The sequence below is a fragment of the Pinus tabuliformis genome, chromosome 2_2, assembly GCF_031772625.1.
Source record: "Pinus tabuliformis cultivar Carrire ecotype Pingquan chromosome 2_2, CPIR1, whole genome shotgun sequence".
Taxonomy (NCBI): domain Eukaryota; kingdom Viridiplantae; phylum Streptophyta; class Pinopsida; order Pinales; family Pinaceae; genus Pinus; species Pinus tabuliformis.
In genome coordinates this window covers 851530071-851602159 of record NC_142300.1, presented here as the reverse complement: position 1 = coordinate 851602159, position 72089 = coordinate 851530071, and the positions used below count along the sequence as shown (strand labels likewise).

The 72089-nt window shown below is 37.6% G+C and overlaps 2 protein-coding genes, 1 long non-coding RNA gene and 1 pseudogene across 3 annotated transcripts; 3 read left to right on the top strand and 1 right to left on the bottom strand.

Annotated features, from left to right (window-relative positions):
- Window positions 1–21404: 21404 nt before the first annotated feature.
- LOC149195639 (uncharacterized) lies at window positions 21405–23009 on the top strand. The gene has a single exon (XM_089408643.1). It carries the CDS (start codon window positions 21659–21661, stop codon window positions 22598–22600), a length of 942 nt encoding a protein of 313 aa, XP_089264769.1. The 5' UTR covers window positions 21405–21658; the 3' UTR covers window positions 22601–23009.
- A 2858-nt stretch (window positions 23010–25867) lies between these two features.
- LOC149195638 (pentatricopeptide repeat-containing protein At3g20730 pseudogene) lies at window positions 25868–26908 on the top strand (annotated as a pseudogene).
- A 59-nt stretch (window positions 26909–26967) lies between these two features.
- On the top strand, window positions 26968–27435 carry LOC149195637 (pentatricopeptide repeat-containing protein At2g27610-like). Its single transcript, XM_089407980.1, has one exon. It carries the CDS (start codon window positions 26968–26970, stop codon window positions 27433–27435), a length of 468 nt encoding a protein of 155 aa, XP_089264106.1.
- Window positions 27436–32855: 5420 nt separating this feature from the next.
- LOC149195636 (uncharacterized) lies at window positions 32856–51175 on the bottom strand. The gene is made up of 2 exons (XR_016255161.1): window positions 51067–51175; window positions 32856–33026 (listed from the first exon to the last, which is right to left on the bottom strand). It is a non-coding gene; the product is annotated as an uncharacterized LOC149195636 (long non-coding RNA).
- Window positions 51176–72089: the final 20914 nt, after the last annotated feature.

Here is a 72089-nt window from a genome sequence, read left to right as displayed (position 1 = left end):
GTTTGAGTCAAGTGGGTAGAGGGATCACATGCAGCCATACCTCCAGGTGTGAGGTGGGGCGATGTGAAGCCCTAGTCCAAGAGTTTCAGAAATTTGGGCAGGGTCCATTGAGGTGTTTTTTGTCTCATGGATCATTACCCTTGCTACAAGGGCCCAAAATATTCAGTAGCAGGGGGATTGGTGTCAATCAGACACTGAGGAGTGCAAGGAGTGTTGACAACAGAGCAGGAGGCTTAGTAACAGATTCAACAACAACACAGTTTTCCCAGTAGATAGTTGCAGATTGATTCAATGATTGTTTTTTTATAGATACTTCTTAGTTGCAGATGTTCCAGTAGCATCAACAACAGAGATAAGTGTTGCATGAAATACCTTCCAATGGTGTTGGATTGGGGTAGATGTGAATCCCTTTCTTGTTGACAAGGAGTGTTGAAAATGCAGCAATAAAATCTTAGTTTGACTTGCCTTGGTCAAACTAGGGAAAAAATTCGAAATTCCACATCAACAAACAACTTGGATGAGTTAACTGGGGTGACATGGTTGTTTTCACTCCGTTAGCTTAGTTAATTCAATTGAGGGGCATGAACTTCTATTGTGTGCAGTGATTCCTAAATTTTAGGAGCCTAGGTTGAGTTAATTTCAGTTGTAACAATTTAAATCAGTTATATTGAGTTATGGTCAGTTAAAGTAGTTCCAACTATTGGAGGAACTAGTGGAGGGTCTAGTAGTGGGGTGTGTAGTCAGTCACAACTCAGTGATTAACCAGTTAACTGGTCAATCAACCTAAATTAGCTCATGCATGTAGAGAATACAAGCTACCTAGTTGAGATTGGAGTTCAAGGGCATTGTACTATCAGTTCTATTTTGAGTTGTACAGGTGGTGCATGTAGTCAGAGGAAGAGCCTTAATGAACTGCGCAATTCCATGGAGGAAAATTCTTATTGAACAATGCAAATAAATAGGAGCTTGTAGGACAGGAAAATTGGTTAAGTATTGGCCAGAGTGAGTCAGTCAGGCAGAGAGATAGCTTATACACTTGCAGTGGTTACTCATGCTTGATAAAGCGTTGTATTTCATGTTTATTCTTTGATTAATGCAATACAAATAGTAAGGGGTTTTGAGCAGTTACTTTCCCCTAGATAAATCTCTGTGTATGTGAGTTTAATGTTGATGCATGTTTATGATTTTCTTTCTCAATCGTGAATTGCTTTCCACAAATGAGTAGAGTAGATTTGAATCTTATGTGTTAGTAAATTACATGCGCAATTTCATATCTACACATTAAATTTCTACACTACCACCCCTTTCTGTTGATTGTGTACTAGTAAATGGTTTACTATACATTTGAGAAGGTTTTCCAAAATAATATATTAAATTTTTCTTTTAATTATTTATTTTCTTAAATATTTAAAACTATTTATTTAACATTTCATTCGTCATGTGAATTGAAGTTCTAATGCAACCTTCATGTCATTTGGGGTTCAAAATTAACTAAAAAATTAATGGTCTATCTTGTTGATATTATCCAATTATGGTTTGAATCACCATATCAAATTTTCACCCACAATGCCATTGCCATTATGGTTGTTGTGACTAAGGCCATAAGGTTTCCTCCTATCATTGCCATTACAATAACCTCAAAGTGCATAAACTCTTAAGAATATTCATGCATTATCATAATGTTGCTACCTAATTTGTGTATGCTCTTCTTTTAGAAATTGTGTGATTAAATATAGAAAATGAATTTGAAAGGATTGTTCCAATGAAAGCTTTTATTTTTCTTTTGCTAACTAGCTATTGTTATATCACACACTCTAGTAGTAGTGGGTTATTTTTAGATAATTTTTAGATTCTCAAATTTTTTTTTGGGGGGTAAACTAATCTATTTCTATATTAATATAATATGAAAAGGTGTACAAACTAGGTGGTATAAGGCTTGCCAAAAAGGAAATCCCAACCATCCACAAACTGTGTTAGATTGTTCTAACAATTACAAATATCAAACTACAACAATAATAGTTGTACTTTATGTTTGAGACTAGAGTCAAATTGAAAAATAGAAATAACTAAAGAGTAGGTTTATAAATAACAAAGACATTATCAAGAGGAAGGATGAGATAGCCCTGGATCAGGTGAGACCTTTAGTTCTTTGCATGTATTGGGTTGCTACTCCTTCGGTTCGTCCATAATGATAATAGGGTTGAAGTTGGTTCCTTGAGAAGTGGAAGAACTCATGAGCTCCATTGTTTCCTCCTCCTTGTTTGATCCTTCTCCATACACTTTAACGTTGAGTCCAAAGGCAACTTTGCAAATTATAGTGAACTTGGCTTCCAATATTCTATGTCTATCAATAAATTCTAGTTCATACAATTTATAGTTCTCTAAGGCAATGACAACCAAGGCTTTGGTAAGCTATATAATTCCATAGCTTGAAAAATATTGGTGTCACATCACTAAGAGAAACCAAAATTGTGAACCCAATTTTGAAATTTAGCATTAATTTCTTGAATGGAGGTATACTAATGATGTTGTTTCACTAAATTTACCAAGTCTACAACCACCTTTTGAGTATATAGAACAGTGCATTGTTGAAACCTCATTCGCACTTGCCTAGTAGCCCTCTCTGCTGTTGTGCCCTGAGAGCATGGAGAAGCACACTTAGATGGTTGCACACACTTCTTATTTTTCTTGGGAGCACCCTTGCAACTAGATTTAGGCACTTCCAACTTGACCATCATTGCGAATTCACTAAGATAGAAATCTTACAACACAATTCCCCAATAAAAGCCCACATGGAACTTAGCACACCACCTAGAGCTCCCAACCACTCAAACCTAGGGGTGCGATGCATGTAACCAAACAAAATGATAACAATAAACATTATACTAACTAGGAGAAAATACCATGCAACATGGACCCTATTACCACTCAAACTAGAAGGGGACCTAACGAGGATCCCTAAAGGGAAAATGCTAGGCCAAGGGAAACAAATGGATACTTAGCCCACTGTCACCTCAGCTGAGGCTCCCTTCTATTTATGGATTTTCATCGATGGGAGGAGACCCAATATGTATGGAGTCACCATTGAAGGATGACTCAATGGATGTGAGGGACCCAAATAAACCCTTTCCTAGAAGAGTTTGAAGGATGGAGCTTGCGTACTTTCTAAGCAAGGTATTATGTATTCCAGGGAAAGGAAGAAAGGATTTGAGGGTTAAGTTTATGGGATAAGTCTTATGAGAGAGTTCCCCAATCCCTAGAATCCTTGTTAGAATTGGTATCCCTAATGGTTCTTAAAGAATGGTCTTTCAAAGGGGCGGGACCACATGGGGCCAAGTGGAATCGATGTAGGGTATGAGGAAAGTATGTAACAACCAATGATATTCTTACCCTAGACAAGGTGGAGGAAATGATCAAAGAAAGAATCTCACTTGAATATGTTGTTTTGACCCTTTAAGGTACTAGCCTTGGGGATGGCATAGCAATTTTTGATCCCGGAGCTAGGGCTTGGCTTTTCTCCCAATTCCACTATCATAATGGCTTCAAAATTGGAGGAGAGCTTGAGGAAATCCCAATGCATGAGACCCTAGGAGATCGGTTCTTTTTTTTATGGCTAGCTTGTCAAGAAATTGATCCTTATGTACCCCAACTTGGATAGACCTGGGAGGAGGTGAAAGAATATGAGTTTTAGTGACCACCCTTGGTAGATCATTGCCTTAATCTTTGGGAGAATGGAGTCTATGATGAATATGAGTAGGATTTCTTGGTTCCTAGTCAAGGAGGCCTCAAGATCACTTCACTAGCCTTCTAGGTCAAGAAGAAGCAACCTTGCAACTTTTATACCTCAATGTTGATCAAGTGCTCAATGTTTAGCTCAAAAATCAAAGTTATCATAATTTCTCTAAACCTAAACAACCACGTCCGTCTCAACGATATGATCGCAACACAACTCGTTTCACTGAAAACCGAGCTCGTATGAGGAAGATATCACATTCTATCCACTTTGCCAAACAGAGAATTTTTTGCAAAAAAAAGTACAGTGACTACACAGTGAACAGTCCGTACTATTGACGTGGCAGGTGACTGGGCAGTTCAACGTCCAATATGGTCTCGCCAAGTGGCACATTTCAATTGGTCTGCAGATGTGGTGATGTGGCTTGTTTTTAATGGATGGAGGTGGACCAATGAGGAGGGGACAAGTGGCAAGCCTGGAGGCCACCACGTGTCCCTCCCCAAAGGTCGGGCTATCGGCATGCAGTGGCGAGCAAAATATTATGGCAGGCCGGGGAGTCGAACCCGGGACCTGCGCTATACAAACTCCACATATTACCACTACACCATCGCTTGTGACTTAACTGTTACGGGTCACAATACATATATAAAGTGTTAATAGTTTACGGTTGGGGGTTAGGAGGGAGCCAACCCCCTACCATGTGAACACCACCAAACAATCTGGCAGTTAACGATTAACAGTTATCTAAAAAACCGCACTAACTAAACCATAACACAAACCATAACCGCTGCATTTCCTCTTATATGTGAACACTTCAGCGTTAAATGCTAACGATTAGCCATAACTGCGTGTTTAAATGCACTAATCCAGGTTTAAGATTTAATTAAACTATGCTTACATTTAATTAATTACAAATTATTTTGGCGGGGAAGTTAGCGGATCCGACAAATCCGGGGATTCCTCCTGTTTTTAGAGGAGTTTTACTAAGAGAAACAGTTTTTGCCATAACTTTTGCAAAATTCGACCAAATTGAGATCAGGAAAAGGTGTTCCTAGATGATTTTTATGTTCTGAGCACATTGAAGCAAGTTTCAGGAGCTGTAGAGCATTTTAAACAACATTTTTGTTTTCCATTTTGAGCTAATACAGAGGCCTAAGCCATGGAAGCTGGACCAAGGAGATGTAGCCCAAGAGGGCTGAACTCCTTCATCAAAACACTGTGTTAAGTGTTCATTTTGATGGTTTGTTTTATATTTAATTTTTGTTGTTCAACACTTGATTTTTCATGTTATTTTGCTCATGAATTTAACATAAAAATTGACAAAATTTACCTATTTTCATTCACAAACACCATAAGGGAACCTATGCACATGAAGCAAAAGATAAGCACTTGTTTTTAAATCTGAAGTTGAAATTAACCCAACAAAACTAACATTCAACAACAGATCAAGTTGGTATCAGAGCAAAGTTTATTTTCTTGATTGCTTGAGTTTTGTGCAAGTAGGGTTTTAATGGTTGCAATTTTGTGATGCTTACAAGGTTAAAGTTGTAGAGAGGAGAAGGGAAACTATTGGCAGCAACTCCTGAGGTAATGCCCAGAAGAAGGAGAGCCACAAGGCCACAATCTCCACCCAAAATTCCAATCCCAACTTCACTTGAAGCACCTCAAGTTTTACCTTCAATTGAGATTGAGGAGGTATAAATAGTACCAGAAGCTGAGTTTGAATCCAAAACCCTCATGTCTGGAGCAAGAGAGACTGAAGGTATTTCAGAAGAGGAAGCATTCAAGAAATATTTCTTTGACTTAATTGACATGGTTAGAGTCCTTTATGAAGAGAGGAATACTAGAATGGCTGGAGAGAGTTCTAAGCCCCCACATGCAAAGGGAAGCTCAAGAGATAAAAAAAGATGAAAAGAAGGATTCAAAGGGTAATGGAGGAAAGCTTCCTCCATCTCCCACATCTTCATCTTCCTCATCATCTTCATCATCCTCATAATCTCAAACAACATCATCTTCCACTTCCACAACAAAAATTGTTCATACTCATTCAAAAACCCCGAAGGAAAAAACTCCCTTACTCAAATTGGAGATTAAGTTTGAACTTCCCATGTACAATGGTGAGGTGAATGCTGAAAAGTTAGATAATTGGATTCGACAATTGGAGGTTTATTGCAGAATTCAGAACCTTCAAGAAGATGACATAAAGATCCAGTTGGCTTCATTGAGGTTAGAAGGAGCAACATTAGTTTGATGGGAAGCAAAGACTCAAAAGGAAATGAGAATTCATGGTAAGATATCCATTTCTTGGGTTGAATTTGTTTCTGCAATCAAAAGACAATTTTATCCTTTAGCTTATATGCAAAAAGCCATTATGAGTTGGCAAAATTTTAGTCAACTCAAGGGCCAAACAGTTCAATATTATACCTAGGAGTTCAGGAAGAGGGCTTTGTTGTTAGGAGTAAAATTGAATTCCCAAGAGACGCTGTTGAAATATATTGGGAGTTTACATTCCTACTTAAAACATACTATCCTTATGTTCAATCCAAGCAATTTAGATGAGGTATGTGTGCAATCCACGCACCTTGAAGCAAGAGGAAAGAACATACAGGAAGAGGGTAGTAAGAAGAAGCCATTAAAGGGTAAGGAGAAAGAGAAGGGTGGAAAATGGAAAGGAAAAAAGAATGCAAGTGTGAAGAAAGAAGGGGAGAAAACTATATGCCAGCATTGTTCCAAAGTGGGGCATGATGAAATGCATTGTTGGAAATTACATCCCGAACTAAGGCCTAAGAAACCAAAAAATAAGGGAAAACAAAAGACGACAGCTACCACACAACATTATCTTGGATCAGAAAAGGAAAAGAAGCTATTGCAAGCACTAGTTCCTCACATAGTCATAACAACACTCCAAATGAAGAATCCATAATAGAGTTGTTCCATGTAAGGGTAATTTCAAATCATACAAAGATTGATGCGTGGGTCACAATCAAGCTTAATTTCAGAAGACTTGGTCAAAAATCTTAACCTTGAAACTGTACCTCATCAGAAGCCATATCCCTTGGGTTGGATAGTAAATAATGCAAATTTACAGGTTAAAAGGAAATGCTTATTCAGGTTTTCCATTACTGAAAAATTCATTGATGAAGTTGAGTTAGATGTAGTTCCACTTGACATCTCATGAATCATTTTGGTAAGTCCTTATTTGTATGATAGGAAAGCAATATTTTATTGCCATGAGAACAAATACCTATTTCTCAAGGATGGGGTGGAGTATATTGTGAGAGCCCATCGCAAAAAGCTAAACATTTCTTTGGTCAATGCATGGCAGATGAAGAGACTAGTAAATGCAAGTACAATTTTTGTGATTCTCATAATCAAGAAAAATAATGATATTGATTATGAATCTTTTGATGGTTGTGATGATAAGTTAAAATCTGATTTGTTTGATGTGGTAAGAAAGCACGGCGAGATGTTTCAAGAACCAAAGGGGTTACATCCCAAGAGGGGAATTTAGCATGAGATACAACTGCAACAAGATGTTTCACTTCCAAACATTGGCATGTATCGCATGTCGATTATGGAGAGCATGGAAATCAAGAAGCAAATTCAAGAATTGTTGAACAAAGGTATCATACACCCATCTACATCGCCATGTGGTTCACCCATTGTCTTGGTGCCAAAGAAGGACGGGACTTGGCGCATGTGTGTGGATTTTTTGCACTGAACAAAATAATGGTAAAGAATCGTTATCCACTCCCAAAAATTGATGATTTGCTTGATCAGTTGAGGTATGCAAAGTATTTCGGTAAGTTAGATTTATGAAGTAGTTATCATCAAGTTATAATAGTTGAAGAGGACATTTGGAAAACCACATTTAAAACTATACAAGGATTGTTTGAGTGGCTTGTTATGCCTTTTAGTCTTACAAATGCTCCAGCTACTTTCATGAGAGTTATGAATGATGTATTGAGACCATTTCTAAATGACTTTGTCATTGTTTACTTAGATGATATTCTCATATTCAACAAATACAGAGATGAAAATGTCATGCATGTGAACAAAGTACTTGATGTCTTGAGAAAAAGAACATTTGTTTTTAAAGATGTCGAAGTGTGAATTTGGCAAGACTTATTTAGTGTATTTGGGACACATTGTTGGAGGTGAGCTGAAGATAAACTCCTCTAAGGTTGAGGTCATTCTGAATTGGCACAAGCCCAATACAGTTACAGAGGTAAGAAACTTACTTGGGGAACACAATATTGGAGGAAATTTATTGCTAATTTTTCTTCCATTGCAGCTCCATTACATGCATTGACTAGTGTCAAGAAAGTCTTCCATTGGGGAGATGTATAGCATAAAGCATTTGATGCTTTAAAACAAAAGATCAGTTCAACATTGGTATTGGCTCTTTCGGATCTTAGACAACCATTTGAGATTCAAATAGATGCTAGTGATTACGCCATGGGATAAATTCTTATGCAGCATGGTAAGCCCATTTCATTTCATTCTAAAATTTTTAATGGTGTCGTGACTAACTATCCCACTTATGACAAAGAACTCTATGCATTGGTACAAAGTGTCAAAATATGGGAACACTACTTGATGGGAAAGGAGACTATTATCCATACTGACCATCAACCATTGCAGTACTTACAGTCACAGTCAAAGTTGCAACAATCACAACACTTCAGATGGATGGGTTTTCTACAACAGTTTCATTTTGTTATCAAGTACAAAAAGGGAATCTACAATAAGGTAGTTGATATGATTTCTAGGCCTATTGTAAATTCATCTATTTTACTCAAGCACAATTCTGTTTTACATAAAAGTTACATTGAGAAATATGCATATGATAATGACTTTCAAGATGTGTATGCAAGCTTGAGGCAAGGAAACCAAATTGATGAGTTAGATTACCATGTACATATTAGTTTGTTGCATCACTTGGGCAAGTTATATATTCCACAGGGAGAAAGAAACAATATCATAAGGGAGGCGCACACTTCATTGATTGCTGGACACTTTGGTGTAGGCAAGACAATAGCGAATCTCCAAAGGTATTGTTATTGGCCACGTATGTTTGATAATGTATCTCGTTTCATTAGAAGATGTTCTTTGTGTGCAACAAGTAAGCCTATAAATAGGAAACTAGGATTGTACACTCCACTTCCGGTACCTTCACGTCCATGGGAGAGTATCTCAATGGATCTTGTAGGAGGCCTTCCATTGTCAAGTAAAGGTCATGATTACTTGTATGTAGTTGTAGATAGGTTCAACAAGATGTGTATTCTAACACCATGTAAAAAGCAAATTACAACTGAACAAACAACTCATCTTTTCTTTCAAAATATTTGGGTTCATTTTGGTCTTTCGACTTCCATTGTAAGTGATCGAGATTCTCGATTTGTTGGGAATTTTTGGTCAAATTTGTGCGACATGATGGACACGAAGTTGAATAAGAGTACAACCTTTCATCCGCAAACAGATGCCAAAAAACTGAGGTGGTCAACAAGACAATGATTCATCTTCTTAGAGGATATTGCAGGAAACATCCCAAGTTGTGGGATGAACAGTTGCATTACATACAACATGCATACAACAGGGCAAAGCATTCTCCCACAAACGCATCGCCATTTGAGGCATGTTTTGGGTACTTGCCAAGATCGCCATTGGACTTCATCTTTGAGAAATATGTCCCTTCCCCATCATGGAGAGCATGGAAATCAAGAAGCAAATTTAAGAATTGTTGAACAATTGATAGTATCTTTTGGGGTCCAAAAGGCTTCCAATGGGGAGAAATGATCAGGTGCTCAATATTTAGCTTAAAAATCAAAGTTCTTAGAATTTCTCGAAACCTGAACAACCGTGTTCGTCTCGATGATACGATCCCAACGCAGTTCGTTTCACTGAAAACCGAGCTCGTATGAGGAAGGTATCACGTTCTATCCGCTTTGCCAAACAGAGGAATTTTTGCAAAAAAAAGGTACAGTCACTGCTCAGTCAGCAGTCCATACTGCTGATGTGGCAGGTGACTGGGAAGGTCAATGGGTTGGTCAACGTCCAATATGGTCTCGTCAAGTGGCATATTTCTATTGGTTTGCAGGTGTGGTGATGTGGCTTGTTTTTATTAGATGGAGGTGGACCAATGAGGAGGGGGCAAGTGGCAAGCCCGGAGGCTACCATGTGTCCCTCCCCAAAGGTTGGGCTATTGACGCATAGTGGCAAGAAAAATATTATGGCAGGCCGGGGAGTCGACCTCGGGACTTGCGCTATACAAACTCCACATATTGCCCCTACACCACCGTTTGTGACTTAACCATTATGGGTTGCAATACATATATAAAGTGTTAACAATTTATGGTTGGGGGTTAGGAGGGAGCTAGCCCGTGGGCCAACCCCTTCCCATGTGAACACCACCAAAGAATCTGGTGGTTAAGGGTTAACGGTTATCCAAAAAATCGCGCCAACTAAACCATAATGCAAACCATAACCGCGACATTTCCGCTTATATGTGAACACTTCAACATTAAACAGTAATGGTTCGCCATAACCACATGTTTAAATGCGCTAATCCAGGTTTAAGATTTAATTAAACTACACTTACATTTAATTAACTATAGTTTAGTTTGGCAGATAAGTTAGCAGATCCGACAAATCCGGGGATTCCTCCAATTTTAGCGGGGCTAACTGGAGTTCCTCCAGTTTTAGAGGAGTTTTACTAGGAGAAACAGTTTTTGCCATAACTTTTGCAAAATTCGACCAAATTGAGATCAGGAAAAGGTGTTCCTAGATGATTTTGATGTTTTGAGCACATTGAAGCAGGTTTCAGGAGTAGTAGAGAATTGTAAACAACACTTTTTCCATTTTGAGCTAATACAGAGGCCCAAGCCATGGAAGCTGGACCAAGTAGATGTAGCCTAGGAGGGGTGAACTCCTTCATCAAAACATTGTGTTAAGTGTTCATTTTGATGGTTTGTTGTATATTTAATTGTTGTTGTTAAACACTTGATTTTCATGTTATTTTGCTCATGAACTTATGATCCGTTAATGAAAAAGGTATTATAGACTTTATGTGAAGTTTGCTTATGTTACTTAGTGCAATGGATCAAAAAGATTGCAAATAACATAAACACATAAGCAAATTGAAACATAATCAAACATATCAACGCAATGACAATTTGATAATGGAGTTCACTAGACTTCCTGGCTACCTCTCTGGGTCCTTAGCTTCTAGTGTGACCGCTTTATTAGTCTTCAAAATGCTTTTACAGACATGAGCTCAAAAACAGAGACTCAAATGAGAAAAAAGATCTCACCATTGCGTTCAACTCGAAAATTTGAGTCAAATGAGTATAAACTTGCCCATATTTGGCCTCTATGCCCTCCAAACCCCTGGAAATGTGCAAAACCACCTCTTCCTTTTGTAAAACCACTTTTCATTGACAAAAACCGTCCTCTGTGCTATGGAAGCCACCTCAGTCCGCATGCCTTGGATTTGGCGGGTTCGACTCTGCAACAGGTTACCAAAAGTTGGGTTCGACTCTGTTTCAAGTTTGAACATATGGTATGTTGGTTAGCCCGAAGGTGTGAAGGCATTGGTATATAATGTTGGAGGTCGGCGAGTCGAAACCCTCACCTGACACTCCGACGTTTTGATATGGATTGACATTCATATATAGCAACATATATTCGCATGAAACTTTGGTGGCATATATCTCTGTGCTCTGTTGGTTTATACATTGAACATATGGTTATATATACCATATATGGTTGTGTGTTATGGTGGATGTGGGATAATTCTTGAAACAAAATAAGGGGTCCGACGGCCGTGGGGTTGACCCTGGCTGTCGACCCTTTTTTCCGGTGCCTCCAATCCTGCAACCATTAATACAAAGTCATCTGCAATCTTAATAAGAACCATCGTAGCTTGTCTGGTGTGGCCCCTCTGGCGAAAACTTAGCCTTCTGGGAGGTCAGGGGTTCGATCCTCCCTGATCCCCAAAATTTTGGAAAATAGGTGATATTGGGCAAAATCCAGGCTGCCACGTGTCAACACCGGATTGGCCCATATCAACCAATCAAAATTTTCCACGTCACCTCCTCTGCTGACATCATCCAGGACCCATGGATCATTCCCGATTTGACACGTGTCCTTGTTGACATAGGATTTGACATGGTTAACCGTTGACCTTTGACTTTTTTGTCATTTGCCCTAATTTTCCCAAAAACTTTGACTGGTCATAACTTCTTCATCCGAACTCAGATTTATGCGCCGTTCACACCATTGGAATCGTATCGATGAGCATTTCGACTTGATCCTACTTTCAACTGCATTTGAAGACTTTGATATGGAGGCAAAACTGGATCCATTTTGGACCACTCCTCCCCACTAGAAGCTTTTGGACCACCAAAAGTTGGTTTTAGCTGTCGATTAAGTGAGGATAAAGTTCCTTCACTTTTCCAATATCGATCCATTGTGCTTTACTCAGATTTGTACCTTTGAGTCCAACTCAAAGATACTAAACATTTCCCCGTCGCGAAGTCCTTATCCTCTTGTCAAGAATTGTGTCCTCCTGTAGCTCATTGAGATACTTGGGTGAAAAATATTCAATAGAAGGTAGCTGACCTTGCTTCGGGATCTTCAATCAATGAAGGCTCATACAATTGCAAGTTTTCAACATTTACGATGGAATAGATCTGCATATAAGCTAGTAGATCTAGGCGGAAAGTATTTTCACCAATTTTGTCAAGTATTTTGAAAGGACCATATCTAATTGGTTTCAACTTCTTACCTTCCCCTTGTAGTCTTTCTTTGTTGATGTACAACTAGACTTGATCACCAACTTGAAAACTATGCTCAACTCGATGCTTGTCATACTGTGCCTTATACTTTGCTTGGCTTCTTTCCAATTGTTCTTGTACTGCCTGGTGAATTTCCTGGATTTGTTCAATGAACTTGGTTGCTTTGTCCACATCACTGTGTCCATTAACTGCTATGTCTTTACCAAAGACAAAATCCAAGGGAGACTTTGGTATAAAACCAAAACAAGTCTCAAAAGGATATTGTTGAGTAGAAGAATGTTTTGCATGGTTGTAAGCATGCTGCACATAACACAAATGCTCATCCCAAAGTTTGGGATGCTTGCTGCAATATCCTCAAAGCAACTGTATCACTGTTTTGTTGACCACTTCTATCTGACCATATGTTTGCAAATGAAATGTTGTGCTTTTCTTTAACTTTGTGTCCATTAACTCCCATAGACTTGACCAAAATTTCCCGACAAATCGAGAATTTCGATCAAATACAATAAAAGTGGGTAACCCAAAATGAACCCATACATTTTGAAAGAAAAACTTTGCAGTTTGTTCAACTGTGACCTGTTTATTACATGGTGTCAAAATACACATCTTATTGAACCTATCCTCAACTACATACAAATAATCATGCCCCTTTCTAGGCTTTGGCAATCCCCCAACAAAATCCATGGATACACTTTCCCAAGGACGAGAAGGAATTGGAAGTGGAGTATACAAGCCTAATTTTCTATTACTTAGCTTGCTTGTAGCACACATAGTACATCCTTTAATATATCTAGAAACTGTCTCATTCATTTGTGGCCAATAGCAGAATCTTGTAATTGTGCAACTGTTTTACTTACACCAAAATGACCTGATATGAGAGAAGCATGTGCTTCTCGAATTATATTAACTCTTTCAGTTTGTGGAAATTATGCATAACTTTCCCAAATGATATAAGAGTTTGTCCTTTATGAAATAATCCAATTCTTCTACGTGCTTGCCATGACATAAAGTTGTATATACATCCTTAAAATTTGTGTCTTGAGCATATTGTTCAATGTAACTTTCATGAATTACCAAATTATGCTTAAGTATTGTGGATGCATTTATAATTGGCCTTGATAACATGTCTGCAACCTTATTATGTATGCCCTTCTTATATTTGATAACAAGATGAAATTGTTGTAGAAAACCCATCCATTGATAGTGTCTTGATTGTTGCAATTTAGTTTGTGAGTGTAAATATTAAAGTGGTTGATGATCTGTGTGTATGATTGTTTCTTTACCCATTATGTAATGTTTCCACTTTTTAACACTCTAAACTAATGCATACAATTCCTTATCATATGTAGGATAGTTAACTATTGCTGATGTGAATGTCTTGGAATGAAAGCATATAGGCTTTTTGTGCTGCATCAACACTGCCCCCATGGAATATTCACTTGGATCTGTCTTAATCTCAAATGGATGTTGAAGATCTAGCAGTGCTAGTATTGGCGTTGTACTGATCCTTTCTTTTAATGTGTCGAAGGCTTTATGTTGTTTGCCTCCCCATTGAAACACCTGTTTCACACTTGTCAAAGCATGTAAAGGAGCTGCAATCAAAGAAAAGTTAGCAATAAACTTTCTCTAATATTGTGTTGCCCATAAGAAACTTATAACTTCTGTAGTATTATTGGGCTTAGGCCAATTTACAATGACTTCGACCTTAGAGGGAGCTATCTTCAATTCACCACCCCCTACAATATAACCCAAATAATTCAAAGATGTCCTGCCAAATTCACATCTTGATAGTTTTACATAGAGATTTTATCTTTTCAAAACATCTAAAACCTGTTTTACATGCTTTACATGTTCATCCCATGTTCTACTAAAAACAAGAATATCATCTAAATAGACTATTACAAAATCATCAATGAATGACCTAAATACATCATTCATGACTCGCATGAATGTAGCTGGAGCATTAGTTAAGCCAAAAGGCATAACTATCCATTCATAGAGTCCTTGCTTTGTTTTGAAAGCAACCTTCCATACATCCTGTTCTGCAACTTTGATCTGATGGTAGCCACTTTGCAAGTCCAATTTAGAGAAGTAAACTGCATCTTTTAACTGATCTAACAAATCATCAATACGAGGAAGAGGATAACGATTCTTTATTGTGATTTTATTTAATGCTCTAAAATCAATGCACATTCTCCATGAACCGTCTTTCTTTCACACTAACACAATAGGTGATCTGCACAGTGATGTGCTTGGTCGAATAAACCCTTGATCGAGCAACTCTTGTACCTGCTTCTTTATCTCTGCATTCTCTAGAGCTGATAACCTGTACATTTCAATGTTAGGTAGTGGAGCATCTTGTTGCAAATAAATCTCATGTTCTATCTCTCACTTAGGTGGAAGCCCTTTAGGCTCTTGAAACAGAATATCATAATCGGAAACAACTTTAACTAGATCTGCTTTCTGTTTAGGATTACAGCCTTGGAAAGCATCGAATTTATCAATTCTTTTGCTTTTACAATTATAAGTAAAAATTGCATACTTGAATTTACAATTCTTTTCATCTGTCCTGAATTTATGAGAGAAAAGTTATCTTTGAGTTTATAAGCCCTTACAATATATTCAATTCCATCCTTAATGAGTTGATACTTATTTTCAGTTCAATAGAAGATAACATTTCTATCGTACAAGTATGGACTTCTTAATACAATTCCACATATGTCCAATGGAACTATGTCTAACTCAACCTCATCTACAAACTTTGACCCAATAGCAAAACGAAGTTTACATTGTTTCGTAACTTGTAGCGTAGTTTTATCACACACCCAACCTAATGGATATGGCTTTTTATGAGGTTTTCTTTCTAGACCCAACTTCTTCACAATTACTTCAAAAATAAAATTAACTTGTGAACCACTATAGTATGCTTGGAAATGACTCTAATGTGAAATAGCTCATTTCTTTTCCTCTCATCATTATCATTATCAACAAAACGTGTAGAAATACTTGTAGATGCTTTAGAATCTTTACCTTTTATACCTGTAATTGTAACTATTGTCTCGTCACCTGAATCTGATCCCAAGTCCTTTTGAATAGAAGCAAAATTCTTCCGCTCCTTACTCCCAAACTTCTTAGGCTTCAATTCCGAATGCAATGACCAATAGTGTGCCTCATCGTGGCCTTCCTTCTTACAATGAGTGCATGAAGGTTTATCTTTCTTCACAGTGTATGTTTTCTTCTCCTTCCATTTAAGTTTCTTCTTATCTTTATTCTTTCTTTCAATAGGTTTGGATGATTTTCCAACATCATGGGTTACATTTTTGCCTCTAGCTTCTAGATGAGTTGCTTGTACCGATACATCATCTAAGCTAGTTGGATTAAACATAAGTATAGGATGCCTCAAGTAACTATGAAGATCACCTATGTATTTCAACAATGTCTCTAGTGAGCCCAATGATATGCTTAATGTTAAAGCTCTTTTACGAAATTCTTGAGTATAGCTTTGAACACTTTGACCTTTTAATTGACGTAGTGTTTTCCAACTCATCATGACTTGATCCTACTTTCAACGACATTTGAAGACTTTGATCTGGAGGCAAAACTAGATCCATTTTGGATCAAATTAACATAAAACTTGACAAAATTTGCCTATTTTCATTCATAAACACCATAAGGGAACCTATAAACATGAAGCAAAAGATAAGCATTTGTTTTTAAATCTAAAGTTGAAATTAGCACAACAAAACTAACATTCAACAACAGATCAAATGTGCAAGAGGAATGGCTTATCAAGGTCAATTTTTTGGATAGAATTACCCCTAGGAGATTTCACTCATATTACATGGCCCATACATTGAGAGATGTTATAATAGAGACAAATTCCACAATTTTAAGCAGTAAATGCATGCAACAATTAGCCATAGAACAAAAAAAATCCCAGTCCAACGTATATAACAAAAGTAAACAAGAATAACATCAAAAATCATGTACTTACATGTAACAAAGTATATCCAACCATTCGCCATTGACAATAGAGAAGCTCCAAGAGAAGAACAACGAAAATCCCAATCCAACGTATATGACAAAAGTAAACAAGAATAACATCAAAAAGCATGTATTTACATGTAACAAAGTATATTCAACCATTCACCATTGACAATAGAGAAGCTCCAAGAGAAGATAGACCAATATCCACACACCAAAATTCATCCATAAAGCTCCAATTCATCCTCTAAAAAGGGTGCGAAAATCTCAAGAGAGAGAAGTGATCCAAACCAAATTGATGATGAACAAATAAGCTCATCTCACTTGTATTTATACACAACTTGGGAGTTCGAATTAGCCTCCTTGGCCTACATAAGCCCCCAAAATAAAATAATGTTCTAATAATTCAACTTTTGGTGACAAGCCCACCAAACTAGCTCATAAATAAAAAAGTGAGTTTCTCAAGAGGTCAAATAATAATCTATGCATGTCGTAGGGCCCTCTAAGAGGCCTAATGAGGTCCATGGGTGCCACAATGAAGAATAAGACCCTCAAAAGCAATGGACAAGGGGTTGACCCCTTGTAATTACCCGTGGTGCTCCAAATGACATGTGGAGCCACACAAGTGTCCTCATGGGTCTCCAAATAAATTGAAGATGCATGTAGATCATCTGCAAGGGCTAGGATGATGGTGTAGGTGGTGCCACATCATCGTGCAAGTCCTAGATCATTTGCCAAGTGTATGGTGTAGATATGGGGTTGTAGTGGCCAATCTAGGGTGCTAGATTAGACTAGGTTTATTATCAACCAGGGTCAGTAAACTTCGAGGCATGTGTCTACAGTCTATAGACATAAAGGATTCCTAACTAAGTGTTTATTGTGATAGGTTGCAGTACTCCTTTAGAGGAGGTTAAAATATGTTTCCTCTCACCTTAACACTCAAAACACCTAACTTATCTAACTGTCCTAAGGATACACCGTATTGCTAGACTGAGATTTTAATCCTCTTACAAGGATGCTATGCACAAAAGCCCTGTCTAGTTAACACTTCAGCATTCATAAAAAAAAATCAAAAGCACACTAAAGTTTAAATGCATGAAAAACAGAGTCTATGGAGATGCTTTAAAATATAACGATGGATCAAATCTCTTACAAGATATGGTTCAATGATCTAACGATAAAATCTCTAAGCTATCACCATAAATACCATTTGTGAGAATTTCTAATCAAATCAACAAAATCATAAACATGGAAATAACACTAAACACTATGCGTTCTATTCAAATTCAAAAAATGCTAAGGAAATGAAATTAACAGTATACCAATCCACGCAGGGCCCGTCCACGTTTCAATGGTACACTGAAGTAAACTCAAGCAATGAGAGTATTAACGCATAAACATTGCTGGAGTAAAACCGTGAATATATTCAAGTGCTGAAGATTGAAATCACATACAAGAGTTCTGTTCTCAAACGATGTATAGAGATAATAATCGTAACTGTAACTGTTCTTGAAAACAAAATAATACGCAGTCTTTATCTGCCTGTCCCTATCTGAATCGAATGTACATTCATTAAGCAGATGTTTTTGCTTTTACAAAGGAATGATTTTTGGTCATTTCTAATCTAAACCGATTTCCAAAAAAACAAAACGAAACCGGTTTGGGAAACCATGGCTTTTACTGCCTTTGTAACCAAAAGGCTGGGGTTTGACCAGCGTGGACCGCATAACCAGGAGCTTTTGATTTGCTGTAGAATCGATTTTTCACCATGCATGTACATTCCAGGTCTCGTTCCTGTCCATTGCTTTGGCTTGCCTGTCATGCCACGTGTCAGATGATAAACCATTTACAGGATGTTATGAACACCTGTAATCTTTTTATTGAAAATTCCTAATTTCTAACATAAAAATTCATAAATTAACTTTAATGAAAACTAACAACTATAATGCTATTAATTAATCAATTTCAAGGAATATAAGGGGTCTATGGAGGAAAAAGGTAGACAAATGATGGTGTTTCTAGAAGAAAAAGATGGTAATGGAATGGTACCAACAGGGGTCAACTGGGCATGATGGATCTGGTGTATTTTCCTCATCTAATAAGTGAACCATGAGTAATCTCTGAATGGTTGTGGGGATCCATGGAGTGCAAATTGCTGCTGTGGAGGCCCAAGACTCTCAACACTCACCCTACATGTGCCAATGTAGCCCTCTAGAGGATTAGGACCTCGTATAGAGAGACCAAACCCACTATGGTAACCATATGCAATCATGCGTAAGATCCAATGCATCCCCTAGCCTTCTAGTACAACAAGTCATTAGAAAAATTGAGTAAATGAACTTACCTAATCATGGACCACAGGTGGTGACTTCATAATGGCCCGCCCTTCCATAATGGGCTTCGAGATGTGCCAATGTCCTCTAAACTCCAAATGGGATTAACCAATAATCCTATTAGGTGGTTTCTATTTCTAAAGGGGATAATATAATCTAGGTACATCCTTCAAAAGGTGGTGGTATGTGACAGATAGGTGAATGAAGTAGGGAATGAGAAGGGGTAGCCCTGGGTCACATGTTGGGGTACAAGGGTAGCTAATAAGAGGGAAGCCCCCACTTGGGTTTATAATGTGTAGGAGGGAGAAATCATGGTACATGAGGTGCCTCGGCCTTGATTTGTCCACCCTTCATTTATGCCTTTTTCCTTTTTATGATTTTCTTTGATTAACTACTTAGGGCTCAAGGGTTTAGAGCATGATGTATATGATATAGTAGTAAATTCCCCCTTTTAAGGTGGGGTGGTTCATCGCCCACTAGGGGTTGGGATAATCATGGGTTCCTATACGATGAAGAAGGTTCAAACCTGTAGGAACTAGGGTGATGGCCATGAGGATGGGGTAGAGCTCATGTATTGACTTTTGCCCACGTGGTAAATGTGTCTGTCCCGACCATCTTTTGCATTTTGTGGTACATTTTCCTGTTGAATGTGGCCAAATATGCTTTTATCTTTCTTTTTAGCTGCATCAACCTTTGGGCTTCATTCCAGGCTAAGACCCAAGGTGTGGGCAAGGGGAAGAGGCAAGCTAACCCTATGCGGACTCAGTGGAGGAATGTGGACCTAGGTGGGAGAAATGATGATTGGGGTAATAATGGGTGAAAAGAGGGTAATATAAGCGGATAAGGGAGTGAGACCACACAACCAAAATCGAGATTTCCCATGAAATACCATCCCTAAAGCCAAATGGTCAGTAAAAGAGATCCCATGGGACTAGCTTCCAAGGTTAATTCCTAAAAGGGGTCTAGGGGACAAAAACACAGACCTAGCCCATTCTTTCTGCATAATCCTCCCATTAACCCATGCCCAGAAGTGTCCATGATAAGCAAACTACAATACTAAATTACCAAATCACAAGGCATACACCCACCTTCAAACATACGATCATGGCAGATGGGTGAGAGACCACGTTGTTCACTTAGGTGGCGGAGAAAAGACATAATGAGCTAGCTGGTGGCTACAAGGGGCTACTGGCTACCGACTGAGGACCATCTTGGAGATTTTTTTCTCTTAGGGATATTATCCACAAAATGGTGGGTAACAAACCCAACAAAGTTTGTATCCACAAAACCTTAAGAGAGACAAGTAACAACAAACTTTGGCCACCAACCAACCAACAAAGAAAATAGCCAAAATATCCAAAAGACAAGAAATAATAGCGAAAAAAATGCCTTATGACTACAATTGGCTAAGATAATCCCAAATAAAACCAACCTTCATCATCACCTCCATACATACTAAAGCATTATCATTTATGGTTGTTAATCAATAAGTATTGGTTTCATCATGAAATTAAATCCTCACCTATAAGAAGAAATTTCGGCGAAAATCACATTCAGAAAATCATTGTTGACGCGTTTCGAACCAACCAGTGTGGTTCATTGTCAGGACAAGTTGAAAAATCAGATCTATCTTTGCCAATTAAATACCTTGAGCAGAGCTTCCAACGGCTAACTAGGACAACGTCTAAATTAGACTAGGGACCAGGGTCAAACAAATCAGCTATAAATTAAATTAAAAGTAAACAAGAGACCTATATATAAAATAAATTATATGAATAAATTAAAAAGGTAGTTTCATAAATCATTAAAAGAATTAACTAGAAAATATAAATATTAGTATATAATTATTAAAATTAAATTATTTATTTAATTATTTTTATCATTATATATATATATTATTATTATTATTTATATATACATTTTTTAGGAGGTTAAGTTTAAAGATAGTTGAAAAAATAAAATAAAATAAAATTAATTAATTAATTAATTAATAAAAAAATTAATAATAATAATAAATAAATAATATTCAGATAAAATATATATATAATAATAATATACCTGAAGGAGTAAACTACTTTAAAAAAAGGGTTGATTTAATTAAAAGAATATTAGTTCAGATAAAAAGAAAGAAAAAAAACAACACAAATCAAGAAAAAGACGGACATGGCTCCAAGGGGACAACAAAGTCTCCAAAGGGATAAAAAGGGGGAAGAAAAAGAAAGCCTAGGAAGAAATCCTGGGAAAAACAGAAGCTCAATTCAACAATTAAATCCTTACCTATTATTTGTTAGAATGTTGACTGGAAAAACTATTAAATTACTTTATTTATATTTATATAAAAGAAAATTATTTCGGAATTTAAATTTTGTAATGCATAATTATGATTGTTGAGATATTTTAGGTACTAATCATATGCAGAGAATTATTTATTGGAAATTTGCCTTCCCTATTATAATATTATGTAAAATATTATTTTAATAATTCCAATAACAAAGTTTTAAAAGATTTTGTTTGGTAGAAAAGCTTTGGTTCATTAAAGACTAAAATGTTATATGACACATAAAAGTATCCAAACCATGCTACAAATATCGTTGGTTCCACACAGCACCTGCAGACAGAAAATTTCAGACCAGAGCGGCTACGTTATCTTTGGTTCCGCACCACACATAAGTTCCAAGTGGCCAAGGCTAGGTGGGCTGCCCATGTAAGGTAATTCATTGATTTGGCACGCCGTTCATTATCTGGTTTGGATGGTTTTCTAGCTGTTGCAACTAGGGTCCGGAATTTTGCATATTGTTGCTCTCTCTGTAATGGCAGGCCTGGTCGTTTCACCGTTGGATTCCTGGAAGGGTCAGCTGGTTACTCCAATGTTCCTAAAACCCCAACTTCTAAACCATAGCCTTAGCCTTCCATCAGCATGGAGACCAGTCAGAATGATGGGAGGTGGTCCTCGCACGTTTCCTGGCGGAGTGACCAAATGGCAGTGGAAGAGAATGCAAGAGCAGAAATCCAAGCAGCTCCTCAAAGCCCGCCTCCTGAGAGAACGGCAGCTTTACGAAATGCGGAAGCGAGCAGAGCTCAGAGCAGCCACGGCCAATCTTGAAAAGCCCTGGGAAAAGCCCGCCAAAGCCCCTACTTTGTTCGCCGTTACGGCCGACGAGCAGCTCCAAGCCTTGGCCGACAGGTTTCAGAAGCCCGGGGGAATCGATCTCTGGACCGAGAAAGATGGACCGGAAAGCCTCGCTTTCGATGGGAAGCTCTCCGTTCGGAGCGCGACGCCGTACAGTAGGGTTAACAGCATCGATGCCGACGATGCGAGGTCGTCCCGCTCACAGCAGGTCAGTGGATCGACTCCGGCCAGGCATAGGTATAGTTCTTCATCCTCTAATCAACAGCAATCAGACAAATACTCCAAAGTGACAAGAAGAGCGAGAAATAATAATGATACTCAGAAATCAACTGATTTCTCTACAAGGCGCCAAATAAATTCGCTTGCGGGTTCTAATTTGGTAAAAAATGACGATTCATCTTCCGACGTGGTGTATGATATCGGTTCGAACTCAAGACATGGCAAGAAAAGGGAATCGAAAGCAAGGCCTGGCAAATATTCTCAAAATCTTTGGGATTCGAACGCAAGACCTGGCAAATATTCTCAAAATCTTTGGGATTCGAACTTAAGACCTGGCAAGTATTCTCAAAACCCTCGGGATTTGAATGCAAGCGCTGGTAAATATGATAAAAAACAATCGTGATTATATGGATACCCGTCAAATTAGTCAAAACATGGAAGAGATCCACCGCAGCAGATCCACACATTGCATTCAAATGACACGAATCCTTCTAAGAAAAGGAGAGACCATGCATTTGCCGGTTTTAATTTAGGAAACCAGTCCGAGCAAGTAGCATGCACTTTTTAAAATGTAGAGTGTGTTGTAATTTTAACCATCAAATAGCGTAGAGCTTGGTGGCCATCAAATTTCAAGTTGTGATGACGTAAATGAAGAGCTAAGTTGCGTGGTACCAATATGTTAACTAGGCGCTCGAAGTTGCTTGCTACTGGCATGCCAATTTGGTATGATGGTCCACTGGGCTAATCTGTATTCGGGTTTTTGATCCGATCTGCCTGTATAGAGATGCATATATATGATAAATTTCATCTAAGTTTTAAAAACCCCCCACGAACAAGACATTCTTTCTTGCTTCCGTTCAAATTCAGTTGCAATTATTAATGTCCAATCCTTGACATCCTTTTCATATAGTTTTGACGATGCATTTAGAAATTATTAATTAATTTTGTAGCTTTTATTATCACATGTACTAATCTTTGTAACAGTTTCAAAACTTTCAGTTTGAATGTTTTTGTTTTGATCTATCTGTATAAATATGATTACAAAATTCCCTTGAACAAGACATTCTTACTTACATTCAATTTCGGTTGCAATTCATAATGTCCAATCCTCACTATCCTTTTCATATAATAGCCAATGTGTTCCAAAATTAATTTACTTTGTAACTTATGCAATCACAATTGAATAATCTTTATAACAATTTCAGAACTTTCAGTCTGTCTGCTTAGCATTACATTTCAAACTTGGTTTGGATCTGCTTGTTTTCTAATGGTTTTAGGTAGAGCATAATGGGGTTTAATAGAACCTTTACCATCATTGAGGGAATTGTTTAGTAGAATAGTATTACAATTGTAAATCGATTAATTAAGTAAAGTTTTCCCAGCCTCTTAACCTTATCCATAAGCTTGGATGAAGGTATCGGGCCGTCGGAGGTCGGTTAAAAGGGCAACAAAATTGGATCAGCCAAAGAATTAGGGCTTTCTTCGTCAGAAACTTTGTGTGGCTTATCTGTACCATTTATGGTGAGATACAAATAGGTTTTTTTTAAGTAAATGTGATAAAGATTCTCAGAGTAAATTATTGTAAGTTAAATTTGTACTCGATAACATCAGGTGTGTAGTACAATTAATGGTTTGCTGGATGATTTTTCATTGAGTCGGTGTGACTTAATGCTCAACGGTATATTGCACATGAACTTGTATTGCTTTAGGATGTATAATCAAGCCCCGTAATATAAATAAGATTGTCAGTTCCAGTGATGGGGGGAATTTTCCAAAGTGCCTTCAGATCCTCGTTGGTATTTAATTAATTTATTGCTCAGGATCCATTCTGGTACATATTTAGGGACCACAAAATGGATCCAAAAAGGAACTGTTTTGGGATCTGTTTGGATTGTTTTTGCCATGCAGACCCATACCTAAACGGATCTAGGACAAATGCTGTTGTAAACTGAATGCGTCATTCTTCTCGTGATAATTTTGAAACAGAAAATTCATTTATCTGTTTATACATTGCAACTCAAATCAAATATATACATGTCTATAGTTATGCCATTGTTTATCAAATGCATAACAATCTTTTCTCTCCTCTGCAGCTAGTCATGATTCATCTTTTCAAGTCAAATAGATTTGAAAGACACAGCTCATTAAATTCCATCTTTTTTTCATTAAACTACAGAACTAAAAGAAGAAATATTGTCTTCTCTTCTACTTTAAAGATTAAAAATACCCAAACATGTTGTGATACAGGTCAATGCATGTCAATTTTAAATGTTCAAATCCATTCACAAACTTTCAACTCATTAGCTTGCAGCTTGCTTCTATGACTAACACAATAAAGTTAAAAACAAGGAATATAAAGATATATGTGGGGATTCTTTTACTCTCAAAATCATGGTGCACATTGCCTATTCATACAGATGTTATTCATACAGATGTAAGAGAACCTTTCACTGATAAATAGATAAAAATGGAGTAGTCTAACAAGGCGGAGGAATTGCCTGGTTTCCATCACCGCCTGGAAAACATACGGCTCCGGCCACCAGCAATTCGTCCGCCCTCAGCCACCTTTCGCGAGCTCTGCCACCGTTCCACCCACCACCGTGGAACATTAATTTGTATGACAGAATTCTGAGCGCGGGTATGGCAATTCGAATATGCCCCAAACCAATTCCCATTTCGCTCATTTGCATTCGAATTTTCTTAGAGAAGAAAACTTGCTCAACCATCCTCAAGGCCAGGCGTTCATTTTGGGCTACATGAGTACAGGCTTCTAGAGTGAATTTCTGACAGTCCATAATACTGCAAAGCGTATCATGTTCAGCTTTTGTAAGGGAAAGATGTGCCATCAGTGATCACCTCACAACATTTGAAGGACGCAAATCTCTGTTTGTACATGAAGTGAAGCTAAACTATTAGCCAATGGCATGGCAAGGAATTTCATACCATTACTGGCACAAGGATGGAGATATTACAAAAAACACAGACTTTGCTATAGCCGTAATATCCTGCATTGTCTCCATTATCAGAGTAACTTGTTATTTACGACTGTTGCTTTTACTCTGGGCAATGAAGTCACGCCATCGTCAATGCCAACTCAAAATGCCAATGAAAGATCACTCGGCAAAAATGGATTCTGTGAAGCGAGCAGAGATATTAAAACATTCTGTGAGCAAGGAAAATTGAACGAGGCAATGGGTTTTTTACATGTTATGGATCAACAGGGAATTAAGCTAGACCTCGCTGTTTATAATTCTCTATTGCAGACGTGTATTGACATGAAAGCAGTAGCAGAGGGCAGGCTAGTTCATGAATGCCCATCAAAGATGGGTTTAAACCAGATACAAAATTGAAAACCAAACTTATTATCTTGTATGCTAAATGTGGTAGTCTTGTTTATGCACGCCGAGTGTTTGACGAAATGTTTGAAAGAAACGTGGTCACATGGACTGCCATGATTGCAGGATATGCTCAACATGGGTATGCTGAAGAAGCCCTATTGTTGCTTTCCAATATGCTAAGGGTTGGAATCAAGGCTAATCAGTATACTTTTGCAAGTGTTCTGCGGGCTTTTGCGTGATCATGGGCTCTGGAACAGGGAAAACAGATACACAGTAGCATCCTTAAGACAAGATTTCGGTCGTATTTATTTGTGGAAAGTGCTCTTGTTGATATGCACTCGAAATGTGGAAGTATAGAGGATACACGCCGAGTGTTTGACAAAATGTTTCAACGAGACGTGGTTTCATGGAATGCAATGGTTGCAGGTTATGTTGTGCAAGGTGATGCTGACAAAGCCTGGAGACTCTTCCGTCTAATGCAGCAGGCAGGAATGAAGCCTGATCAATTTACTTTCGGCAGCATACTACGAGCGTGTAGCAGCTCAGCAGCCTTGGAAAAGGGTAGCCAGGTTCATGCTTGCGTTATCAGGATGGGTTTTCAATCATATTCTGTTGTGGGAGGGGCACTTGTTGATATGTATGCCAAGTGTGGCAACATGGACAATGCACGTGTTATATTTGAATTGATGTCCCCAAAAGATGTGATCGCTTGCACGGCGATGATTACTGGTTATGCTCAACAACACGGTCATGATGAAGAGGCATTATCAATCTATTATGAAACGTGGCGTGCTGGTATAAAACCAGACCATGTTATGTTTTCTAGTGTTCTCAGTGCATGTGTTGGCCTTGCAGCCCTGGAGCAGGGCAGGCAAATCCATGCTCACATTTTTAAAGTTGAATCTGAGTCGTATATTGTTTTGGGGAACGCTCTTGTTGATATGTATGCAAAATCCGGGAGGATAGAAAATGCACGGCATCACTTTGACACAATGCATGAAAGAAATGTGGTTACATGGACTACCATGATTACAGGATATGGCAAGCATGGTCATGGAAAGGATGTTCTTCAACTTTTTGAGCGAATGCAACAGATGGGCATAAAGCCTAACGATGTTACCTTTTTGGCTGTTCTGTCTGCCTGCAGCCATGCAGGCTTAGTGGATGAAGCATGGCAATATTTTAATTCCATGATTCAAGATCACCATATTACTCCAAGAGCAGAGCACCATGCCTGTTTGGTTGACCTTCTTGGACAAGCTGGGAGCCTAGATGATGCACATAAATTAATCAAAGAGAAAGTGCCTTTTGAGCCCAATGCTTCAATTTGGGGTTGCTTGGTGCCTGCAGAATCCATGGCAATGTTGAGCTAGGCAAATTAGCAGCTGAACACCTGTTTGAGCTAGACCCCCAAAACTCTGGTAATTATGTGATGTTAGCAAACATCTATGCGGCATCTGGCAGGTGGGCAGATGCAGTAAAGGTTAGAAAAATGATGAGGGACAGAGGAATAAAGAAAGAAACTGGCTACAGTTGGATTGAAATCAAGAAGAGTGTATATACTTTTGTCGCGGGGGATAGATCACACCCTCAATCTGAGGGGATTTATGCAATGATAGATAACTTGACTAGTCAGATGAAGGAAATAGGGTATGTACCAGACACAAACTTTGTGCTGCATAACATAGAGGAAGAGCTGAAGGAATATATTCTTTGCCATCACAGTGAAAAGCTGGCCATTGCTTTCGGGCTTATTAGCACACCCCAAGGGACACCTGTACGAGTTGTAAAAAACCTTCGTGTCTGTGGTGACTGTCACACTGCCACCAAATTCATCTCCAAGATTGTTCAGAGGGAAATTGTAGTTAGGGTCAGGCGTTCGAACTCGGCTAACTGCTGAATTAGCTTCAGAATGTGAGGAACATCTTTGTTTCTATTGTCCTTCACTGTGCCAAGTGAGGTAGTCAAACATTTAAAAAATTAAACCAAATAAAAAACTTTAAAACAGTAAGTGCATATGATGAATTTTGAACCACCTTCCATACAGGAACACAAACTAAGCATATAAACGAAAGAGTATTTTTGAAGCAAACCAAGTTCACCATGCTAAGATATTCAAAATTCAAGTATTAACAAAATGTGTAGAAATTGAAAACTACTATTTCACATGACAGAAAAGGCTTAGAAAATTTTCCTTGTTTTTTGTAAGAGGTTTTTAACCCAGGTATGATACATAAAAGCTTGCCATAAATGTTCCAAGTTACATGTAAGAAGTGAACATTCCTGTATATCAACTGAAAGCAGAGGCAATCCAAAGAGTAATTATAGATAAACCAACCTATATAACCTTTCTGTAGATTTTATCTTATTCGTGCAATCCAATCAGAAGAATAAGAATCAAATTTAGATTGAACAAAGTTATCATTATTTCATTAACAATCTAACAGAGAAATGAAGCAGCGATAATACAGAATCCTCATTTGTTTATAATATTTCCAAAAGATTATATCTACCTTGGAATTTATCGCATTTCTAAGTGATCTACATATTTCTATTAACAAGTTTAATGTAAAAGGGAATAAACTAGTAACTTTCGAAACAATCACAGGAATAATGATTTTGAAAAACAGAAGAAAACACATTTTTTATCATTCCTTGGTAGCAAATGTGTACAACTTCCACCATTTTTATGCTCCATATATCCTCATTATGTTTACATTCTTGACAAAACCTTTAATTTGCATTCACTGTGCTGTGTGATTGGCTTCTGTCTAGTCTATATAGCACCAATTAAATTTGGCTTATTTGCATTCTACAAAATTAGGCCTGCAGCATCTATTCATAGAGCAATCATTTTTAACTAGGCAAGAGTTCAAAGCTTCTAAACCTGACAGCATATGCAAAGAAGAGACTTATAAAATACTACATCATTCAAACAATGAATTATGAAGTGGAGAATAGCTAAAGGCCAAGAAATCGTCCAACTAGCAGCATCCATATCAATTTAAAGACTGGATACAACACGGACAGAGAATTTTGAGCTGGTACGAGCTTTTTTGCATTAATCCTGAGAAGATTCCCCTTACCACCAACACCTGCCATGCACAGAGTTTGAATATATTTTCAAATTCAATTTATACTATATAGTTCAAACATTATTACCATGTCGTATCAAAAATGATTCCCTCAAGTTACAGACTTCTCATCAAGGGGAAAAACAACAATTTGAAAACAATTTAAATTTTACGGAGACTAATTCAAATTGCAGTTCAGAGTCCTCTCTCTTTCCATCTTCAGTGGAAGTTTGACACCGAGAGACCCAAAATGTTACCCATTTTCCAGCATACATTGACAAACACTAGACCAAACAAGTTTTGTAAAAATTACACAAGCAAAATTGATTCTGCTCCTTAACCTTGCATTGATTGCCAATCCCACTACTTTAGATCAACTTGCCACTTGCCATCAAAGTTAAGTGGGCAGTTAATGGTAAATCAACAAGGGATACAATCCATTGTTGCATAGGGACGGATTCATGGAAGTCTTACCCAGATAAGTGCCAGGCTGACAGCATACCTTAACAATCATTAAAGCACACAACTTTTGCAAGAATCACACATCAGCTAAATTGATTCTGTTCCATCAGCTTGTGTCTGCTGCCAATCCCACTACCTCATATCAACTTCTCGTCAAAGTTCAATTGGGTACTAAATGGTAAATCAACAACAGATAGGAGCCATTTGTTGCATAGGGACAGAATCATGGATTATAATCAAACATAATTGTTTGCTCTTGACTAAAATTACAAGTTTCAAAAACATTGGTCATAATAGAACACACAGTATGCACAATATCCTATGTTCCACCAAGTTTCCAGGGCAGCAGAGTGCGTGAGTGGAGAAACACACATGGGGGACATGTGGGAAACCCAAATTTTAGGGAAATTCATGGGGGATAGGGGGGCATCGGGGCCCCTAACATAGGGATCCCCATATGATAAAATCTCAACAACAGCAATTCAACCCATGAAAATTCATCAATGTACAATCAAGTGGAAATGCTACAATCCAAAATCTGGAAAACTGTTAAGTCCACTGAAATATGAATGGGATATGAAATTTTACTTTCTCCATATGAAGTCCAATGAGATTGGCACCTCTTAAACATCTTGAAATAATTAATATTACCATTAATTACCAAGGTCACAAACTCCTCAAAACTCAATCCCCTATTTTTGTTCTGTCTTATTAGGTTAGGAATCATTTCCCATGTGTTTCCCCTTATCTTTTTTCTGTTGATGGGGGGGTGTAGCTGGGCAAAATCATCCCCCACACTCTGGAATCATTTCCCTGAGCTTCCCCAAAAGTGGGACATACAGCCCCTGAAGTATGGGAAACACACTAGGGGGCACATCCCCATGGAACACTGACAATATCTAAACCAAACCCACTAACTAATGAATTTAATTAATATCTTCATCCATCAATCCATTCAAAATTGGATTTTAAAATATAATGCCAAGTTGAATTGTCATCAGCCCCAGCAAATACCAGCCTTTACCATCTTTGTTTGTCATATATCACTTGTCAGTCATTTGACATGTGGGATGATCCTTGAATACTGGGTGTCTACCACTAGTTGCTCTCTTCTATCAATAATGAAATGTAAAACTATGCAAATTTCTGAATTGCAGAGCATCCTCACATAATTGATATGCATACTAGACATGGCCACAAAACTCCTTCCATAGTTCCCCCCTTTAATCACACCCTCAATCTCCTAGTCATTATACAGGTGTGCTGCACAATAATTGTCCTAATCAAATTCAAGCCCAAATACCTATTTCATACTACTCTATGCAATCACTTCAACTCTAATTTATGCCATAGGTGTTCTCAGCTATAACAGTAAAATGATTGAAGTTACTTGCCATCAAAAGCTCACCACACAGGATTTATTGTTTTTCAACATCAATCATGATGCAAGGAGTACCTGAACGGTGGATGGCGATATACCCTCAGGGACTTCATGTACAAAGAGCATGTAAACAAGCTCCTATGATCCACCGATGCAATTAACTGCAGTCAGCTTCTTGCAGGAGATAAGTCAAAGGCAACACTATGATAAACAAAGCCCCGACATTCACACATATAGTTATGGAAATTGTCAAATAGTTTGATTGGTATATGTGAAAGTCACAGTAAATATAGCATGAACATTTTATGTCTACTCCATATACCCATCTTTCCTGCCTTTAAAAAGAAATATAATTTGATGCAATTGTTTTCCCAATCTAAACCAAACTGAATATAATAGAATTCCAGATATTCCCATGAACAATAGAAGAAAACAAAAAGTTGATTTAGGATTGATAATAAGAACCATAAAGCAAAGACAATAGCAAGAATGACAACAAATGAGCTTCCTTCTCGTACCAAATGAGCTTATGCTGAGATCATTTTTACTGAGCATTAGTAATCCTCAAAAGATGAGCTTGAATCCTTTTAATGGCAGAAATGTGTAGTGGCCAGTGGATATGCTAAAAAAGGGGTTCTCTTCTTTGCAACAATTCTCCAATAAAAGAAATAATTGAAATCTTACGGTAATGCCTGCTTACCAAGTTCAAGCTGTGTAGAATTGGAATCATGGGGTAGTTTGATTGGTATATGTGAAAGTCACAGTAAATATAGCATGAACATTTTATGTCTACTCCATATACCCATCTTTCCTGCCTTTAAAAAGAAATATAATTTGATGCAATTGTTTTCCCAATCTAAAACAAACTGAATATAATAGAATTCCAGATATTCCCATGAACAATAGAAGAAAACAAAAAGTTGATTTAGGATTGATAACAAGAACCTTAAAGCAAAGACAATAGCAAGAATGACAACAAATGAGCTTCCTTCTCGTACCAAATGAGCTTATGTTGAGATCATTTTACTGAGCATTAGTAATCCTCAAAAGATAAACTTGAATCCTTTTAATGGCAGAAATGTGTAGTGGCCAGTGGATATGCTAAAAAAGGGGTTCTTCTCTGCAACAATTCTCCAATAAAAGAAATAATTGAAATCTTACGGTAATGCCTGCTTACCAAGTTCAAGCTGTGTAGAACTGGAATCATGGGGTAGTTTGATTGGTATATGTGAAAGTCACAGTGAATATAGCATGAACATTTTATGTCTACTCCATATACCCCATGATTCCAGTGTTTTCCCAATCTAAAGCAAACTGAATATAATAGAATTCCAGATATTCCCATGAACAATAGAAGAAAACAAAAAGTTGATTTAGGATTGATAACAAGAACCATAAAGCAAAGACAATAGCAAGAATGACAACAAATGAGCTTCCTTCTTGTACCAAATGAGCTTATGCTGAGATCATTTTTACTGGGCATTAGCAATCCTCAAAAGATGAGCTTGAATCCTTTTAATGGCAGAAATGTGTAGTGGCCAGTGGATATGCTAAAAAATGGGTTCTCTTATGGAAGAATATAAAAAAATGATGAAAAAAGCTCAGTAAATATACCTTGTGGAATTCTAGAAGCTAAAACTCTGTTTCAAATAATTGAACGCTATCGATATTTTTAAATGCTGTCCAATTTTATAAATTCTGTTAAGGTAAATGAGCAAGGACAAAAATTCTTGGAACATTTATAAAGTGTAATGGAACATGGGATTTTGTAGTTCCTAGAAAATGCCTAGGCCATTTCAACTATCAGGGGCAGGTGGGTATAGGAATACTGTCATTACTTTATGCATCAGCCATTTGATCAACAGCGGAAATATGGTGAGGGGAGCAGATTTCAAAGAATGAATCAGTGTTTTCATTGGCATGTTCGAGGAACATAGATGGAATAGAGTGGACACTTGCAAGGATCTTCCTTATTAGCTTAAATTGGTTAATTAATAATTTAAAGGGGTTACCATTGGAATGATAAGTACAGTGATTGCAACGGATCTGTTTTATTGACATAAAAAGGAAGATACCAAAATGGAGTGGAGCTGAACATCAAAAGTTTGGAATATAACAGATTGCTAGCAAGAAATTCACTGCAATGGATTTCATTATATTCAATTTATTACAAAATGCTAGAACTGTTTCCTCAAGACTGTGGAAACTGCCACAGTATTGAATAATACTTCCCTCGTGCTTCTAGAGCATCATTTCATGTAATGATGCTTATACAAAAGGTAAATTAATCTATCACAGCTTTATCACTTGCTGTACAACTGGAAGTTGGAAAACCATGGACTAGATAAAATACAAGTCTTCAACCATGACCATCACTTCCATGATGCATTTTACAACAAAAAATATTTGTATAGATAAACATTGTGTGCTTGGCAAAAGACCACATTGTGTGCTTGGATGAGAATTGCATGCTTGGAAAAAGACCACATTGTGTGCTTGGCTGAGAATTTATGTCTTCCACATTGAGGTTCAATGCATGGACAATCCTGGTTGGAAGCAGAACTGTAGAACAACCTGAAAAAAAGAGCATCCACGTTAAAATTTTGAAAATTAATCAACACCATCATTATCCTAGCAGACCATAAACTATATGTGACCAGGAACATCAACACGCATATATACACGAGCACACAAGATCAAAATAAACACTTTCACCAAACACACAACTAAAAGATAACAACTGACGTTGATTTGGGCAATAGGACAATTAACACTTTATCACAAGCATAAAAGGACAGAATATCGTTCAGTGAACATCAACAAATCATGAAGAGGGCATGTTCAAAATAACATAACAATCTATTACGCTATCATATACTATTCCATGAAGGCAAAATCAGCTTAATGAAGTCATGAAAATCCAACGAGATCTCTGACTAGAGGCTAGGAATCAAAAATCCACCAACAAAAAACGCAATGATAAGGTTCAAACCTCATTGGCCTTTGACCATGACAATGTCTAGGTTGTTTATGGGATTAAAATATTTAAAAAATAAAATAAAAATAAATACATAAGGGTAACAAGAAGCATGAAAAAACAAGGTAATGAGAATAACCTTGTTTCACCTAAAATAATGGAAAACTTAGAAGCAAGAAAGCCTTAATTGTCACCAACAAAGCTAGGATGAGATAAAATTCAACAATAGGTCTATGAATAAATCAATTCCGTGGAACAAGAGGCACATAATGAAAAGGTACAAGATTAATGAACATTATTTTGAGTAGTGTGACTTTCCTTTAGACATTCCTATGGAAAAGGATATCATCAAAGCATCAAAATAAGAGGTAACAAAACTGGAAGTTTTAGAGAGACATATCAAAAGAGAGAATGAAATGCTCAAAGAGAAAAACCACAAGATTCTCAAAAGGATGTATCACTGGTAGCATAAAAATTCCAAACTCAAGAAATATAGGAGGGAACTACACTTAAAGATCAAAATTATGAACGAAAATATACTAGTGAGGAAGCCTAGATGGTTTGTTGCCATGAAAAATAAGGGCACCCAAAACAACCTGGACATTGTCATCAAACCATCTGAAACCATACTCTAAATCAGGAAGTTGACAAAAGAAAATTCAATTTTGTCAAATTGCATGAGGACATGCACTAAATTAAGTATGGGGAATGATGGGCCCATAATTAGTAACATTTTGTCATTTTTCTACATTAGTCTGATCTCTTTTACCTTGTAGAAACCCTCACAATCATCTTTCCTACATCATTTTGTCATATTTCACATGAAATCTTCCATATGAACTAAAGAAGGTTCTACAAAGGTAATAATTTTGTTATTCTTCGTTTTATATGTTTTTCTTTGTAAAATTAGGCTAATATGCAAGTATTGTAGAAATTAACAATTTATGTAGCTCATCTATTAATCTGTAGTAGAATCCAAGGTTAGTAATGATTTTGAAGTAGTGAATTTGAATGAAGCACATGGATAAGTAGAAAAAGACTCCAATAAGGTGATCCATCCATCTGGTGTATCAAAGAAGCGATTGAGTCATCACGGTGGTGCAATCAAATCTTAGGTCAACCCATCACATGGCACAAAGCGTGAAGATAGATTACACTAAGATGATTATGTGGTAGAGCAACCAACATCAAATGATGAGATATCTTTATGTATCAAACATGTTAAGGAATAACACAATGATGGATTGAGTATGTGGTAGAGCAACCAACATCAAGTGATGAGATATCTTTATGTATCAAACATGTTAAGGAATAACACAATGATGGATTGAGTGTTCATATGCATTAATAGTGAGATACAAGCGAAGCATAGGGATTAAATTTGAAAAATATCAAATGGATACTTACTCATCATCCTCATTCTGATTTTTTTATTTTCAAAAATGATAGAAATTGACCTCACTTGGCACAGTGAAGGACAATAGAAACAAAGAATATGTTCGTCACATTCTGAAGCTAATTCAGCAGTTAGCCGAGTTCGAACGCCTGACCCTAACTACAATTTCCCTCTGAACAATCTTGGAGATGAATTTGGTGGCAGTGTGACAGTCACCACAGACACGAAGGTTTTTTACAACTCGTACAGTGTCCCTTGGGGTGTGCTAATAAGCCCGAAAGCAATGGCCAACTTTTCACTGTGATGGCAAAGAATATATTCCTTTAGCTCCTCCTCTATGTTATGCAGCACAAAGTTTGTGTCTGGTACATACCCTATTTCCTTCATCTGACTAGTCAAGTTATCTATCATTGCATAAATCCCCTCAGATTGAGGGTGTGATCTACCCCCCATGACAAAAGCATATACACTCTTCTTGATTTCAATCCAACTGTAGCCAGTTTCTTTCTTTATTCCTCTGTCCCTCATCATTTTTCTAACCTTTACTGCATATGCCCACCTGCCAGATGCTGCATAGATGTTTGCTAACATCACATAATTACCAGAGTTTTGGGGGTCTAGCTCAAACAGGTGTTCAACTGCTAATTTGCCTAGCTCAACATTGCCATGGATTCTGCAGGCACCAAGCAAGGCACCCCAAATTGAAGCATTGGGCACAAAAGGCACTTTCTCTTTGATTAATTTATGTGCATCATCTAGGCTCCTAGCTTGTCCAAGAAGGTCAACCAAACAGGCATAGTGCTTTGCTCTTGGAGTAATATGGTGATCTTGAATAATGGAATTAAAATATTGCCATGCTTCATCCACTAAGCCTGCATGGCTGCAGGCAGACAGAACAGCCAAAAAGGTAACATCGTTAGGCTTTATGCCCATCTGTTGCATTCGCTCAAAAAGTTGGAGAACATCCTTTCCATGACCATGCTTGCCATATCTTGTAATCATGGTAGTCCATGAAACCACATTTCTTTCATGCATTGTGTCAAATAGATGCCGTGCATTTTCTATCCTCCTGGATTTTGCATACATATCAACAAGAGCATTCCCAAAAACAATATACGACTCAGATTCAACTTTAAAAATGTGAGCATGGATTTGCCTGCCCTGCTCCAGGGCTGCAAGGCCAGCACATGCATTGAGAACACTAGAAAACATAACATGGTGTGGTTTTATACCAGCACGCCACGTTTCATAATAGATTGATAATGCCTCTTCATCATGACCGTGTTGTTGAGCATAACCAATAATCATCGCCGTGCAAGCGATCACATCTTTTGGGGACATCAATTCAAATATAACACATGCATTGTCCATGTTGCCACACTTGGCATACATATCAACAAGTGCCCCTCCCACAACAAAATATGATTGAAAACACATCCTGATAACGCAAGCATGAACCTGGCTACCCTTTTCCAAGGCTGCTGAGCTGCTACACGCTCGTAGTATGCTGCCGAAAGTAAATCGATCAGGCTTCATTCTTGCCTGCTACAGACAGAAGAGTCTCCAGGGTTTGTCAGCATCCCCTTGCACAACATAACCTGCAACCATTGCATTCCATGAAACCACGTCTTGTTGAAACATTTTGTCAAACACTCTACGTGCATCCTCTATACTTCCGCATTTCGAGTGCATATCAACAAGAGCACTTTCCACAAATAAATACGACCGAAATCTTGTCTTAAGGATGCTACTGTGTATCTGTTTTCCCTGTTCCAGAGCCCATGATCGCGCACAAGCCCGCAGAACACTTGCAAAAGTATACTGATTAGCCTTAATTCCAACCCTTAGCATATTGGAAAACAACAATAGGGCTTCTTCAGCATACCCATGTTGAGCATATCCTGCAATCATGGCAGTCCATGTGACCACGTTTCTTTCAAACATTTCGTCAAACACTTGGCGTGCATAAACAAGACTACCACATTTAGCATACAAGATAATAAGTTTGGTTTTCAATTTTGTATCTGGTTTAAACCCATCTTTGATGGGCATTCATGAACTAGCCTGCCCTCTGCTACTGCTTTCATGTCAATACACGTCTGCAATAGAGAATTATAAACAGCGAGGTCTAGCTTAATTCCTTGTTGATCCATAACATGTAAAAAACCCATTGCCTCGTTCAATTTTTCCTTGCTCACAAAATGTTTTAATATCTTTGCTCGCTTCACAGAATCCGTTTTTGCCAAGTGATCTTTCATTGGCATTGACGATGGCATGACTTCATTGCCCATAGTAAAAGCAACAGCCATAAATAACAAGTTACTCTAATAATGGAGACAATGCAGGATATTACGGCCATAGCAAAGTCTGTGTTTTTTGTAATATCTCCATCCTTGTGCCAGTAATGGTATGAAATTCCTTGCCATGCCATTGGCTAATAGTTTAGCTTCACTTCATGTACATACAGAGATTTGAGTCCTTCAAATGTTGTGAGGTGACCACTGATGGCACATCTTTCCCCTACAAAAGCTGAACATGATACACTTTGCAGTATTATGGACTGTCAGAAACTCACTCTAGAAGCCTGTACTCATGTAGCCCAAAATGAACGCCTGGCCTTGAGGATGGTTGAGCAAGTTTTCTTCTCTGAGAAAATTCGAATGCAAATGAGCGAAATGGGAATTGGTTTGGGGCAAATTCGAATTGCCATACCCGTGCTCAGAATTCTGTTAGACGAATTAATGTTCCACGGTGGTGGGTGGAATGGTGGCGGAGGTTGGCGGAGCTCGCGAAAGGTGGCTGAGGGCGGAGGAATTGTCGGTGGCCGGAGCCGGACGTTTTTCCAGGCAGTGACGGAAACCAGGCAATTCCTCCACCTTGTTAGACTACTTCGTAGAAATTGACAAAAAGAATGCATTGACAGTAGCAACATAACATGAAACCTAGCAATCGTCTTATCCATCATGCAACAGTCTAGAAAAATAAATCAGTTAAGATTGAAAAAAGGTAAACGCATGTGATTTGTTTGAAATTATTCATGAAGGGATGCATAAGGCTTTAGTTAGGTACACACAAGTAACAAAACCAAAGGGGAGAATAACTTAGCATCACCTATAATTTGAGAGCTTTTTATCAGAATCCGTGAAATATCAGTAACAGATATTACATAAATGTAGTCAATTTGTTTTGAAATCCTTGGCTACTTACCTACGTTTAAAGTGTCTGATACATACATCATGTGTTGGGACAGGTACAACTAATTTCTATATTAGATTTTGAACACTCCACTCTTACCATTCATATATGGAAAAATGCAAACAATATTGCCTTCTTAAGATGTATAATTTTAATTTGAGTATCCCACAAGCAAGCATTTCAAAACCTTATGGAAAGTCTTTACCCATCTATCTTAATAAGGCCTTTAAGGCCCTTCTGGATTGATTTGTTGGGGGCCACCCTGGCTGTAATGAAGTATTTGTGTCTAATGATTTGATACCTATTAAGAATTAACATGGGCGAGACAAGACAAGCAAGTGGTGGAAAATGCTTGAAACCATTCTATCTTTGTGTATTGATCTCAAAATCTGAATTTCTATTACATCAATGATTATTCTAGTTTTTCTAGATCTAGATCTAGATCACATTGACAACTCATCAGTGGATCATCATGACACCTCGTCAAGATAATAATTACAAGTGTATTTCAGACTTTGTGATTGTTTAGGGACTCAGAGTCTAACATCCCCCACTTAATCACAAGTCTAAATAATTGTACCAATAACATTTGTTACATTCAATTTAAAACTGTTGAACTGAGTTTTGATGAAGATATGCTTGTAAAACTGCCAATATTTGAATATTTGGAAATGATCAGTTGCTATTTCTGAACATTTCCATTGAAATCATTGTTGATTGAATGCTGATTAATTCTGTTGATTTGACTTTCAATAGTTGATTCTTGATAGGATCCAAATCTGGGCTTTGAGTTCTTTAGGTGGTGCTTTTTCCGGTTGACCACTAATCATCTTCCATGGAAACTGGTGGCTTAAGATTTACCACTAACCTATTTGCTTTGAATGATGTGGTGGTTTAAGGTTTACCACTAACCAATTTGCACTTGAATGATGTGATGTTTTTGGATTACCACCAACTAATTTTCTTTGAATAAGGTAGTGGTTTTTGGATAACCACTAACCCATTTGACTTCATCAATTTACTCCCCCACCTAAAGGTGTAGGAAAATTTCTTTTATCATTGTGCTCTCCCCCTTTAGGTGTGGAGAGTACCTGCTTTGACTCTTGTGTCTTTACCTCTGTTTTGACTAGGTGGTAAGACTGATGTAGTTTCTTCACTTCTTAATTCCATCTCCAAGAATTTATCCATCCATAATGGATTTTTTTCTCTGCTTTCTTTTGCTTTTGACATCTTGTTGATAGATGATTTGTATTCCCACAATGAAGACAAGGATGGAGATTAAAGCATTGTTGAATTTTCTACAAGATGTAGAGTAGAAACAATCTTCTGATTTGATAATTACTCCCTAATGATCTTCAATCAATTTATTTCATGTTACTGAAATCATTGAGCTTATACACAGAAAATCTCAACAGTAAATGCAATGGAAACATTAAAGATCATAAAGAGACAACCATGCACAATAGAGACAACAAATTTCACCTTGGGAAACCTAACCTTGGGAGAAAACCCAACAACTTTTCTTTAGGAGAAATTATTCTTCAACAGGGTTTACAAATCAATAATTTGTTTAGAAATTTGTGCCAATACTCAAGTCAAAATACCTGGCAAAACTTGTCAAACTCCAACAAGTCAAGGTTGGTCAAATCGCCCAGAATAATTAGAAGTCAATGTTGGTCAAACTACCCAAAATATGTGGTCAAACCAACTTGGTCAAACTCAGACCCGCAGTCAAATTTGGCCTTGTAGCCCTTGCGGTCACTTGCGGTTGATTGTGGCTCTTGCAACTTGGTCAATAGCAGTCAAACTTGATTCTTGTAATTCGGTCAACTGCCATCAAACTCGACTCTTGCAGTTCAGTCAACTATGATCAACCTCGGCTCTTGCAGCTTAGTCAAATGTCGTCAACCTGCCCTCCTTCAATTCGGTCAAAGTCAAGTCAAATTGGCCTCCTTTTGTCACACATGTTGTTGCTTTGGAAGAGAGATGATGTAATGATGGATGATCAAAGTGAAGTGTCACATCATGTATATATACAAGTCGAATGGGTAAGGGACACGTCCTTCCATGGTTGGGTTGACTTGTCCTTTTTGAGCCTACATGATGCCCAAAAATTTATTTTTTATTTTCATTTTCACAATTTTTCTAGGCCGACTTAGGTTATCTCTTGGCATGCGAGAATATCTCCTGATGCTACATAATAATCAACACTCCCTCTTAGCGAGGGAGGTATTCTCCTTGGCTGCAACATATTTCCCCTTAGTTGAAATTTTTACTACATAAGAAAAGTTAATGAGCTTGCTGTGTTGACTCCTCACATGCACATCTATAAATCACTCCATCTTGGAGTAGGTAATATGACTCCTCACATGCACATCTATAGATCACTCCATCCTGGAGTAGGCAATGTGAGTATCCTGGGCCATTTATCCTTGGCCAAATCAGCATGGCCCACCAAAGTCCTTTATGGCTCCTTAGTTAAATGTATCAATCTCCTCTGGTCAAATCAACATGACCCAACCAAGGTCCTTTATGGCTTCTCAGGAGAAGATCTACCCTTGGACCATTCACCCTTGACCAATTAGCCCAACCAAAGTCCTTTATGGCTTCTCAGGTGAATTACATGATACATCTATCTGCTATGGTCAAATTAGCATGACCCAACCAAGTTCTTCTGGGTTCTCAAGAGAAGATTTGTCCAATCTTGCAATTGCCCTTGGCCATTCACCCCTAGTTAAATCAACATGACCCAACCAACGCCCTTCATGGCTACTTAGGTGAATGCATCCATCTCCCCTGGTTAAATCAACATGACCCAACTAAGTCTGTCTGGCTTCTCTGGAGATGGTCTACTTGATCTTGCAAAGATATCAACACTCTCTCTTAACGAGGGAGGCATTCTACATCATAGAAAGCTTGTTTATGAAGTATACAAACTTCACTCTAGATAGAGGCTTAATGAGAATGTCCGCACTTTGCTTATCTGTGGACATGTACTAGAGTTTCATTGCTCCCTTCTGCACCATGTCTCGGATGAAGTGACCTGATGAAATAGTCTTGAAAGAAGCTTTTGAAGCCACAGTGCTTTACGACTTGCGACACTGGTTGCGACATACTCTGCCTTTGCGGTACTGATAGAAGTTTGCTTCCTGCTAAACTAGTTTATCATCATTGAACCCAAGCTGAAGCAACACCCTGAGGTTTTCTTTCTATCCTTTGCACTCCCAACCCAATTTGAATCAGTATATTCTTGCAACCTCACTTCACCACCTAAGACCCACTTGAGACATCTCAAAGCATATCCAACTATACCATGCAGGTACCTCAACATATGCTTCACTGCAACCCAATGGATCTGCCTCGAATCAAGTTATTAACCATATACTGGCTCAGGGTGTTCATTAAAAAGCAAATATCAGGCCTGGTGTTAACCCGATACATCAAGGATCCAAACAACTCACTGTAATTGTGGGATCCACCAAATCTAAATCTGAAGCAGACACTCAACTTCTTCAGATTGGTCATCATAGGTGTAGCCATGGACTTGTAGTTCATCAGATCAAATCTTCTCAAAATATGAACAATATACTTCCCTTGTCTGAGGAAGATCTCATTAGGTCTTTGCCACACCTCTAATCCCATGAAAAATAATGCATCAGACCAAGATCCTTCATCTCAAACTCTGAGACCAACTCTCTCTAACATTGAAGTAGGTCTTCTTGTGGTAATCTAGGTTGCTCCCTCTATCATGGAAGCAAATCCTCCTGCAACTGTTGCTCCCTTTGTCACATAAACAAGCTCATTTTCCATTGCTACTTCCTTTGTTATGTAGGAAAGTCCTTCTAGCATTATTGTTCACTGTGTCAATGAAGCATACTGCACTGTCTCACATGGTCCCTTCATAGAAGACATATTGCTCCTAGAGACCTCTCGTTTCTGAGCATCTATTCTGACAGTCTCAACTCATGACATCCTCTTGGAAGGCTGCTCCTTCCACTTTGCCTGACTATTTGTTGGAAGCTCATCTGGTCATCTGGCACGCTCCTAGATGTCATTGCAATTTCTTCAACTCTAAGAATTTGACCATATGGTAACTGGAACAAAAATCTTCTCATAGTCCACTCCCTATTTATGAGAGAATCCTCTTGTCTCAAAACTTGCTTCTATATTTCCATCTGCTACATGAATCATCACCTTGGCAGTCTCCACAATGGCTCTGTTTTCCTTTTTACAAACTCAACTTAGGAGACCATGGAAGGAAAAATCATAACAAACCCAAATATAAGGACAAGAGGTTGACCAAAGAATAAAATAACAATGATAATCGAGGGAGAAAAAAAATATAATCTCTTGATCAAGGAAGAAATTTGTTGAGGCCTGTAGGGAACTGTCAACTCCCTCTTGATCCTTGCCTCCTTGTAGAAATCACTGAAGTCCATCTGCAATCTCATCATGCTTAGATTCCTTTGTCTTCTTCTGTGGTGGATGCTCATCGTCATCATCATCAACATTGATTGTTGATGCATGCTACTTTCTCTTCCTTTTCTTCTCAGGGCATTGGGAGGCATAAGATCCAAAATCATGACAAATGAAGCACTTGACCTTTGACATATCCTATTTCTTCTGATCCTAAACAGGAGCAAGTCTTCTACGTGTATTCTTCTCATCAATCATTCCAAAATTCCTTCTTCCTTTTCCTTTCCTTGTGTGAGTTGCAAGAGCTTGGGTTTCTTCATCTTGCAGATTTTGCAAGCTATTCCTAGACAACAATTTGGTCTTCTCCTAGACACGATTAGTCCATAGCTTATCAAACTTGGGAAGTTTTTCTCGTGCACAAATTCCTTGAATAAAAGGCTCCCATGAGGAGGGAAATCGATTGAGAGTCATTGTAACAAGCTCTGTGTCATCAATGGTATCTCCAATGGCTACAAGCTCATCTCAAAATTGGTAGACTCTCTCATAAGATATGAGACAACGAAATCTGATCTAGTCATCATGACTTTACGAAGATGATTTCTCAAGGTTAACTCCCTACTAGTGTTGCTCCTCTCATATAATCATGCCAAAGCATCATATACTCCTTTGGTAGTTTTCAATGTAGCAACATGAAAATCAAGTGGTCCTTTATGGAATCTACCAAGATTCTCTTCACCTTGGCTTCATTCTTCATATACTCGGCTTTCTCTTGAGCTCTCTCTGGCTATGGAATGACTTTCTCCACATGATCCTGAATTTCATTCTTTTTCAAGATAAGGAGTATCTTGGTTCTCCAAGATTTGAGGTTGATGGCACCATCTAACTTGTCTTCAACTCTAAGACTTGGTGCCATTTTTACAGAAGGTCCAAAAACCAATCAAGCTGTTGAACACTTATCTCTTAGGCTGACTTCAATAGCTATTGTTTCAACTAGATGGCTCTCAAACCATGTTGAATTTTCGACAAGATGCACAGTAGAAACTAGTCTTCTAATATGATTATGACTACCTAATGATCTTCAATCAATTTATCTCATGTCACTTAGATCATTGAGCAATTATACATAGAAAATCTCAATAGTAAATGTATTGGAAACAATAAATATCATAAAGAGACAACCATGCACAATAGAGAACAAATTTTATCTTGGGAAACCCAACGTTGGGAGAAAACCCAACAACTTTTCTTTAGGAGAAATTATTCTTCAGCAAGGTTTACAAATTATAATTTGTCTAGAAATTTATGCCAATATCCAAGTCAAAATGCCAGACAAATCTGGTCAAACTCCAGCAAGTCAAGGTTGATCAAACTGCCCAAAATTTGCAGTCAAACCAGCCTGGACAAACTTGGACATGCGGTCAGTTCTATGGTCAAATTTTGCCCTGCTACTCCTGCCGTCAATTGCGGTTGAATATGGCTCTTGCAGCTCGGTTAATTGGGGTCAAACTCGGCTTCTACAATTTGGTCAACTGCAGCCAAACCTGGCTCTTGCAATTTGGTCAACTGTGGTCAAAATCGACTCTTGCAGTTCATTCAACTATGATCAAACTCAGCTCCTATAACTTGGTCAAATGTGGTCAACCTACCCTCCTTCAACTCGGTCAAAGTGAAGTCAATTCGACCTCCTTTTGTCATGCGTGCTGCTGCTCTAGAAGAGAGATGATGTGATGATGAATGATCAAAGTGAAGTGTCATGTCATGTATATATACAAGTCGAATGGGTTGAATTTTGACCAAAGGACACACCCTTTCATGGTGGGGCTGACTGGTCTTTTTTGAGCCTACATGATGCCCAAAAAGTAAAATTTTGATTTTAATTTTCACAATTCTTCTAGGCCAACTTAGGTTACCTCTTGGCATGCAGGAATACCTCCCGATGCCACACAAAAATCAACAAACATTGACTCTCCATGTGACCATTTCTCTGACAATGCTGACACTTTTTTATCAATACTTTTAACTTCATCAAGAAATCCTGCACTCACAAACTGAACTGGTTTAGAGAAATTTGGAATATGAAAGCTGTTTTCTTTTGTGTATCCCAATCCATGCCGATTTCTGTTGAATGAGATTTCTTCCTCTGTATCACATCTTGCATTACTTTGCTTTATGAGCTCTTATGTGCCACAACTTGTATCATATTTGTGGATGAATTCATGTGTATTACAAGATGCATTGACTTTTTCTATTAGATCTTTCGTATCACAAATTGCATCTACCTTCATTGTAGGCGCTGCATCAATCATATTATCAATCTGATCCTGCTTTTAACTTAATTTAGTCTAAAGAGTATCAAACAATTGATCCATGATATCTATTTCGTTTTGAAAATCTTTTGCTGCTGCTAGTGTGTTAGCCATTTGAATAATTATCGTCTGATTTTTCTTTAATTTCCACTCAAGTACGTTAATTTATCGTGCTGTTCATGGTTGCACTCTTGCAAATATTTAATTTTTTGAGAAGGATTTAGTAGACATTTTCCTCTACTCGTTTTTACTTGACTCGCTCGCTTGTCACGCTCACTTGATCATGCTTGCTTGATTTTAAGTGACTTTAGGGTGTCAGGTACTACTGATCATGCATCCTGTATTTTGATTACAATCTTGAATTTGATGACTCACTTGACTTTGGTTACAATGACTTGAATTTTGATAACAATGATTGGCTCAACCTCCGGAACTAGACACACAATAAAGTATCACGTGTGCACAATTACACTCAAGAACCACAGTCCTTAGACCCCCTTATTCAAGTTCAGGCAGGTCATTTTACAAAAGTTCTGCTTGTAAGCCAAAAGCTTTACAAATCTGATGGCACTGAAGCACACAAAATGCCTTGGATCCCCCTATTCAAATTTCAGGTCAAATCGCGGTAAAAAAAATGGTCCTTTTTTTCGGTGGACTAACCCTTTTTACAAAGTAGGCTTTCCCACTTGGATTATATATGGACATCAACAAGAAAAATAGTTGCTACCAAATGCAACACCGATAGAAAAAAACAAGGAAACGGTGTGACCTTTCAAAGCATAGATGGAGATGCAGGCAACAGTGACTTGAATGTGGGTTTTGTTTTATTTTGTTGGTAGATCAGCCTTAGTGTGAAAATCTCTGAAATCTCAGCGTCCTAACCAGAAATCTCAGCTGTCATGGAGTAAAAGCATTGTACACAATGGTATCCCCAGTGGGCTGTTGTTTGGTATGGCTTGATACGTGGTTGAGTGGCTAAGTTATTACTTTAGTGATTTGACATTGGACATCATATAACAGAGACCATTCAACCAGCAAAAAGAAACTTTTGGAAGTGATACAATCAACGTTCTCTTTTATATATCTCTAGAATTTACCTATGTCACAAGGTTCGTCAAACTTTAACCTTGAGGTTCGAATTTTGGCGAACCTCAAAAATGTTTTGAGGTTCGACGAACCTCATTGAACCTCATAGCCAATGACCAAGTCCATAGATCAAAACTCATAACTTCATGTCACAACTCAAGCTTGTATTTTATCCTCGTAGTTTCCAAGTTTGTGATAGCATATTTTATGTTTATTGATGTTGATTTGTTACTATTTTATCCTATAATTCATTTTAAATTAATATATGTTTATATATATAGACGAACCTAATAGCGAACCTCATCAAAAAATTCGAACTCAAACCGAACCCAATCATTGTCGAACCCAAACTCGAACCTGAAACATGTGACATTGGAATTTACAGACCTTGAATTTTTGTTTTTTGAGGAACATTTAGTATCACCTGTACAATCTTGTGGCTGGTGAAGCATCTTGTCTTTTATTAGCTGAAGCATATTTTTTTGTGATGAATCTGAAGAAGTCCCTCCATAAAAGCTCAAGTGTCAACAAATTTAATGGTGAACCAGATCCATAACTAAAACTCACTTGCCACGTGGATTGAATATGTTACAAGCTTCAATGAGGCAAATTTTGCCACAGGTGCTGCGCTGCTCTGATACGCTTGAAAAATGAGGCAGCAAAAAAAACAAAACTCCCACAACTAGGGTTGTCTCACTTCCGCTATTAACATTTGCTGTAATTTTCTCTTTTTATTTTTCCACTGACATAATCAGAAAATCAATCAGAAGATAAAGAAACTTTGTGGGCGAACTCCATGTGAATAGAGTGGGCAATGACTTTGCCACTCGAATCAAAACACCAACACAGTCAGCGACCATCTCATTGTTGGAAATAATACTGAGAGGGGGGGTGAATCAGTATTATCAGATCAGATAAAACTTTTCAATTTCATGCTCAGAAACATATACGCGACTTCAGTTAAGTGAACCCGCGTGTACACGCGACTGTGTCTAAAGCAACTAGCGTATATTCAGAGATCTTATGATTCAGTTAGCTTATCTTCAGTAAATGCATCAGAACATTATTAACCATATTAACAGTAAACAAGTGCAGTATAACAGAACAGAACATCACACAAGAGCCACACACATGAACACCATGATATAAGGTGGAAACCCAATGTGGGTGAAAACCACCTGCTGCAATTCGTCTCTTTCTTCTTTAATAAGAAACTTCTTTTACAATGTACTGGTGCAGTCCTTTACCAGCACGCAGGCTGCAACCTGCAGAGGGCTACAACCCTCATAGTTCTTGTACTAGCCGATCCATTTACTAGTACGTAGGTGCCAACCCTACAGAAGGCTACAACCTTCACTCGTTTTCCAGCTGCTCCTGGAAGGGAGCTACAACCCCCTTGGCTCTTGTACTGGCTGATATATTTACCAGTACGTAGGTGCCGGCCTACAATCTTCCCGGGACCACGTTTCATACATTTTCATACTGGATCCATGAAACAATCACCATTGTAGAACAACCTGCATCATCAATCTCTGAATCACCCAATACTGTATCACTGAAACCCTGTCAAGAACACAGACAGCATAACAACAACCAGATCCAACTCCATATTCATACTTCACATTGTATACGCTACTTTGACGAGCCCAACCTGCGTGTATACGCTCTTTTACCAAAGACAACCCGCGTATAGATCTGTAAATTCAACCTTAAAACTCTGCAGCTATATCAGACATCAAAACATACCCAGATCATAACAATAAACATGCGTCAATAGATCTAGTCTATTAACAGTCAAACCATATGAAGATAATCTTTTCAAGCCTTGAGATCTCGTTCCATCCTTCATCATCCTCCACATGAGTGAAACCTTGGTTCAGATCACCAACCCATAACTAGCACTTGGATCTCACACTTCCTCAGATCTTCACAACTCACCCACCTTCATTATCTCTTTGCCTAATGATCTTCTCCTTATATAGCCTTAGGCCTTGTTCAATACCAAGAGCCAAAACCATAGTAACCCAATACCATCAGCCTCAAAACGAGGGATCGACACGCCCGTCGAGACACCATGGTCCGAAACCATAGGCACAACTTCCAAGGACTAACCGCCACGGACCAAAGGTACTTTTCCACATACACGCTCTTTTACTGAAGCCAACCTGCGTGTACACGCGACTTGGGCTTAACGAACCTGCGTGTATGAACTTTCTTGGCATGCTGTACTAAGATCTGTCCTCTGATTAAGTTGCCATCACCTGTACCAACCTCTGAGTGAGTTGCCATCAAGGACAACACTTGAATCATAATGCCAACACTCATCACTTGGGTATTTGTGAGCAGGGGCTGATTTCGTTCTTTATGCATGATCCTTGTGGAAAACATGACTCTATTGCTTGATTGTGGACTCCTTTTGTTTGCAGCCTGATTTCTCCATGCATAATGCAGCTCTGAAGGTCAAGATCAATTTTTCAGATCTCGTTCCAATGCTTCACTGACAAATTTGATAGATCTAGGATTAGACAGAATTCTGAAAATAATGTCAGCGACTTTTTATACAAGCAACAGATCTTATTGCCACCCAATTTGTAGCACACTATCCTGCCAAGATTTTATGGCGTGTTAGATTGAGGGATTCAGCTGGTCAGACATAGGAATTCTGTGAAATTTGAAAGGACTTCAAATGGATTTGTTCTCTGTTAGCAGGCACAGCCATGGAAAACATGCAATATGCAGAGGTGCTGATGAGTGAATAGCTTCACAATTTCTTCAGGAGTCCCATCCTCCTTATGGTGGTGAAACATTGTATTGATTCTGAACTTAACCAGCAAAGAAGATGCATGCCGAATTTAAACGTGGAAGCAAGGAACAAACTAAAATTAAGTGTGATATAACAGATCTTTGACTCCTTGTACAAGCCAATCTGCTTTGGCACTTCCAGGCAATCCACACTAAAGAGATCTGGGTCATAAGTAACCAGCTGAATGATAGGGCTCAATGTAGAGTATTTGGATGCTGCATTTTTTATAGCTTATCAAAAAAAAAACATGATCTTCTATTGCATCAGTCTTTCCCATGCCTTATATTCATGATGGTGAGAATCACAAGAGATTGGTCATGAATTCAGAGAGAACTAATTCTTCATGATGTAGTTTGGTTTCCTTCTCCTCCGTGTGCATCTTGACATCACCATCCATGGACAACAAAGATTGAACCTCTATTGAAAAACCAACATGGAGAAGCTTCATCACCAGCTCTTCAGTTTCTTTCCATGGAACATTACCATGGAATTACCAGGCCCTGAGAACTATAGCTGCTCTGATACCATGTTAAGAGCTAACATGAATGAGACGAGACAAGCAAGTGGCAAAAAAGGCTTGAAGTCGTTCTATTTTTTTTGTATTGATCCCAAAATCTGAATTTGTAATATATCAATGATCATTCTAGATCTTCTAGATCTAGATCTATATCACACTGACAAGTGAGAACTCATCAGTGGATCATCATGACACCTCATCAAGATAAGAATTACAAGTTTATTCTTAGACTTTGTGATTGTCTAGGGACTCACAGTCTAATAGATACCTTTTCCTCAGCAAAGGGTTAATAAGGAGACAAAGGGTTGACTTAGAATGGGGTCTTTTAAAGCCTCACTGAAATAGTTGCCTCTTCCTCCCAGTAGGGCCTTTCGAGACCTTCTGTATTCACCCTTAATACCTTTTTAGTAGGTAAGCATTGATAAATAGATGGAGTGTTGACTTCTTTGCTCCCTTATCTAAGGGACTAGGGTTGATAAGGAAACATCTTATCCACGATATGACACGTCAGAATAAAACAAAAGCAGTTAAGGGAAAAAGGTAAAAGCAGGTTGATATGAATAAGTGAGAAAACCAAAGAGGAGAATAACTTAGCACGATGTATAATTTAAGAGCCTTTTATCGGAATCCATGAAATATCAATAACATACAGCCCACAGATATACAAAATTCTAGTCAATACATTTCCAAAATCTTGGCTGGTGAGCTGCCTAAGTTTATCATATATTGAGGCAGGTACAACTAATTTCTATACTAAATGTAAAACACTCCACTCCCACCATTCAGAAATAGATAGATGCAAATAATATTGCCTTCTTGAGAAATAAACTTCAATTTTTAGAAGCCCAGAAGCAAGCCAGTTACATCTTCAGGAATGGTGACAACAACTCATAAGTTGTTTTAATCAGGATGGCATTGCCATGAATATTCTTTATCCAGGCAAAAAAGGTTGTCTCTTTTTATTAAGTATATAAAAAGTCTACATTATATATATGCTTGTCAGCATTCCTGTAATTTTTCTGTATCAATGCCCACAAAAATAATTCTACGAACCAAAAAATATATTCCTTCTCAATTTTAACAAAGTATATATTGCTGTAGCATTCTTGACAAAGAGCAGAGCTATAACCATCAACTGAAAAGTGCCTTTTGTTCTGGATGGAACCCTCTATATATTCAAAATTAATACTTGAATTACTTTCGATGATCAAAAGTTTTTGAAAGACCATCTGAAGGGAAAAAGGTAAAACAGGTTTATATGAATAAGTGACAAAACTAAAGAGGAGAATAACTTAGAACGATGTATAATTTAAGAGCCTTTTATCGGAATCAATGAAATATCGATAACATAGAGTCCACAGAAATACAGAATTCTAGTCAATTCGATTCCAAAATCTTGGCTGGGGAGCTGCCTAAGTTTAAACACTGATATATACATCATGTGCTGAGGCAGGCACAGCTAATTTTCTAAACTATAAGTAAAAAACTCCACTCCCACCATGCAGAAATAGAAAGATGCAAATAATATTGCCTTCTTAAGAAATAAACTTCAATTTTTAGAATCCCAGAAGCAAGCCTGTTACATCTTAAAGAATGGTGACAACAACTTATAAGCCGTTTTAATTTGGATGGCATTGCCATGAACACTCTTTTATCCAGGCAAAATGTTGTATCTTTTTAATAAGTATATAAAAGTTTACATTCTATATATGCTTGTCAGCATTCCTGTAATTTTTCTGTAGCAATGCCTACGAAAATATTTCTACGAACCAAAAAATACATTCCTTCTTCTGAATCTTAACAAACTATATATTGCTGTAGCATTCCTGACACAGAGCAGAGCTATAACTATCAACTGAAAAGTGCTTTTTGTTCTGGACGGAACCCTCTATATATTCAAAATTAATACTTGAATTACCTTCGATGATCAAACCTTCTTTCTGAAAGACCATCTGCCTGAACATTGAGTAATCTGAATATGTGGGAGAATAAATGTTCTAGGATTGGTTGCAATATCAAATTTCCAAGATTGCAGAGACCAATTCAGAATCCCTGGAGAATTTTATCTTGGATATTCTCAAGTCAACTACAATTTTCAATAAGAGATTCAAAGTCAATAACTCTGCCTAGTTGTTATAATCCCTGCCTAGATCTGCTTTGAAAACATACCACTGATTGTCAGAAATATGCAAAAGACCTCCTGCACCACATGCAGATCGATGATCTTGGCTATGCCCATCAAAGAAGCCCCAAGACCTTGCCTCGTTGATTGGTGGATGGATCTGGAGTCCTCATTTTAGGTGTCATTGGAGCCAATTAAAAGCTTCCGAAGACAGCATAGGTTTGGTAGGAGCATTGAAAAGAAGGGATATTTCTTTTCTAGAAAATAGCAAAATTCTGAGTTGATCGGTTTCACCACAAAACCACAAGAGGTAAAGCTCTAATTGCTTTCAATGCAATGTTTCGAAACTAAATTTTCAAACCCTCTTCTACTGAATTTCTGTGCCAGCCAACCCTACAGCTTGTCAAAATCTCCATCTCTGCACATACCAAATTGGTGTAAGAACAGTAAACAAATAAACGCCCTATTAGATTCACTAGCTTGCTTACACAATGGGCATCTCCCTAGACCACTATGTCTACGCCTTTTGAGGGACATCCCAAGTGGGGGCTTTGTTCTGAATTGCTAGCCACATGAAAGTTTTTGCATTTAATGGGGTCTTCACCTTCCAAGGAGGCTTCCACCTTAAAGCCTCTTCTTCCTGAGCATGATCTTAAACCAAAGCTTCATAATCTAATCACGCAATATATTGCCCTCTTATTGGATTACTAGACCGTATAAGCACATTGTCCTCTTTATTCAACTCACATAATCCTTCCACTGACTTGCTTCTCAATCCGACAGGCCTAAAGCCTCTCCCCACTTCCAGCCTTGATGATAACATGAAGTGCATAGTGCATCAGCTGCATGACTTAATGTGTACATATCTTGAGTTTGTGTTGTTTCAACCAAATCCGGATGCAGCTTAAAAAGATCTTGATAGACGAATCAGGAATGGATCCAATCTGTTTGTCCTGTATGCATGTTGAGGAGTGAGCATGTGTAACTTGACTTGAGCCACATATTCTAATTTTATCCTACTTACCAACTTAAAGCATTTCTTCCTTATAGATTCCAGCACCCGTTTTGGTGTAAAAGCTAGTGTGCGAATAGATTGGAATCACTTCTCAAACTGCCTTGACCAGAGTCAACCTACCTCCCAGAGAAAGCCAACGATTACACCACTTCTTGGTTCCTTTTTTCTATTTTGTCTACCATCCAATGCCTGTCTTTCTTCTTGCAATATTTTGGCTTCAGGAGCAAGCCCAGGTACTTAAGCTTGATTCAATATATGTTCTTTGAAAAGGAAAAACCTACATGATTCCCCTTTGCAGATTCTTCCTCTATCTGATTAGTGATATGGAAGATTTCTGTCTATAAATTTCCATTCCTAAAGCAGTACAAAATAGATCAAGAATTTCCTTTAGATTATTTACCTTCTCCTAGGTCCATCACATAAAATTAGAACATCATCAACGAATAGTAAATGTCTCAAGAAAAAAGATTTGCCAGGTTTTACTTTGTTCAAATTCCTAGATATTTTTACCTCTATTATAGATCTACTTAAACCTTTGACAATGATAAAAAAGAAAAGAGGTGTTAAGGGACACCCTTGCCTTAGCTTACAGGAAGGCTTGAAGAACCCCGAAGCAGAGCCATTGATTAAAACTGCAAATGATACTTAAGACAAGTGCCCCATGATCCAATTCACCTCCAATTCACCATTTGGATACAAAATCTAATGTGAAGCAATATCAATCTCACATGGAACTTGTTGGATCTATCATAAACCTTCGATAAGTCAAGCGCCCTAATTGTCACATGTCAGTACGCCTTTCCAAAAATGTGCTAGCGGTTCAATCGAATGTATATTCATGTATGCAAGACCCTCAACAATGAAGCAAATGCTCTTTAAATTTTGTACTATATAAGCCTCTAGATATGAAATGTTGGTGCCAAAAAGGTGGTAATACTTGAAAAACATGCATCACAGCCGCACAAATATGGCCCTAACTCAACATCCTCCAAACACAAACTGCTTGTGCAAGGTCTTCGAGCTGGGACAATCCTCATGCTATGTGAGGGGTAACACTCACCACCTATGACAATTTGCTACAAACCTTTTTTTTCCAAAGTGCATAGTTAGCACTAGTAAGCATATATAATGTAGGAAAACATTATGCCTAAAGCAGCAGAAACAGAAAAACAGTGAGAAGAAAAAAATAGAAGGAACCTTTGTATTGCTTTGATTTGAAACAAAAGCATGGTGCCACTGCTACCGATAGAGAATGCTCTCTTCGAACAATACCTGCTAAACGAGTAAAAGCAAATGAACCTTAAACCTTTTCGGATAACAAGAATCCCAATGAAGCTTTTGATCTCGTGAACAAGCATGTGCACCAGTGTGCCAAAATGTAGAGTGAATCTTTATGGTTCTGATATCATGAAAACCCAGGGATAACCATATACCATATACCAGATTTGCTGACATTTACAGCAAACAGGCGAACCAAAATAGTTCTCTATTGTATTAAGAAAAAAGGATCACAATGGATATAAAAGTCGTTGGCCGATAGTTACACCATGCGGATAAGATAATTCTCCAAATCTGGAAATTCTCAATCTTATTTCATGCATAGTAAAAATTAAAAACATGCTGACTACTACATGCATAACTGCAAACTAACACGCAAACAATGCCAACCTAAGCTAACCTAACAGATCCCAGTGCTTGTCAATTTTAAGTGAGAGTGGGCCAGGTTTATTATAAAGGTATTGTTGTGCACTTATGCCACCAGAAAGCAGAAATTGCTCCCTGTACACTTTATCAATGAATGGAGCAGTTAATCAGTCCTAAATGTCGTTCATTTTATGATACATTTGGTTCGAACTTCAATGTCTAGCCATTTATGTAATAGCGTTGTCAAGGATGTTTTTATTTCATTCGCTTCCATTTTAATATTATTACTTCTGGTTAGAGTGAGGGAGGGAGCTGAATTACATGCATATTAGAGCACTAAGCATGTGAAGAAAGTCAGTGTTGATTGAGAAGCTCTGCAATAGGGCCATTGGGCCAAGTTCAGAGAAGGAGAAAGCTGAGGAAGCCTATAAAGGAGATGCTATATTGTATGGAGACTATTACGAATGAAGTCCTGCACAGACAGTTACCTGTCTTCATAGAAGAAGAGAATATTCCATTTGCTGCAGCTGAACATGCCCAGAATCCTGTAATGTAGTGGTTTCCTGTTTTTTCTTACTGTTTTAATATGTGGACTGTTATGGTACTGCTAGCAAATTGCGTTGGCATTTGAATCATTTATATTGCTTTTGTATATGGATGGATATGGTACCATTTTAAATTATGATAATTATTACCCACTAAAAAGTGGGTGGTAATTTATATGAGAAACTTTTCTCTTCCTTGGACAGCCAGCCAGCCAGTTTTAGTTTCCGTAGCATCAGAGGTGTTCTAGTCTCAAAAATTTGCGAAGAGGCTAAAACACATGAGATCTCTATAACCCATAAATCGTTTATGGAAATTCCACCTAGAATTAGATAATTAGCCAATTTTTTAAATATTTCCCAAGTCTAAACTTAGAGAAAGAAGTTAATTAATCAGAATTAATTGAGATAAGGTGAGAATCATCAAGAAACTCACACGGATTGACTCCAATATGATCTTGGCCCTTGATTAAGATTTAATCTTGGCTGTTGGAGATCCAACAGAGGATTATAAGAAGTCGATGGATAGATGGAGTATACACTAGTGAGAACCACAGAGTTTGATTTCCTTGGAGAGTTCGATTTTCCAGAGAGCCAACAACGTTGGAAGAGTTCGAGCTTCAATAGGAACGTAGAGGCAAAGATGGGCAGGGAAGGTTAGGCCGGGGGAAGTTTTCCAGATCTAGTAAAGTGCATTGCAGATAAAGGCCAAAATTTCTCCAGGAGGCAACACAGAGGCTTCATTAGGCAGTTCGATTTGCTGAGGAAAGAAGAAGTTTTCAGTTCCAGAGGCCAGACAGAGGTTCCAAAGTGTCGGAGAAGCGTTTTCCCAATCAGTAGTAGGCAAGATAACTTGATTAGCAGTCGATTCAGGTAACATGTGTGGCAAGGTAGCTTTAGGTTGACATAGAGCCTGCGCAGACCCAGATGGACGACTTGCTTTTTAGTAGTCAAGTGTCGGGATTGCTCGAAGTGAGGGTAATTTCCCTCTAGATATTTTTTGCCAGTATTTTGTCTGCAGGATTGCCAGTTTTCGGCATCCAAATTGTACTCAAAATTTCTCACCGCTGCATAATAAAAAAAAACCTTAGTTACTGCATTGGTTTTCCCAAGTTGGGTTTTTTCTGGGGACAATTGTCCAAAAATAACTGTGTTAATTTTGATGTGTGTGTGCTAGCATATTTTTCAGTTTTTACTATTTAGTTTATCTTCCACAAAATTTAATTTGGTGAAAATTGTAGTAGAGAATTATTCGTTGTTTGTGTGGGCAAATCAATTGTTAATTAATTTACAATTAGGAGAATAATTTCCAGTTGCTGCAGTAAACGTTAAAATTTTCACATGGTATCAGAGCGAGGTTCAGATCAGTAGCTCAAAGATGAAGAGGGAGAAATCCGTTGTTCAGAAAGAGCAATAGTACAATTTTTTCCCAGGGATTGCGTAGACCCTAGCTAGGTTGTGCGAGTGGCAGAGCAGAAATTTGATTTCCAGTTGCGGCAGGCAGGAAAAGTTCAAATTGCTCAAGCATAACTCTAGTAGGCATAGATAAAGCCGGGAAGTAATTCCTGAAAGAAACACAGTTGAATCATTGAGCAAAATTGAGCAAAAGAGGAAGAGAAATTGCACATAGTGGGAGATTTCTCTTAGAGGGTTTCTAGCCAAGAAATCCGATTTTCCCAATTGCAGATTGATAGTAGCTGTGAGCAGATCTTCTCACTCCAGAAGGGAGTGCAAGGAGTAGATTCAACAGCCAAGCAAAGGAAGAGGGAGTTTCCAGACCAGATTCGAGATGGCCATAACAGGGCTCAGAGATCAAGACAGACTGGACAGTGCCTCCAACTATGTCATTTGGAAGGGTAGAATGTCCTTTCTCCTTGATGAACATGGTCTAAAGACCTATGCAGAGAACATGGTAGCAGTACCCCAGGATGTGGATCAACTGAAGGAGTACAAAAAAGAAATTGCGAAGGTGAAGCAGATGATCTTGGATGGAGTTTGAGATCATATAGTCTCACATGTAGCTGGCAAGAATATGATCAATGAGACATGAGATGTTCTCTCCACGCTATATCAAAGTTCTTTCGAGCAACAAAAGATGTTTCTCCATGAGAAGCTGAGAAGCATAAGGATGCAAAAGGGTGAGAGCATGGACCACTTCCTCATTAGGATACAAGAGGTCCAGGATCAACTATCAGCCATTGGGGAGGTGCCCCAACCCACAGAGCTTGTACGATTGGCACTAAACAGTGTCTCGGAGGACTGACAAGTGTTTGTTCAAATTATATTGGGTAGAGATACTTTGCCTGGATGGGAGAAAATGTGGGACGATTTGCAGCAGGAAGAGTTGAGGCGAGCTCTAGTAAAGAGCACCATCAATAGAGATAACATCAAGGGCGTGAAAATTGAGAAGGAAGAGGAAAGTGTGGCCCTACCATCAAAGGGTCCCAGTCAGGGACAGGGGGAAAGGAAGAAGAAAAAAGACCTGTCAAAGGTCAAGTGCTTCAGATGTGGTGAGCTTGGTCACTATAGTACGCATTGTCCTCTCAGGAAGAAGAACAAGACAAAGAATCATGACCGGGCGACGACGTTTGTTGAGATCGACAAACTGTCCCCGAGGATGGAGGAAGAGTTTTCAATGTTTGCGGCCATACCTCCAAAAGAGAGGTGGGGCGATATGGAGTTGTAGTCCTAGAAAGTTGCAGACATGGGCAGGGTTCATTGAGGTGTCCTCCTCATGGATCATAACGTTGCTATGGGAGCCCACAATATTCAGTAGTAGGATGGATCAATGTTAGTGATGCAATCAAGTTCTCGAGTGATAATAGCAGACTAGTAGCAGTCATGAGCTGAGGAGCGTAGGGCAGTGTTGGCAGTAGTGTAGAGTGGCACAATGCAGAGTCAACAACAATGCAGATTTTTCAATGGACAGTGTAGAGGCTAATAGCAGTCAGAGTCTTGGGAGACAGATGCATCATACTGAACACAATTGATTCAGTATTTAGGATGCTTCTCAATTTCAATAGTTGCAGTTGCAACAACAACAAATGAAAGGGAGTTGCTGTGCAGATGCAAAGTTGGCAGCAATATGGCAGTGTTAGCAACAACACAGATGCATCATCAGAGTTGCACAGTGGTTTGTGGGTAGTCGCTAGACATTAACAACATGACAGAGGGTGGTATAAAGATAGGGTGTTGTGGCAGAATGTGCAGCACTAGAGAGATACACCTTCCTCGCTAAGAGGGAGTGTTAGTTTTTGTAGCATCAGAGGTGTTCTAGTCTCAAAACTTTGTGGAGAGGCTAAAACACATGAGATCTCCATAAGCTAGAAATTGTTTCTGGAAATTCCACCTAAAAGTGTCTCAATTAGATTGTTAACCCATTTTTTAATTATTTCCTAAGTCTAAATTTAGGGAAAGGGGTTAATTCATCAGAATTAATTGAGATAAGGTGAAAATCATCTAGAAACTAACACATATCGACTCCGATATGATCTTGGCCCTTGATTAAGATTTAATCTTGGTCGTTAGAGGCCCAACAGAGGATTATAAGAAGAAGTCGATGGGTAGATGGAGTATACATTGGTGAAAACCACAGAGAGTTCGATTTTCTAGAGAGTCAGCAATGTTGGAAGAGTTCAAGCTTCAGTAGGGAAGCAAAGACAGAGAGGGGCAAGGACGGTGAGGCCGGAGGAAGTTTTCTAGATTCGGTGAAGTGCATTGCAGAGAAAGGCTGAAATTTCTCTAGGAGGCAACGCAGAGGCTTCATTAGGCAGTTTGATTTGCTGAGGAATGAAGACATTTTCAGTTCCAAAGGTTGAGCAAAGGTTCTAGAGTGTCAAAGAAGCATTTTCACAGTGAGTAGCAGGAAGGACGACTTCATTAGCAGTCGATTCGGGTAGCACGCATGGCAGGCAACTTTAGGTTGATGTGGAGCCTGTGCATATCCAGTTGGAAGACTTGCTTTTTAGTGACAGTCAAGTGACGAGATTGCTCGGAGTGAGGGTAATTTCCCTCTAGATAATTTTGCGAGTATTTCCTATGCAGGATTGCCAGTTTTTGGCATCCAAATTGTACTTAGAATTTCTCACTGCTACATAATAATAAAAACCCTCAGCTAGTGTGCCGATTTTCCCAAGTTGGGTTTTTCGGGGACAATTGTCCAAAAATAACTGTGTTAATTTTGATGTGTGTGTGCTAGCATATTTCTCAGTTTCTTGTTTATCTTCCACAAAATTTATTTTGGTGAAAATTGTAGTAGAGAATTATTCATTGTTTGTATGGACAAATAAATTGTTAATTAATTTACAATTAGGAGAATAATTTCCAGTAGCTACAATAGAAGTTAAAATTTTCGCGGCCAATAGAGATTTTTAATTAACACATGACATGATGGCAGGATCTATCACTTCTTGCTCCTGCCATATTTTCCTTTGTCATTTGACATTCTTTCTTGAAGGAAGGTGAGTCATCCATCAACAGGGACTTTAACCATTTTGTAATCATGTGCTTTATCTTAATGTTTTGGGCATACTAATATGGATCAAAGGGTAAACTGGATGATTGATCAATCTGCCTGTATTTTTGTTCCTTCACTTCAATTGGGAAGTTAGTCTTTGACTCAAGTTTAGTGGGACCTCCTCTGGGCCCATAGGGTTTTAGGAAAAACACTTATGGGAAGGGTCTGATTGAAATAGCATATCCAAGGTATTCCATACTTACCACTTTCCATCTTTCCCTTTATTTAACTCCATTCTTTGCTCTGGTGGTCATTGCTCATGGGGATTGACACCCGTTCATCCTCGTCTTTGAGTCTAAGTTGGAAAAATTTGTTCTGGAGATTGAGACATTTAAAAGAAAGGTAAAAACAGAAGAAAGCCACAATGAAAGAAAAGATAAAATGCAAAAGATGGCCGAGACATTTGATTAGTGTGTGGTAAAAAGCCTAGCATGAGTTCTACCGCCCTCATCAGCCATCACCTAGTTCCTCGAGCATATGATGCTCCATCTATAAAATAAACTCTTGTATTGCCCCAACCTTGGTGAATGATAAACTGACTCATCATTAAGGGGTATTAAATATTAAATCTAAAAAAGCAAACTTGGGCTCTTGAGCTATGCAACCAAATCAAAACAAATCATAAAGAAGTAAAAGACACACCAAAGGGGTGGAAAAAGCAGGGTGAAGAAATGGGTAACTCATGCCTTCATGATTGCTCTCTCTTTACATCTACACTTAGGATGTTGGACCTCCATTAGTTGGTCGCTTGGCTATGACACCTTGTGTTGAATTCATTCCCACTCCATTGCCACCATATTCACACACACCCATGGATTGATGGACTAACTTGGGACATGTCACTTTTCTTTCGAGGTTGGAAACACTTAATATGATTATCCATCTAACCATCCCTAACATAACAAGGTAACTTGTTTATGAGACTCGATCTAGTTAGACATTTGAAGGTGAGCTTTGTGTGAAGTATACCTGTTCCCCAACAATAGGTAATGGTCCACTATGATGCATCTATGGTTATTGTACCTAATGATTGTTGATTTTCACTTGATCATGAGAGGGATTTGTTAGGTGGTTTTGTCACAATAGTAAAGAACTATTGAGATGATTGTCCTCCTTTCTTTGTACCATTGCAAAGGTCTTTTTACCCATTCCAAAGAGAGGATGTGACATTATTGATACAACGTTGCCTATCTAGCGTAGAGCATTGGGCTACTTGATGACACCACATGATGCTTGACTCTCTGAGGTACCCCTAGATGATGAAACGCTGAGCTGATGAAGCTTGATTGATGGCACCAGATTCAACTTGGTACCAATTATGCTTTCCATGCACACCCGGTCTCGGTGCGTTCATGTTCCAACTCATGTTTGATTCATTTTACAATACTTACGCATCATTCACCCAACTTAAAACTTATTCAAATGCTCACTCAAATATAATAAAATATGAGAGCACATATTCTCTCTCCAAGCACCAACTATCTCACCTGAGCTTATTCATACGTTTTTCTCCATGAAATGGGTAATTCTATTTAACTTTGAATTTGAGTAATTTATATAAGAAATTCCACACAGAGTTACAACTTCACCTTTGAATTTAGAATGTCGCGCAATGCCCACGCCCCCTTTCTTTCAACCTTCCAATTCATCTGGTGCACGATTTCCTCAAATGCACACAACTTCAACGCTAATTTTCAACATTTGATGATTATGTCTAACATTGGATTAGATCACAACCGCAACAGGGCTTTCTACAACGTAGAACCCAAGCAATCACCAACAATAATTCCCGTTTCCACGCTTTTCAAGTCGATCTTGAACCAGATCGCATTTTCCAAGGGAATCAAGCCTCAACGCACTCATAAAGAACAGGCGAATTATAAGCGCTGGGCGTTATTGACCAAGCTGGCACTAATTCTAGTAGCTGGGCGTCCCACTCTATAATTGGCTATCTCCATCAATGCAATAAAAACCCAACTAGGCATCAACAAAACCCCAATTAATCATTCTATTCCAAATTCTAACGGCAATATCTTATTATTAGAGTCAAGTCTTCTCCATAGAACGCCCTGCTGTAACGACACGAAAGAAGATTGGCAGATCAATTCACTGCTGGGCTAATGTCTTTTTCCACAGAAATTACACTTCCTGTAGCTAATTACCAATTGAAATTTCAATTGTTTTATTCAGCGTCCTTTATAGAGGTATACTAAGAATAGCAGATTATTATTCAACCCAAATTCACAATACAGATCCAATTTGCAACACATTTCCTTTAGATGCATACAACACAACCTCGACGCAAAAATTTCCAATTATGCAATTCAACCGAATTTTACAAGATCCCTTCAATCTACTCTTCAAATTATGCATGCATGAAATCATAAAACAACACAGTATCTTCACCACATGCACATAAATTGAAACTTTATACGTAGAAAATACTGAGAATTCACTTTATTAAGAAAACTATACATATACATAGGCATAGACTCTCGATCTCCTTTTGGCCTAATCTTCTTCAAGTTGGTCATTCCCCCTACTAATGACCAGATCTTACACTAACTCGCCATCTCTCCTATTTATCACACACTCTCTCACCTATCACTCTAATGCAAGGTTACCCAAAAATAAAAAATAAAAAAATCCAATAACTTAGATCCACAAATCACTCAACCAACCCTATAATTTCTCTATTCCTATGATCACTCCTTGATCAAATCAAATCTATTTACATATATATCAATATCTAATGATTTTCTTGAATAAATAAATCTCAAACAAACTCCATCCACACACACTAATTCTATATTTATCTAAATTTATTACAAATTTAAAATGATTCAATATGAGGAACCCAACTTTCTCAAAATAATAATAATATCCACATAAATTAACTTGATGCTCCTACATTAGGCTCCACATAAAAAAATCATAGGTTCATGTCTATGAGGTTTGTCACTTTTCTGTAACAATGTGATAGTTCCTCTAGGATCCCAAACTTTGCACTATTGTTGATCATCAGTCTCATCATGTTACTATCTTTCTGGATTCGCTTCTCAAAGTTATAATTCCAATCTTGCTTTTCTTGCTACTTACATCCTGCAAGATAACCATCTCTACCTTTCCAGTTTTCACCATGTTTTTTTTGACCATTTCAAGTGGAATTTTCCTAACCATGAAAACAATCAGAAGAAGAGTATACAACCAAACAAATATACCTTCACACTTACTCTTGTTTTCATTTGCTTGTAGAGTTGCTTCCTGGACTCCTTGTCTTGTTTTGATCTGCTTATTGAACTTTGTTTCCTTGCTATCAGTAAATTCTTCAACCTTCAGATTAACTGTATTCTCCTCCATAACAAATTATGGAAGTTTTCCATCCTCAATTTATGCTTCTGGTTGTGATTTTCTATCACCCTTCACGAGCATTGCATCTAAGTATTTCTCTTCCTCTTTGCTTAGAACAAAATTAAGATTTTGTTCTCCTCCAGTTTCCTCTATCTTCATGACATCTTCAAAGGGATGTTCTTCACTTGTATCAAAACTTGCAATCACACAACAATAATCAAATTTAAAAATCTAAGGCTCTTTAGCCTCATTTGACATCTCAATCATCAAATCTCTATCAGCATTATCACCTCCTCTCCAATAATTCCTCCTTGCTCAGGTTCACATATCTAAACTGTCTCCTCATATTCAGTTGCTTTGAGTTCTTTCTTCAACTTGTGTTTTTGTTTTTGAATCAAATTTCTTGCAAATTATTTCTCAATATACCATTTGACCCTTTGCCTCACATTCCACTCACATCTTTGGTCTTCAACATCTTGTTGTAGCAGCTCCATAAGCACATTCAATCATGCCTTCACCTCAACGAGTTCCTTCTAAAATTCTTCATCACTCATCTTCCTCATGCCAATTGTCATGACATCTCTGTGGCTTTCCTTTGAATTCTGGAAATGAGTATCCATAATCATCTTCATTTCTTCTTATTCCTCTCTGAGCTTAACGCTGCCCACTATGAATTGCTAATAACCTTTACAGTAACAGGTCACCTTCTTGCTACACACACCTCACCAAGCTTCCCACTTGTACCTAGCCTTTTGGCATTCTTGGTTTTTTCCTCTTGAACCCCTTGAGAACTCCTTGCTCTTCTAGGTTTATACAGTCACACTTCTTTCACAACTATATGAGCTGTAAGAACTCTTGCCACAATTCTCCTTCTCTACTACTACCAATCATCAAGCACTTCCTTCTCAAATTAATTGAAAAACAATAAGATCAAATTTCATGCATGTTGTCCTAGCTCTACACTCTTGTTGGTTGCAACCCTCAATTAATAACCTTATTTTAAAGAGTTCACCACTCTGATTTCTCCTCCGAAAAGAAAAATGCTCTGGAACCACTTGATGGCATCAGATTCAACTTGGTACCAATTATGCTTTCCATGCACCCCCGATCTCGGTGTGTTCACGTTCCAACTCATGTTTGATTCATTTCACAATACTTATGCATCATTCACCCAACTTAACTTTTTTTAAATGCTCACCCAAATTTAATAAAATATGAGATCACTTATTCTCTCTCCAAGCACTAACTATCTCTTCTCAGCTTATTCATATGCTTTTCTCCATGAGAAGGGTAATTCTATTAACTTTAAATTTGAGTCATTTATATAAGAAAATTCACAAGGAGTTAAGACTTCACCTTTGAATTTAGAATGTCACTCAATGCCCACGTCCCCTTTGAAATTCAACCTTCTAAGGCATCTTTGGTTGATGATTCCCTCAAACACACAAAACTTCAATGCCAATTTTCAACATTTGATGATTATGGCCAACACTGGAATATATCACAACTACAACAGGTTTTCTACAATGTAGAACCCAAGCAATCTCAAACAATAATTCCTGTTTCCATGCCTTTCAAGTCAAACTTGAATCAGATTGCATTTCCCAAGGGAGTCGAGCCTCAACGCACTCATAAAGAACTGACGAATTATAATGTTGGCATTATGACAAATGTGTTTTCCTCAATGGAAACCTACTTCATGAAGATTTTTCAACATGATGTTAACATGACAAAGATTTTGGATAAAGGCATAGTAATCTAGAGACAGAAGAATGATGAATGTGATGTTTTGATAAATACACGCGGGTTCTATGAAGTAAAGTTGTGTACATACACGGGTATGGAGAAGAAAAATCGTGTACAATTTCCGCACCATGGTAACCTAAATACCAGGGATCTTTACCATGGTATTAGCCCATAGTAATGACCACGACAATAGATATTTGATCTCGTCTAAGAATACCATTGACATTACTAAGGATTTAACCCGTGGTATTGGATAAGGCCTAAGCTATATAAGGAGATGAAGATCAAAGTATTTGGTGTGCAAGTAATGGGTTATTGATGAATTGTTTAATTTGAAAAAAAGGTTTCATAAGGAATGTGATGTGGGATCAGATCTTGTAGATTTGAAATGACTACATGATTTGCTTATGGGTTGATTTGTGATAACAATGTTCTAACATATGCTTGTTATTGGGTTTGTTGAGATTTGGGTTTAACTGAAGTTCTATTGTGAAGCAAAGGAATGAGTCAATAATTACAGATATGTATGCAAGTTTGTCTCAGAAAAGGCGTGCACATACGCAAGTTTACCTCTATATATTCGTGTATCGATTTTGCATGATGAACAAATCTGTATGCGGATATACTTCGTGAAATGAGCATACACACACGGATGTATTTTGTAAGGGTCACGTACATATGCTAGGGTTTTTGAAGTATGTGAAGTTAATGATGTTTGATTAGTCTTGCTGTGATTGCTGTTGTTTGTTGATGAGGTCTTCTTCATAATAATATGTATGTGATAGTTCTGATGAAGTTGAATGGTTTGTGAATGAAATATTGAATTGGTATGAATGATCTGTAAGTAGCTCAGAAATATGTGATGAAGGATATATGTGTCTGTGATTGATTTCAACAATGCAATGATTCAGTCTGAGGATTCAGTTTTTTGATATCTGTACATAGGTATGTTTCATTAAAAGCGCATATATACACGGATATGCTTAAGAACAATAGCATATATATTTTGACATATTGTGTATCAGGGTTTGTAGTGGCATAAGTTGGTTTCAGTAACAATGCGTAGGTTGATGATTGACAGTACATTCACATGATCTATTTTGGTTTAGATTGATTGGTTGCAATGAGATTCAATGATTGATCTGTTTTAGTTGATTCAGTGATTTGATGATGGTAGTTGGTCCTGTATGAAAATTTGATGAAAGGTGGCCTACAGGTTGATCAGGTGGATCCAGTTTGAAACATTATGAAAAGTGATCCGTAAGGAATTGAAGTTAAGGTGGTTGTAGCTCCCTTCCAGCAGGTACTAGATAATGAGAGAAGGTTGTAAGCTTCTGCAGGTTGGTGTCTGCATGCTGGTATAAGTCTACACCAATACAAGATTGTAAAGAATATTTTTTAAAAGAAGAAGACATAGATGACAACAATGGCGGTTTCCACCCCATTGGGTTTCCACCTAAAAATTTTGGTGTTCATATGTGTTGACTATGTGTGATTCTTTATTATGTTCTTACTGCAATTGTTTACTATTTAATTAATGCATAATGAAGGTCTGATACACTGGTTCAAGTTAAAACGATGAAAAATTAATTGAAAAGATAGTTAACTGGATATACGTTGGTTGTCTTCATAACATTAGCGTACATACACACATTTACTTCATTAAAGTCACATACATAAATATGAATAGAAAATCAGAAGGTCAAGTAAGTTTCAAAATACTGATTCACCCCCCTCCCCTCCCTCCTCAACATTTTTTGTAACAATTGGTATCAGAGCAGGTCCTTCAAAAGAAGCTTGATCACTTGAAGGAAGATTCATCAAGATGAGTAACCAAGAGGAATCACTATCCATTCAACCACCATTGTTTAATGGATCCAATCTAGTTTTCAGGAAGGTTAGAACAAGGGATTACCTATAGTCACTTGGGAGCTGATGTTTGGGGAATCATTGAAGTAGGCTATCAGTATCCATCCACCATTCCCATAGATGAAGCATAAAAGAAAAATTATGATACCAATGCAAAAGCTATCAATGCATTGTTAGGAAGCTTGGCAAAATCATAATTTGTCAAAGTCATGTAGTTGATTACCGCAACGACTATATGGGATAAGATCATCCAAAGTTATGAATGCGACAACAAGGTAAAGAGTGCCAAACTTCAAACATTTGTAATTCAACATGAAACTCTCAGAATGCATAATGATGAAAACATTGCAAGTTTCTTTCTTAGAGTAGATGAGATCATTAATTCAATGAGAAATCTCAGTGACAAAGTAAAATAATCATCTATGGTTGAGAAAATCTTAATATCTCTAACTCCAAAATTCGATTCAAAAGTCTCTACCATTGAAGAAATACAAGATTTGAAGAACCTTACTGTTGAAAAAATTCATGGGATTCTAATAGCATATGAAATGGTAAACGGGGGTCCCTCAGATATTAGAGAAGCTACATTCAAAGCTACTTCTAAAGGAAAAGAAAAGGAGGAACTTAAGGAACCAGGTTATGTATCAGACGAAGAAGAGACAAATTTCGTGAAGAAACTTCAAGTAGGTATTGGAAGATTCATAAGTAAGCTTCCTTTCAAATGTTTTGCTTGTGGAAGAGTTGTTCACTATGCTTCCAAATGTCCTTATAGAGAAAATAATAGGAAATGGAAGAATATAGCAAAAGAAAATTTTAGAGGAAATATCGAAAACAAAGAAGCTTCTACACTCATGAAGATAATGATGGTCTTGCAAATGGCGAAGAAGGTGAGTCTGATCAAGAATATCAATTACTTATGGCATTTGAAGATAAATGTATTGATGAGACTAATGATGTTTTTATGGATGCCCTAGAAGATAAAGATAATTTTATTAAAGAAATAATTCAGCTTAAAATTCATTTGGAAGAAGCTAAACTAGCATAAGAAACTCTAAAGAAACAAATCCTAGAAAAGGAGCAGCATAAAAAAAAGTTAGAACTAGAAATAATAAGTCTAAGTAATGAACTTGAGAAAACAAAAGGTCTAAATCTTAGGTTTTCTAAAGTATCTGAAACCTTAGATGAAATCATCAAAGTGCAACGCTCTCCTCTCATAAAAACAGGTCTTGGATACAATGGAGAATCACCAAAGATTGTAAAGCCTTCTGAAATAGGTACATGAAACTATCTCAATGCAGTAAAAGGAATAAGTCAACAAAACTCCAACCATCAACAAAAGAATAAAGGATCAAACACTTCTCAGATAAATCTGCCTTACTACAATAAAAGGGAAAACTACAAAAGAAGATACTATACTCCTAGAAACTCCTAATTTAATGGTCAATGCTTCACTTGTCATAATTTTGGTCATAAGGCTGCTTAGTGTGTTGCTTACAAAACTATCATGACTAGAGAAGCAAGAAAGCAAAAGAATGAGATTGGGGTAAAGAAATACTCTTACAATACTTTCTCACATCTTCAAGATGAAACTAAATGTTCCATTTGCAATAACTTTGGGCATAAAGAATCTGAATGCAGGAGAAAAATGCGATCAACGCCTCAGAATGAACACAAGGCAACAACATCTAAGGTATGGAAAAAGAAGACCATGGAATCTGAAAACTGTGGTCTAGCTTTACATGTATGGATCAAGAAAATCTGTGGTACATTGACAATGGATGCTCAAGGGATATGACAGGCGATAAAGATAAGTTTATGTCCTTTAATGAAATAAAGAAAGAAAATAATGTAACCTTTGGAAATAATTCACCTACTACTATCAAAGGAAAATGAACTGTTTTGCTGAAAGTAAAAGTTAAAGTGGAGAATGTTTTATTTGTTGATGGATTAAAACATAACTGTTGGGTGTTAGTCAGATGTGTGACCAAGGGCCTGAGGTTATTTTCATATCAAAGAACTATGTAGTTCAGAATCTCGATACAGGTAAAATCATAATAAAGGGGATGCGAACTCCAGGTAATGTCTATGTCTTGGAATGTGGTTTAGAACATTGTTACCTGAGCAAATAAGAAGAAATTTGGCTCCAACACAAAATATTGGGACACCTAAGCTTCAGTCTACTATAGAAGTCAAACAAAATGGGAGTAATTTGCGACTTGACTGACATCTCTCGACAAGAAATTACCATATGCAAATCATGTCAATTTGGTAAGCATACCATGGTGTAGTTTAATGCCAAAGAGGGTATTTCAAGTAAGCCACTTGAACTTATTCATACTGATTTGTGTGGTTCTATGAGAAAGAAGTCTTCTCAGGGGGAACAATACTTCATATTATTCATTGATGATTTTACTCGCATGTGTTGTATTGGCTTATTAAAACAAAAAGATGAAGCATTTGATAAATTTAAAGTCTCCAAAGCTCTAGTAAAAATTGAGTTAGATTTGAAAATCAAATGTCTTAGATCTGATAGAGGAGGATAATTTATATCAGATGAGTTTTTTGACTTTTATGAACAACATGGCATCAAGAGGCAATTTTCTATAGCTAAAACTCTTCAACAAAACAGAGTGGAAAAAGAATGAATAGAACAATCCAACAAATGGCATGTGTCAAGCTTGATGAGTTCGAAACACCTCATACCTTCCAGGGGAAGCAACACATACAATAATAAATATCCTCAACAAAGCTCATGTTCAGAAAAATAGTGACAAAACTCCTCATGAACTATGGTTTGGTAAACCTCCAACTGTTAAGCATTTTAGAGCTTTTGGAAGCAAATGTTACATAAAGAATAATGATGATAAACTAGTTTGAAGCTAGAGCTAATGAAGAAATTCTCCTTGGATACTCCTCTAGAAGAAAAGGATATAAATGCTACAACAAAAGACTTCAAAAGATTGTTGAATGCATTGATGTTGTGATTGATGAAACATACACAAGTACCAAAAAGGAATCACTAACAAATGATGAAGATATTCCTACAACAAGCCAAAAGAATGTTGAAGAAAGAATCAATGAAGCGTCAGAAGAAGGAAGTGACAATACATAAGCATTAGAAAAGACTCCATCAAGGTATGTTCATAAAAATCATCCAAAATCTCAAATTCTAGGTGATAAGGAAGTTGAAGTACCAACTAGAAGAACCCTTGTTGGAACTTCTAGTTATCTAGCCTTACTATCCACAATTGAACCACAAAATGTGAATCAATCTAGCAAAGATGAATGTTGGGTTAAGGCTATGGATGAAGAACTAGACCAAATAGAAAAGAACCATACATGGGAATTAGTACCAAGACCTCATGATAAAAATGTTATTGGGACAAAATGGGTATTCAAAAACAATTAAATGAAAATGGAAAGGTAATCAGAAACAAAGCAAGACTTGTATGCAAAGGCTATACACAACAACAAGGAATAGAATTTGAAGTAACATTTGCACCTGTAGCCAGACTTGAAGCCATAAGAATGTTTCTTTCCTTTTCAAGCTTTCATAATTTCAAAACCTATATACATTTCTAAATGCGGACCTAGAAGAAGAAGTCTACATTGAATGACTTGAAGGGTTCATTCTAGGAAATGATAAAAATATTGTTTGCAAACTCAAGAAGGCATTATATGGGCTAAAACAAGCTCTCGTGCATGGTATTATCATCTTGACAAGTATCTTCATTAGCAAGGTTTCACTAAGGGGTCTGCAACAACCTATATATAAAGATGGATGATAGTAAAATTTTAATTGTTTTTGTTTACGTAGATGACATCATATTTGGCAGCAATGAAGAGTCCATGAGTCAAAAAATTGCTTCTGTCATGCAACAAGAATTTGAAATGTCCCTACTTGGTGAACTAACATATTTTCTTGGTCTACAAGTACAACAAGAAAAAAAATGGTATCTTCCTCTCACAGGCAAGTACCTCAAGTAGATTTTGAAGAAATATGGAATGGAAGACTGCAAACCTGAATGCACTCCAATGGTAATAGGATGTAATCTCAGTTCACATGATGATTCTCTCCCAAGTCAACCAACCATAATATAGATCTATGATAAAAAACTTACTTTATATTACAGGCACAAAACCAGATATCATGCATGCAGTTGGAATTGTTGGACGATTTCAAGCAAATCCAAAAGAAACTCATCTTCATGTAGTCAAGCAAATATTTAAGTATCTACAAGTAACTTAAGACTTTGGTTTATGGTATCCCAAAGTGTAGATCTTACTCTTCATGCTTACAAAAATTCAAATTGGGCAAGAAATATTGATGACTGAAAAAGCACTAGTGGAGGAGCATTCTACATGGGACCTCGCTTGGTATCATGGTTCAACAAAAAACAAAGCTCCGTTGATTTATCTACTATAGAACCTGAATATGTTTCTTCTGCATCTTGCTGAACACAACTTCTCTAGATGATGCAAACATTGTAGGATATTCAAATCAATTATTCTCCACCTATTCCCATTCTATGTGATAATACTAGTGCCATAAGTATTTCTAAAAATCTTGTCATGCACTAAAAAACCAAGCATATTCCAATCAAATATCACTTTATGAGAGAACAGGTGTTTGAACAAAATATCAAACTGGAGTATGTTCCCTCAAAAAAACAAGTTGCAGATATGTTTACAAAGTCTCTTCCATGTGATTCCTTTGAATATCCAGAAAGCAATTAGGAGTGGTCTCTGCTTCATCACTCTGTTAAGCATTCTAACTAATCCTTCAAGTTCAAGGGGAGTTTAAAGTGAAATTTATTGCACTTTACTGTAGGTACATGGATTTGATGAAGCACAATCACGTATATACACGTATTTTGATCCCAACGGTCGCATATGTTTCCTTGTGATGAAGTATTAGTAGATCTAACTCAAAGAAAAGTTATGATATGCTTCTGACAAGTGTTGTTTGTTGGTTCTGATATTAGTTAGATATAATTTGTTGATGATCATATACTTATGGTTTATGATTTGCTCCAATATGACATTGATTCCTTGATGAATGAAGTTGCTTTGATGACCTGACTGATGAATAAGTTGATATAATCAGATATGACAGTGAACAATTGACACAGGTTCAGGGGGAGAATTTTTCCTTGCTTCTTATAGTACATTGTTGGCATTATGATTTCTTGATTATGCTGCTAAAGAAACACATGTTCTTGACTTACTTTTTGATGAGGTTCATGGTGTTGTTGTCTGATGCTTATAATACAAATCCTATATGGTATATAGTACTGAAGACTATCCTGGTCTTGCTACCTCACTATTGAGGTCTTTGGTCTTGGTTATAAATGTCATATCTATCATTTGATGTAAAGGTCATGTAAAGACCTATGATGTAATAATTGTAATATTTAGTCATGAATGGACTATTGGGGTCAAGTCAATTATGTATGTCATCCCATGTTGGGGATTTGATGTAATATGTAACCCCACTATGTTGGGAGATTGGTCAATATCAATTATTGGTGATAGGAAAAGTCATGTCTGGTTACTTCTTTGTATATATTCAATTCAACATGTGCTCAGGGGGAGCATGGTCCACATTCAGTGATCAGTATTCAACAACACTTAATTCCGTGGTCTACAACACTTCATTCATCATTGGTCAACCCTTTTCCCTTAATGTCAAAGCAGGAGAGTAGTTTGGATAAAGCTTCCTTGGAGAATAACTTGGTATATTTATAGGTATCTATAGATGGTTGGTAACCAAACACCACAGTCATTTCCATAAAGTCCAAAGGGGGAGATTGTTGGCATTATGACAAATGTGTTGTCCTTCATGAAAACCTACTTGATGAAGATTTTTCAACAAGATGATAACATGATGATTTTGCAAGCTAGTACACATGAGACAGAGAGTTTAGACAAAGGCATAACAATCCAGAGACAAAACAATGATGAAGGTGATGTTTTGATAAATACACACAGGTTATGTGAAGCAAATCCGCGTAAATATGCGAGTATGGAGAAGAAAAAGTGCGTACAGTTTCCACACCATGGTATCCTAAATACTAGGTATATTTACCATGGTATCGACGCATAGTAATGAGCGCGACAACATATATTTATTCCG

Bases quoted from the DNA above. Each gene is read 5' to 3' on its own strand.
- LOC149195639 (XM_089408643.1), top strand. From the start codon at position 21,659: ATGGCAGGCCTGGTCGTTTCACCGTTGGATTCCTGGAAGGGTCAGCTG.
- LOC149195637 (XM_089407980.1), top strand. From the start codon at position 26,968: ATGTTAGCAAACATCTATGCGGCATCTGGCAGGTGGGCAGATGCAGTA.